The sequence below is a fragment of the Cupressus sempervirens genome, chromosome 3, assembly GCF_028749045.1.
Source record: "Cupressus sempervirens isolate cs-2001-9-10 chromosome 3, ASM2874904v1, whole genome shotgun sequence".
Taxonomy (NCBI): domain Eukaryota; kingdom Viridiplantae; phylum Streptophyta; class Pinopsida; order Cupressales; family Cupressaceae; genus Cupressus; species Cupressus sempervirens.
In genome coordinates, this window is record NC_143120.1 from 661,284,375 (window position 1) to 661,356,463 (window position 72,089).

General features: G+C 34.7%; 1 protein-coding gene across 10 annotated transcripts; it reads right to left on the reverse strand.

Moving 5' to 3' along the window:
• Positions 1-3,916: 3,916 nt before the first annotated feature.
• Positions 3,917-59,570, reverse strand: LOC149568436 (CwfJ-like family protein). 10 transcript variants are annotated; one of them, XM_089821359.1, is made up of 11 exons: positions 53,124-53,351; positions 52,717-52,845; positions 32,669-32,795; positions 32,224-32,578; positions 31,893-32,038; positions 10,026-10,232; positions 9,236-9,886; positions 5,614-5,681; positions 5,163-5,532; positions 4,853-5,065; positions 3,917-4,333 (listed from the first exon to the last, which is right to left on the reverse strand). In XM_089821359.1, exons 3-11 carry the CDS (start codon positions 32,711-32,713, stop codon positions 4,004-4,006), a joined length of 2,385 nt encoding a protein of 794 aa, XP_089677485.1. In that variant the 5' UTR covers positions 32,714-32,795; positions 52,717-52,845; positions 53,124-53,351; the 3' UTR covers positions 3,917-4,003. The 10 variants fall into 10 exon arrangements, with proteins under 10 accessions (XP_089677485.1, XP_089677483.1, XP_089677481.1 ...); XM_089821357.1 differs by having other exon boundaries at positions 32,669-32,727; positions 52,717-52,849; XM_089821355.1 differs by having other exon boundaries at positions 32,669-32,743; positions 52,717-52,849.
• Between the last annotated feature and the right edge of the window lie 12,519 nt (positions 59,571-72,089).

The following is a 72,089-nucleotide window of genomic DNA, read 5'->3' on the forward strand; positions in this document are numbered from 1 at the left end:
CTTTGACAAATCTCTTGTGACAAATCTGTTTACCAACAAAGATAAAGCAATTATGCCACAACATAGCGTACATACCCTACCACCCTCTTCTGAGATTTGTACTTGTGGCCTCTCTTTTAAGAGCAGAAGTTCTCCACTACTAGAATAATCTAGAGGAGTTAAGAGTGTAGAGGACTTGATCGTTAGCAACATTAATAGCTTGGTGTGCTATTCAAACAAGCTAAAATTGAACAAACACAAACAAAACAAATGTTCAAATTCAAGAGACATTCAATAATTTTTTTTAAAATTAAAGAATTTCATGTTGAAGATGTTGCATGAAAAATGAATGTACCTAACCATCAATTAGATGCGTATTTACAAAAAATTGACAATAGCACAACATAATTGTGAAGGCGAGTGATTTTTTTTTAAATGGTTGTATTAGAGCATTAATATATTTGGAGGAGATGAGATAGCAGGTTAATATGTAATTAAGAGATCAAGGGTAAGCATTGAGTGGATTCTCAGTAAAAGGAGGTGAGAGGATGGAAGTTGCCATTAAGAACCATAAGAATAGTTTTCATGAAGGCAATTCTTGTCATTTGCATTCAAAAGGGATAAGTGAATTTTAAATTCTCCATTTTTCTAAAAGAGGAAGGGAGACACATCCCTTCAAGGACATGGGTATCTTAAAAAAATGAGAAAATAGTTTACAGGGGAAGAAAGGTGGTTGAGAGAAGATTTGGAGTGGTTAATTAAGGATTAGAAAGATGAACACACCTAACAACAAATGAAGTGTTCAAATTAGAGAGCTAATAAGTGTAAATGGAATGGTTAACCTATAGTGACTTATTCTATAGGTAGAAATTATTCATTTAATTTGATGGGGATAAATCAAAATACATATAATTGTTTATTTAGCTTTACAAAAGAAAGGGGATTAAGGTAAGCAATAGATAGATAATTAAAATTAACGAGTTATCTTGGATTCTTATGTACGAATAATGGAAGAACTTAAGTAGAAAAAAGATTGAAACAAGAAGAGCGTTAATCAAAGTATTATATAGTTATTTTTATTAGAAAATTGCAAGGATTTTTAGCCTACCCCTTGCTCTAGGTGGGCAACAAATGAGGGACTGCGTCACTAGCATTAGTGCTCAACCACTCTTCCAACATTACCATTTGTCCATTCTCCTGATATTAGAACTCAATCATCTTACTCCCACTTACAAATCCACCTCCTCTTCAAGGCCACCTCCATCTCCTTTGTATCCTCCTCTTCGTCCTTCTCTCTAGCCTTCGTAGGGTTCAAACCTTTTGTGGCACCATTAGCGATGCCACTTTTTCACCATTACATTATAGGGTCAATCCAATTACTAGGAGTAAAATGAATATGGGATAAATTTTGATTGAATGCAATCCTCAATTTCAGGTGTCAACATCTTACATCACCATTGCTATTATGTGTTATATATCATCAATGACCTTAAGCCAAGCTTGAATGGATCAACTAAAACACTACAAATGTTGCACTTATTTCTTACACCTCTTCTTTGGGTGTCATCATGTGACAATGCTTACACAAATGCTTAGGTTAATACAAACTCTTGCAAGCTTATATTGATGAGTCAAAATACTCCACCCTAAAATCAAATAAATATAGTGACCAAATACAAGTCAAAAAAACAATGAATGATCAAGTATTTAAGAGGGGTAGGGGACAAGGACATAACATCAAGAAAATTGACCCTTACCCTCCCTTAGTGATACCATAAGGTGTAAGCATGATTAGAAGAAGGGAAGGGAGAAAGGAACTCAAGAATTGTGGTATGAATGGTGAATGAGAACGCAAGAAGTGTAAAATGGGAGACGTGATTAGGATAAGTATAGCAAGAGCAATAGTAGGAGGGAAGACAATGAAGGGCGTAAGTGCATTTGATGATGAGAATAGATGCCAACAAAGTGGGTAAAGATCCAATAAGAAGTGTTGGTGATAGTTAAAATAGGCAAGTATAAGGAAATGAAGGACAGTAGGAGTCAGACAAGCATTGGCAAGTCGTCTTACTGTTGAGAAGGGTAATTAAGAGTTGTTATAATAGAGAAAAAATAGTGATGAAAAGCTTGGATCAAAGGAAGTGAATAACAAGTCAACCAAGGCCAACATTTTCCTGCCTTGTTGACTTGAGTGAGGTTCAAAACAATAGCCACATAAGAAAAATAGACGAGTTTGTTTCCCAATTGTTTTTTAATAAAGAAGAAAATTTAAGGTTGTAAGTGTTCTAAGTTCACAAAATTAGCCAACTCTCCAATATGTTACGATTCATTTATTTTATTGTATTGTATTTTTCATATTTAGACTTGCAATATAGGATAAAGGCATTTGAACTCAACCTTCTAAGTAGAACTAACACAATGAAATGGAAATAAAAATTTCTATTGCCATTATTATAAAAGGAGGGGGCTACTAAAACATGTTCGATTCAATGTTTAGTGATGAAAAATGGCTAGAAGAACCTATAAAAGACCAAAGGAATGGCCAACAAATGCTCATAAACAATCTCTAAATTTGTAAAGTGAATTAAATGGTTTTATATTTGCAGCCTAAAACATTCAAAGGTTGTGTGTGTGATTGTATGCCTATGCAAATGACCCTTGTCAAATAATGGTTTTGAATCCATCTAGCCCTATCCCAAGCCTCAAACCATAAAAACACATGCTCCCAATTCCTAGGGTGGATTCCTAATCTTCAAGCACTACGAATGTCCCTTGATATCAAGGAACTAGACTTTTTAAGAAAATGTTATCATTTGATGGTCCTTGTTATGTTATATCTCATAAAATAACTTCTATTGGAAATTGATCGCATGAAATTTAATATACATAGATGAAAATAGCACAAAAATGAAAAAAAAAGAATATCGAATAAATTGACCCATAAAGTTCCAATAATTAAAATGACTAGAATATCCTCACCTAAAGGTGTATTTAAGGTTTCATTAATTATAAAGATGGTCATCTATGTCAGTTATTTGAATCATAAGAAAATGTGAAATCAATATATAACCGGATGTATAGGCTTGCAATGTTAATAAGAAAATGTGAAATCAATATATAACCGGATGTATAGGCTTGCAATGTTAATAGAACCTCTTTCCCCACACTTATTGAATACCTTATAACAAGTATCAATCGTAGTAAGTAGGAGAAATTTTACATGGCAAGTCAGATTGTGATATTGCCATTACGATTCAGATGTTTAATTGTTTAGTCGAACTCATTGACCCATTTTTAACAAGTAGTGATTCACAAGGACCAATCTCTGATGAGAATGAATCAAACACTTAGAACTCATTGCAAATGTGGTTGCAAGCAAAATGGACTTAACCTTGGGAGGAAACTCTGTAGTAAAGTGCTATTGAGCTGGAGTAGTTCTGGAATGGATGACCTATCGGGAAGTCTCGGCGCTTCTCGTAAGTGTTTCATTCATTCTCATGGAAAAATGGGTTTTGTAAATCACTACTTGTGAAAAATGGGTTAATGAGTTTGACTCAGAAACTGCACTGTTGAATCCTAATATCAATATCGCAAAGTATCATACATGCCAAAACCAAAACAAACGTGTATGATCTAATAAAGCAAATTATTGCAACTACGGATTGAGTAACATGCCTGTTAGTATTGACAAAAACATATTTTCTTTAGATGCTGAGAAAAACCACCGAAGCTAATCATCTATAGGCTTTACTTTTTAAACGAATTTCTTGTCTGAAGATCCTCCAGCTGGCACACTTCCCACAGAAGGAATCACGAGGACGGAAAAAAATGGGAAAGATAGTCCGAGAATAACTGAAGGAACCTCAAACTAAAGTCCGAACTCCCAAGGACTGCTTGTAGTACAGATAAATTGACAGATTGGGGTAAAGACGCACAAAAAAGCAGCTTAAGAAAAATTATCTTAAAATAATATTACACCACAATACAATTCTCACTCAAATTTTTCATGTTCAAAATAAAACAACAGTTAGTCCAACATCTTTGTCCAATCAAATTCTTCCCATCTCCTTGCAAAGTCTGACGCAGCTTTGCGTTGCATTTCAACAGTCTCCTGCTGCCTTCTCCGATACATATCTTCCTCTCGAAGTTGTAGCATGCCCCTGATGACATTAAGACCGAATTGACTCTTGAAGTTCTTTTCATCATCAATAACATGGACAAAGCCTTTCTGCAGACCAAATTCTACGTGAAAATAAGGGAAATTTTTTGGAATGGAACCTCTCAATCCCTTGACACTAGTATCAATCAGCTTCTTAGCATCGTGTTGACTCCACTCATCTTCAGCTTCATCAATTGCCTGCAGCAGAACCAATTTAGACTGTCATCCCACCTTAGGCGATAAAAATCGTAAATCCAAACTGACAGAAGACAAAATATTAAAGCAACATAAAAAGAGGTTTCTAACATTGCCTGTTGAAAGCTACCGACAATTAAATATGTGGAATCAATTTCACAGAGTGCAAAAGATTTAAAAAAAAGTAGCTTAGCAGACAAGTCATATCTGACAAAGAAAAGGCAACTAAACCAAAAACATAAAAAATTGTTCCAAAAAAGTATGCAACATAAAAACAGGTTTCTATGATTAGTAATTAATCTACTGAGAACATAAACTGAATATGTAAAATCAAATTTATAAGTGCGTTGAGCCACATTCCTTGACCAAAAATGTATCATAGAGTTTCTCCAAGCCAGAGTTTGAACCCAGATAAATACCAGGGTGAATTCCCAGAAACACTTGAATTTAGAATTTAACATCAAAAGTAGAAGATTAGCAAACCCAAGCTCTAAGATACCAGCCACACAACATGTATCTAACCTTCTTAAAGTAATTTGGTGCTTCCTTAGCTATATCTCTTGGGATGGGGATGCATTCAATTGTACAATGCCGCCGTTGTTGTGCCAAACCCATCACAGTTTCAAGAAATAGTACATCCTTTTCCTCTACTGCAAACATCCTGAGAAGACATTTTTTGAAGTTGCGAATTTCTTCCCACACATTGTCATCAAGATTTCTAGTTGATGCTTCATGCTGCAAGAAAAATTTGAATAATTTTTCACTTTATGAATCCTCTGATACATTGCATGTAATATGATTAAATTCTAAAAACGTACCATAATTTCCTCACCTGTAATGGTAAAATGTAGCAATGACCAGGAACAACTGGTTCCCATGGAGGAAGCATTAAATACGTGAAATTTGCAATCGATATTGTTAGATGTTTTGACCTTGAAGGGTTATCAAAACAGAGATTGCAACGCTCCTGCTGAGTTAAAATGCGCTTGTGAATTTTCACTGTTGCATTCTTGCCTGTCTGTCCTGTTAATTCTTCTTTCTTTTCTTTTCTTCTACCTGGGATGTTATCAAAGTCATACTCATCATCTGCCTGAGAATCATTTCTGAACTGTTTGTTGCGCATAATCAATGAAGCCAAATTTAAGTCTCCATCATCTTCAGTTCTTTGCTTTGCCCATGCACTGATCTTCTTCAAATCAGATCTGATAGAATAAGCATGTAATTAGATGTAGGAAATAGGAAGGGCAGAAAAAACAAGAAAACACATGCTATGTTCAACATACCTGCCATTATCTACTTGATTCACAGCATTTTCTTTAGTAGAGTTGCGTGCAACATTTTGTGACTCTTTCTGTTACAGGGGTTAAAACACTTAAAATTAGACATCTTAAATTGTTTATACAAAGGGCTTCTAAAAAGGTCGTGATATAACATAACAAGACACATTATATGGTATATAAAGTACAAACACAATAGAAAAGTATAGAGGACAATATTGTGAATATTTGGAAGTGACAAACTAACGAAATAAGGAAAGTATAACTTTAACAGGAAGTACTGTTAAAATTTGTGTACACAAAAATAAATGTCACTGGAAGAACTTTTAATTATGTTAACGATAAAATCTGAGTTGCCAATTCGGGTTTGAGTTTGGATGCAGGTCTGAAATTTGGGTTCATGTTTACAAAAGAATGTTGGTTTTTAATTATGTATGTGCATATGTATATATGTGCAGTAGCAAATAAGTTCATACACCACTATGCTAATAATAAAGCAACATAGCAAGATACACCACCACATATATTAATGTTACATTCCAAATGACACATATTTTAAACTTTTTGGCCTTTTTAGTTGTCTATTTTAGGGTTGGAGCATTGGATTGACTAAAATAGAACAAAAAACGTCAAAAATATCCATTATGGGCCAAATTCAGCCTGGGTTCTGCCACAGATTTGCAAATTCATCATTAAACTCTAAAATTTGTGTTGGGTTCATCTGACAGAATTTGTGCAGACTTTGAAGGTCAACGGCGCAAGACTATGACAATGGCCAGACTTTGCATGAACCAGACCAGACTCTGGGTTGCCAGGAAAGAATTTAGTAACATAGAATAAAATCATTAATCGTCTCAAGAAAGTAAACCTGAAAAACATGACATTAAAACATATGCATTGGCTAGTGATCAGGATTGCTCGGCTTTCCATTTTACTTCAGTAGTCTATCAGTATGCCATGATCAAGTTTGCCTAAGATAAACTAAGCACAAGTGCACACAGCATTGTTACTGTCCAGGAACTTCTGACAAGAAAACAAATGCCTTAAGGGTATACCCAATGATTAGTTTTCAGCTAAGTTAGTCATTCTGGCCCTCATGCTGATGCAGGTGCAGGATTTTGATGTGTGGATGTGCGATTTTTTTTTTTTTGGATTTCGGATGCGTTTGGGGTCTGCAAATATCTTTTCTGGGATTTTGGACACATTCAAAATGCAAGAAATATACAAAAATAAACATTCCATAAGATGATACCTCACCGTTGATAGTTCAACTTCAAACTTCACAAACACAAAGTGAAAAATAAACAAATTGAAATGAGGAGCAAAAAATGAATTTAAAAAATGAATTGAATACATGCAAAACAGTGCTCTCTGGATGCTCTTCAGTGCATCCCAAGAGCACCTAAGTCTCAGGATGTGCTTGTTGGGTGCACCCACGTGGAAAAAGGATGCATCTGTGCACCCGCATGCACCAGCCCCCGCACCCAACAAAAACCAGAGAGCACCAGTATCTGAGATTTTAAGGATTGCTCATCTTTCATTTTTCCTAATTAGATGAAGCCATGGTCAAATTTCCATTACATAAGTAACACATAACTGCCCCATGGGACAGTGTTACTGTCAAAACATTTCTCACAAAATCCTAATAAAACACAGGAATGTTTATGCTGCTTGCCATTGTATATTATCAGCCAGAAACCAAATTGAAAAAGAGTAAAAAAAATACAAGACAGAGGAGAGATAGTTGAGCACAATCCAATAAATAGTAATTAAGCAATTAGCCAAGGAGCCAAGAAAGAATTCAGCTCAGGTAGGCCACCAATATGGAATCATGGTTACAGTTTACCAGTGAGTGAGCTTCATTTTTTGTCATTTCAAAAACTTCTTCCATGGAGAATTTGTGCACTGGTCTCACATACTCAGGAATTTTCTGAACTATAAGTGGCTTCATGAGAACTTAGAATATAAAATTTCGGTTTGCCAGGCTGATTTACTCCTCAAGGAGGTAGCTTTCTGTTTTTGAATTGTTTCAGATATTTTTGGCCTACATATTTGCATGATAAGTGTCTAAAATCTCCAACAGACATTCCACAAGTAAACATCTTCTAAAATATTCAAGGGATATGTGCTAATAATAATCATGCTGATTGTGAAAGCAAGAACCCTTACCCAAACACAAAAGTCCATAAAAGATTACTGGGGCAAGACCATTAAATTGAAGCCTTCGAGAAGGGCTATGAATCTGAGCCTAATAATTTTTGGGGCTGTGAATATGAGCCTAATATTTTTTGTACAGACAATATCTCTGCCAGTTAGGTCACTGAACATTTAAAAACTTCCAAAACATCCTAAGTTCCAATCACTGACATTGGTTGGCATTTATTTGGGTGCATCTAATACGATGTGTAGATCCAGCATCATTTAAAACTGAGGTATCTAAAAATGACATCCAACCCACAATACATTTTTATAATCACAAAAAAGCATGGTAGCAAAAGACCTCCAAATGAAAAATAAAATCATGTTTTCTCACCAAAGCCAAAAACTCGCCAAGGTCTGAAAATTAATTTGGGGAAAACTCAGCCAGTTTTCAGCAAAAACTCAGCAACTTAAAAAATGACTAAATTTAATTAGAAATGCATTTTATTGCAAAATTCAATGAGAAGATACATCCAATGAGTCAATAAATGAGAACACAAAACAAACAAGCTTAGTCTAGATATATTTAAACACAGAGTGGGTACAAAATTGCATTCTCTTGAGGAATACTGATGGCTGGAAGCAAAATAGTAAATAATTTATGTAAAATCAAAAGTAAATACATCACGCCAATCACATCTTCCTCTTCTCAGTTCTAATAAAAACAAAGGAAGAGGTAGAACTAGAGGGTCTAATCTTAAAAGTCTGCACTGGGCAATTATTGCCTTCTTGCTCGATAATGTCTAACTCAGTTTGTGGTTCGTCCTCAATCCTAGATATAGCTCTGCCTCTAGCTTCTCCTGGCACTAGCAATGACTACTCATTCAAGTGAATGTCATCCAGCATGAACCAAATCCACCCCCTCCTCCATAGGCTGGCTCTCCAAATAATTGATATCATCCTCTTCAAAAACTCCATTTCAAACCCACTGCATATGTGCTTCAAATCCACCTCAAGTCCGCTTCAAATCGATCAAAATCAATTTGCAAGTGTTTGGGACTTTTCCCCTCTCAGCAAAATACAAGTGAAGAAATGAGAGATACAATTGATTTGGGCCATTTTTTGCCTTCAGAAAACTCAGCAAGTACTTGACAAGTTCTTGCCAAAAATTCTGCAAGTTTTTGGCACCAGTAAAAGTCATAAAAACTTGCCAAGCCAAAAAACTCGGCCAGTTTTTGCAAATCGGAGAGTACTCTGCCAGTACTCCATCTATGGTTATATCTATAGGATGCTAGTTTTATAGATAGTTTATTAAAACAGTAACCTGCTCTCTCTAACCTTAATTGACTATAAATCAAAAATACTATACAAAGAAATATCTGCATAATTTGGATTTTGGACTATGTTTCAAAATAATTACCAAATCTTTTTTCTCAATCATATTTCATGTTTTCCTGAACTTCCCTAAAAAATGTAATGATCTACTTACCAACAGCTGGTCTGCCTCAGCATGCTTTCCCTTCAAACGTAGCTGCATTGCCTTAGCTGCCAATTGGTTTGCAGTTAATCCATGTACACTTGCAACACAGTTGATAGAAGTAGCCTCGGTTTTGTGAGGATCATTTCCTGTGCTATCTTGCTGATAAGCATAGTCTAACGAAGGTTTTTCACCTTTGGTGCTTAAATCTTTAGCAGATGCTTTATCAATCTCAAAAGCCACAGTTGTAGATGAATTATCAACTTCCATTGTTTGTGGTTCCTTGAAGTTCTGGAAGAAACTACCGTCATCAGAATATTTGTTTAAACTAGATGCTGCAGTTCTGATAAGCTCTGCATCTTCTGGTCGCACAATATGAGCATTTTTTTGGTTTCTCCAAGATAAGGAATTGTGTATTTTGGGTGCTTTCATTCGTGAACTTTGAAGAGAAACATCTCTCAAATAGTCTCGATTGTTACTCCTTATCTTTTGATCATCACTGTCCAAATCCTTCTCATTATCTCCATTTTTCCCACTTACATGTCCTCGTTGTTCCACTTTCCTCTCCCTTATGGCATGCAAATGAGAATGAGCAGAAGCTGCTCTTGTAGTTGCTACAGATGCAGTGTATTTAGCAAGAGAACCCCAACGCTCTTCTACAACCTGAAAATGTGGAAAGAAAAGCAGTTTTCAAGTGTTTATATAAAAAGTGGCTGTAAGGAACATTGACCTTAAAATTCAAACAATGACCAACTCAAAATTCAGTATTCCACATTTGAGGATATTTTTCAACATCAATCACCTCATCAAGCTTCCGTCCTTCTCGAGCTGCCTGTTCTTTTGCTCGCTTCAGAGCTTTTAATCGCCAACTAGCACCTCCATCACCAACAATTGAGGGAGGTGGCAACTGGCTTTTTCCCAACTGTGCTGTCTTTTCATCGTCTTCCAGATGGGCAGAACTCTCACCCTTGAGATATGGGTTCAATTCCCTGGGATTTGATTTAGGCTCCTGAAAATCAACTACACAAACTGTTAAATGCATCTAGGAGGGAAGTAAAAGACTTCTGAAATATGTATTTCAAACCAATAATCTCTTTTGCATAAGCATTGTAAGTTGTCATTTTCTTAAAATCTTACAATATGAAAATAAAACTCAAATTTACCACAGAAACGACTAATACTAGCATTTTGAAAATCCATTTAGTAATTTTAATGTAAAAATACTGACATATAAAAAACAGCAATATGTGTTTGCAAATACATATGGTACCCTCTTCATATTTCCATTCAAATTTTATTTTCATTAGAAAAGAACTCAGAATTGAGAAGGAAGCTTAGTAGGTTTGTGCATAAGATTACATCAAGACTGTGTAATCACTAATCAGGTCCTCTGTTGACATCTGGACCATTGGAATCATGTCCGAAGTAAGCAGCTCTATTGTGGGCCAAAAACAGTGGTCAAGTGATTTATTGTTTGAAGATTTTTGCATATTCACATGCCTAGATGGTCATCACCATCGGGTGTTATAACAGGGGTTCTAGTGCTTGTACTTTTCTTCCTGCAAGAACTTTGCAGCCTAGCCCATTTAGTTTGACCCTATCCATATTAATATTAACAGATCCTGCATTGACTCTCTTATAATGGTTAATGAAAATGCTCAAAGTTCTTCTCATTCTGGCACAACCTTTGCAACAGACATCTGGCAGTACTAATTTCCAGCCTTTGTCTCAACATTCTTCCATCAGCACCTCAACCTGAGTAATAGCAGCTATGTTTCCCAGGCCATTTTGAATTTCATTTATGTCTCTATTCTCTTATATTCACTCATCTGTTCTCAAGAGATGAAATTTGTCAAAGACGAACAAGCAACAATACATAGAGCTCATACCCTATTGTGTTGATTTAAAATTTGTAACCCTTGGAATTTGCAGAACATACTTGCCATTCCTTGATATTGTATTCTGCATTAGCATTGTTAATACTTAGTGAATCAATTCCATAGAACTAGATTGTTGTTTTTTCAGTAAATGCTTGTACAATTTAATTTGCCAAGATAAAAGGAAAAGGCTATCTTCTAATACACTTCATTTCAGGAAAGAAAAAAAAAAAAAAAATCATTTAATTTGTATAATTTTATTAGCAAAAAAAACTCGAAATTGTGAATAATCAGATACATTATTCTTGAAATGCTTTTCCTTATGAAACCCTAGCAAGCAAAATGGCTTCTTTCATTAGCATGAAAGTAGCTTCAACTTTTTATAAAGGATAAGACACATCCTGCATATTTTACTGGAATAAATTTTTGAATAGAGATTCTGCAGAAGATAATTTGTTTTACTTGTACAGAGGTGGATAAGAAGGATATTTTAGCAAGGGTGCACAGGGAAAGGGATACTTGGATACCCAGGGTACGGGTACAACTATGGGTATTTTTTTAAATAGGGGAGGGGGCACTTAGATACATCAAGTTTTGTTTTAATATAATTTAATGTTTATAGATAATCTAAAAACGGAAGTCCATGGTTTTCCAAAACAATAACAGTCACAAAGTTTGCAGATGTAACGTATTGTTTTCAGTTTCAGATTTGCAATGTGTTTGTCATAATAAAATATACTGAACATTTAGATGCATAACAGAAAAGACAGACTTTAAAATTGAACAAGATCGTAGATCAATGGATCATATAACAATGACATATTGCAAATGATTAACTTCTGACTTGAACTGTGATAAAGTTTACTGTTAATCATTACTGTATCAAAGTTTCAAACAGATTACACATTGAATTAAGCCAAATAAACAACATGCCGATATGCATACCAAAAACCAAGACAAAAATCAGAAATCTTATTCAAGGTCCTCAGCTATGATGCTCTCCACTTTGAACCCTGGGGAGATCTTTTTTATTTTCTGGGAATAGTTACTCTGTCGCAAATGTTTTTGTGAGTATAATGTTGGCTTCAAGAATAATCAAGACTAAGCCCCTGGGGAGATTTTGTTATTTTCTGTATTGTTTCTTTCAGCTATTCCGAATGGTAGTAGTTGTTTACTATATCCAGGATAAAAATATTTTGGTTATGGTCTAGTTTGAAAAGAGGCAATTGTTCTCAAATGGTTGGAGCTAAATGGAGCTATAGCATTATCGTGAATATTTGTGTGGTGACAATAGTAGGATCAAATATTATATTAAGCTGACAAAGTCATAACATCCCTAGACATGGTATTCAAGTTAGTGAAAGCCAACATTCTATAGGACCATTCAATATTTGAAGCTGTCAGAACACTGATTCCGGAAATATTGAAAATCCAGAGATTGTTATCATATCTGAGATGGTTGGTCCACTATAAGAGTATGGTGGTGGTGAGAAATAATCCATTGCTTGAGATATTACATATTACAAAGTGTGCTACTTTGTGGAGTTGACCTTGGGGTACCATACAGGGTCTCGACTAGCTACAGCAGGGCTATTTATGCAAATAATCATTATTGAGAGTAAAGTATCAAGGTGATACCGAGAAGCTTGTTTTGAATAATCTAGCTCAAATTATATCTATCTGAAATTCTGGAGACACTGTTCAAAGCCTATGAAATATATTCTAGGTACTCAAAAGACTTGAAAACAATATTTGAGTTTGGGTGCCAATTTATGAAGACTGACATCACATTAAATTGATCTCTTAAATATATTTGCTGCATAAATCCATTGTCAGCCAGTCAAAGGACCATTGGTTAAACTCTGAAGAAGAAGATCAAGAGTTTATTATAGTATGGATAAGATCAGCGAACTACCATTGGAGTATAACCCAGAAAGTGTTAGCCCAATGACAGACTTGAAAAGAAATGTTCTCTCCAAAGAGTTCAATAAGACTCTTAATACTGAGCAACTACATGACTTCCAGAATGAGAAGTTAATAGGGAGTACATTCAAGCAAACAACAGGGGCACCTCTTGACTGTGGTAGCAGTTGTAAAATGGTATCAAATGACATAGTAGAGTTGAGCAAAGTACTCTATGAAACAAGCAGACAACTTGGGTTAGAAATTATAAACAAGGAACATGTCCTCAGCACATTCATCCAATTAGAAGGATGTTTGACCATGGTAGAGCAATCACCCCCTCATTTATTACAGATTGCTCTTGCTCTTATAGTGTGTGCTTTGAGTCCAAACAAATAGCTGGAGCATTCAAACAACCAGATAGGTTTATTAGTCACCTTTTGTTTGATGGAAGTTACAAGGGGATTTTAGTACCCCAAGAACCTTATGAAGAAGATATAATGAAGGAGGTACTTAAGTTAATGGCTGATAGTTTTCAAAATCTTGGAGACACCAGCAGTTGTCATTTCTCAAAAAGAACTGCTATATTTAAGTCATTTGCAGAAATCAGATTATGCAATATTATGCTTGACATAAGATTGTATGATTTAATACATACTGTGTTTCAAAATCTACTAGGCACAATCAGGAAAGAACGCAATGCAAATGTTATTGCAGTCATGGAAAACATTATGGTTTTAACAATTAATGGGAGTGATGCTCATTTCTAGCCACTAATTCAAATGTTGTTAGCAATTTCAGATAGAAAACAAAAGGCTTTTCAAAGTCCTTGTAAGCTGGTCAACAGGGTGCTCAAACAATGTGAGCCAAAAATTGAGAAGTGCAAACAACGGCAGGCTAAACAAGAATCAAAGGTAAGGGAGTTACAGGTTGTCGAATCTCAGAAAATAAGCAAGAATCAAATGAGGAAAGAGCAGGTTTGTTTCACTTGCAAGCATAACTAGTCACTTGATCACACTTGTGAGAAAAACAAGAAAGAAGAATCAACTCAAGAAGTGCAGATCAGTGTTGACGAAGTTAAGGACTTGGTAGTCCAACTTCAACATGATGCAGATCATGAGAGGGGTCCCACTATGGATGATAGTAAGTGATGTTCTAGAATCTTATTTGATGAATTGGAAGTGGTTACTGACAAGCATTTTCATGAAAATGTCTACATACATGATATGCCTAAAAATGAAATATAGCTCTCCATCAAGATGGACTCTAAAACCAATGGTGTAATAGTTGATGAGATAATACAAATGAAGATAGAGGGAAATTCTGAAAAATGGTGCAGCTGAAAACGAATCTAGTATTCAAAGTCTAGAGCAAGATAATACTATAGGGGCTGATTTGAAGGACCAATTAGAAAATTTGTTTCAGGTTGATGATTTTGGAGCATATAATTTGGAGGATAAGTTGAAAGTACCAAATAATATGGTTACTGCAGCATTAGTGCATTTTAACAAAACCCATAAAAACATTGAAGAAACCATGTGGGAAATTAAAGGTGTTGAAAAGGAGAAGGGAAAAATGGATGGAATCAATAGTGCAAACCTTCACACTCTTAAGAAAGCACTAGAAAGAGTGAAATCAGACTACTTGAAGTTTCTCAAAGATAGGGATATAGCTATCAAACATGTTGAAGATAAAGAGGAGATAGATGAGTTATATCTCCAACTAAGTATGACACATTACTCCTTATATCAGGCTGGAAATCAGAATTCTACTGCAGTCATTCACAAGGAAGATGAACAAACAAATTATGCAGATGGCACAAAATTTGAAGGAATCAATACCATTTGTGGGCATGAAAACCAAAACAATATTTCCACCATTCCTCATCCTAATGAGACACATTTTGCTAATGAATGGGCAAGAAGTCAAATACATAAATTCTGATTTTTACAACAGCAGTAACATGATCTTACTAGATCATGAGGTAGAAGATGAATCATGTGGCTTTACTTCAAAAACTATGTAGGGAGATGATCATTTCATTGATGGCAATGTTGATTTTAGTGATGATACTTATGATGAAGCTAATAATTCAGAGTTGTCCTTAGTGTGCCCTGAGGGTTTTTACAGCTTATCTAGAGATTTATCACCAGATTCTTACAATATGGCAGCTGCCTGCTTATCGATTGGTGATTTTATCTTTCTACATACTCCAATTACCAGTGGTTGCCTGACTTGGACTAGTAGTACATTTTCAGATTTGACTTAGCCTACAGGGGTTAGTGAGTTTCATATATTCCAAATGAGACGTTTATCTTTCTAGTTCAACAACATATCAGTGACATCATTGTCGTTATAGATGTTGATCCAAGTTATGAGAGTGACATTTTGAGGCATGATGAGTTGGTTTCCTTGCATATGGGCAGTGTGTTGGGCACCTATTTATCCAGTTGGCTGATTCAGGAGGTTGGAGATTCATCAATCATCTATTTCTACTCCTAGGATCGTGCTGATAGGTTGGTTTGGGATCCACGTGTTAACAAGATGTATGTTTTACATTTTGTTGATTATGTTGTGATGCTACACAGCCACAGATTTATAATCAGAGTTGCATAGTCTACAGTCACAGTGGAGATTCAAAGATTGACATGGGATCCAAGGATCATACTGATAGTTGGGTTATGTTCTCACTTTTGGTACCACAACTTGACAAATCCTGAATTTAGAGTTACTAGTATGGGCCATAGTGATGCTAGCACATGAATATGGGACCCCAGTAATGCCTTATGGACTCATGATTGCTTGAGGGAAAGCAATCTCGAGGAGGGAGGACTTGTAGTGTCCCCTTTGTGAGACATTAGGAATTATGGAGTTAAACTCATAAAATATTAAATTTCACTTATGAGAGTTTAAAGCAAATTAAGAAACGAGTCAATTTAATATTATAAAGGGAATTAAAAGGTGACAAAGAAGGAAAAAGACAAAAGGACACGAGAAGGAAACTAAAGAGTCGTTGTTTTGAGCATAAAAGAATGACAAGTTCATTTTCAACATGCTTGGATTTGAAATTGATTTTTTGGTTTCTCTTTGGAGAGCTATGGGTAGTTACTAGCTTTCTCTTGTTGAAGCCTAAGGACAGAAACTTTTAGGATTTTTTGGTGGATTGGACATAGCCCCAATTCTCATCTGCAATGGGTTTGTATGAGAATTCACATTTGAAATAACAGGTGCATTTAATAATTTCTCTCCAATTTGACCAAATAACTCTAATAAAGATCGGATTTGGATATCTAGTTATTGTATTGCTAATGTATAATGCAGTAACGTATTTTGAGATATTTTAATGAGCATTTACTGCTTCATTGCTAGTAATTTCTACTGGTTTATTTGTAAAAGATATCTATTATTTTTTGAATTTGAGGGAAAATATCTGATTGGGATATTACAACTAACCTCTTGCCAATTGTAAGTATGCCTTGTGTGGTGAGCTAGTGATTGTACTTCACTTCAGTTGATATTCAATCTTAAGTTTGCATCCATTTGATGGGATTGAAGAAGAAATATTAATTTGAAAATCATTTAAGTATACCTTAGAAGCTTGCACTATTTGGGTGGATTCACTGACAAGATTGCATCTAGTAAAGTCCAAGTTCATCCATACTTCCTTCCATTAATAGTTAGAAGTAAGAGTAGAAGTAGTAGTTAAGTTTGAGTTCAAATTGTGAGTATCGACTCCTTGTAGACAAAGACACTAAGATGAAATCAAGAATCATAGTTTTGAGGAAAAAGTGCCAAAACCTCTTGCAGATGAGCACTATGCCCCAAAACAAATTACATGATACTATGATTTGCCAAGAACTGTTGCAAATGAGCACTACAACTCAAACAAACTGGAAGAAGTCACGATTATTGTGGAAAATTGTGACAAAACCCTAAAATTTACAAAGTATCATTTTTCAAAAAAAAGGGTAAAAGCCCTATTAAAATAGGAATGCCTTACATTAATTCTGAAGGAAACAATTATAAAACCCAATGAAGAAAATCCCACGTGAGCAAGCAACTTTGTGAATTACGAAACCTAGAAATGATTTTTAAGGAGGGAAAAAATGGACATGATTTTTAAGGTGATAAATCAATCAAAAACAGACATAAGTTTTAAGGACAAAATTATAAAACCCTCAAAAAAAATTAAGGGAAAATTTATTAAGCTTCAAACTTGTTCAAGGGAAAGTAATTATTAAAAACTCCATAAATTTTTAAGGGAAAATTTTATAAATCCATGCAAACATATTAAAGGAAAAATTATGAAAAACCAAACTGAAACCATCTCCTTTACCTTCCAGAATGTATTTATCACATCCTCACTTTGTCTCTAAATATACGCCAAATCTCCCTGTAAGAATCTTATCCTTTTTCTTTGTGAAACTTCAGACTCTGAAAATGTCGTATGTATTTCCAAAGGCATTCAGTTCAGACTCGAAGTCGAATAGCTCTACAATTTTGCATATCGGTTGGCAACCAAAGTACTTGTATACACTAGCTACAGTACACATTTTCTCATTTCCTTTATAGTTGCCAATAATCTATTATGTGCTATAGTACATCTTTTCTCCATTGCTACCAAGAAGGGTTCTTTCTCCTTAGAATCTTCTAAAGAGCTCTTTTCTTTATCATCAATGATTGATTTTGGATCATCAACCTCAATTATTTCTTCATGTTCAACAATCTCTTTCAGCTTCTTTGATTTTGAAGGAGCACCAAAGACAGCCATTTCAATCTTTCTTTTTCCTAAGGACGAACTCTTCCCAAAAGCACTTGCACTACTACAAATCAAACCAAAACTCCACACATTTGCAAGACTCATAAAGAAATCCCAACTTATGTTTGATATTATCTTTCATCAGTAAAGATTTCAAGACATAAAGCTTCAAACACACAATCAGGGAGCCATAACAAAAGGGATATCCACTATCATTTGTCATAGTAATGTTTTCTACCAATTGTGTTCTCAACTATTCAGATAGGTCAAAGTTCTTTCCTTCCATCACAATTCGATGTGTTGTAAATATTGTTATAGCCATGTTGCACCTTCTCTATTTCCAAAATAAATATTTTTTAAAAAGTCATAAGCAACATACCTTACTACAAGATCTACAATAGTATCCACTTGTAATGCCCTTTGATATCTCATAATGTCAATTAGGGCTTTAACCTCTTTGTTTTTTACTGTCTTCTTACCGAAACAAGTCCACCACCACGCGGACCTGTAATGTCCAAAATAATTTCTTTTGTAATCTAAGAAGGTTCGTCCAACATCATGCAATTGCCCTGGACATGAATTATAATAATTTTAATAGAATCTTCATCTATGAACCATCGAAACTCACTCCAAATATCCCGATCAAAGTACCATAAATTTTGATTCTCTGAGATTCTTTTGTTGTTAGACAACTTTCAAGCAACTTGATTTTTATGTGATTAAACTCATCCAATTGCACTGCATCAAACTCTTTTCTGCCATTGGTCTCACCTTCGATCGCCGCCTTCAAATTCATCTGAACCACCTGCATTTGATTTCTTTTCTTCTTCAGCTTCCCTTAAAGAAACAATAAAAAATGATTGCAAAAACTTTGTATATTTTTTACTTGATCACAATTAGAGTTTTACCGCCAAAAACTCTCTTATGATATTGCTATCAGGATATAACTGTAAAGCTTTTGAGTCAAACTCAATAACCAATATTTCATAAGAAGTGGTTTACAGAAACCCATCTCTCATGACAATGAATAGAACACTTATCACTCATGGGATCTAGGTGATGCTCACAGAGGTGAAGCATCGGTACTTCCTAGGAAGTTACCCATCATGATTGTAAAACCTGTTTGCCACCTTGCACCTGCTTTCCATGCACATAACTCTTTTTTGGGCTCATATTTTCAAGTAACCAAGCCTCGTGCTATAAGATGCCCGATCACAACTATTTAGAGGTTGCTTCTAAGTGATTCTTGCATTCTCCGCACATTATTCTGCAAATATTGCCTTGTCGGTATGATATCACCTTAGTGGCAATGACTGAGAAAATCAAGAGATTATAGAGTATTTTATTGGTATTGCATTTCCAAGTGGCCTCCGCTATATCAGTTCGTAGTTGGAACATTTGCATCATATTTCCAATGTCTCATACTCATCAAGTTGCATCCCGAATTGCTCATAATGCTTTTAATTTATATCACGCTTGGTTTATTTGAAAGATAGTTATCGAGCTTAAAAATATTATTATATTTTACATGTCTATTTCTCATTAAAGATCCATTATAGCATGATGTGAAATTGCATAACCAATTCCGATATAAAATCCAAACGACCCTGTGAGAGTCGAAGCCTACTATAATATGTCATGGCCTTGTTCAATAAATCTTTTGGTATTGATTAGCCGAGGAAGCTGCAAGTACAGGGACATTAATTATCTATATGTCTCTCAGACTGGATGGCTTATCCCTCGGGAGTGTACCTTCAAGCATGTTAATCATAATTTGAATCAAGAAATAGTATCATAACCTCATTCAATAACCCCCTTAAGGAGTGTGGAGACTTGTTTTATAAAATAGAAATTTGCAAGTACCATGAATGCTAGATGGGTACACCAATGATCATCAAGGTCAACCGAGTAAGGTTGAGTTGAAAGGTGTATATCATGGAACTATGGACTATGTGGGAATGTCCTGCAAAATTGAGAATCATGTCAAGGATTATATAAAGAAGAAAAGTAAAGCTAAGTCTAGAAAACTATAACTTAGTCATCTCATGGTGATTCATTGAGGAATGTCTTATTCGTCAAGTCCAACGATCAGTAATCGGGCACACAGTGTCCATGTAAATCCCTAGCAAGAGTAGGTTTAGTGGCAATTGATTGTTGTGATCACTAGAGGTCAGAATAGCCACTGATTGGAAAGATAGACTATTAAGAGGGTATACAAGGTCTAGTTGGTGGAGTGGTTAACACGCTAACACAAGGATGCTCAAGTGGCAGGACATGATGGTGTTCTCGTGCTCTCTCTCGTGCAAGGTAGGGCCATTCTTAGTTGAGAGTGAGAGGGGATAAACTAGGTTCGCAATTGGGTGGTTAAGCCTTTGTCAATGCTTCTCTCCACGAATGCCCAGACTTGCACAAGGCAAATCAAGATTTCATTCATAGCCAAATGCAATTAACGGGTATCTTATTCCTTTCCATGTCTATCTAAAATCCAATTATGTGTATAATTAATTCTATTGCTATTGTATTACTTTCCTTTCAATAATTGAAAAGATATTTAAGTGTATCAACTAGTTAATAATCCTCTATATCATGTTCGTAACAGTTACTTTTCAATTTCTCTTGTCATTGTTGGTTATGATATTTCTGAGAAACATTAGTTTGTTATAACAGTTAATTCCCTTGCTTATGAACATGTAATTTGCTCATTCTTGTATGATAATAGAAGTCAATTAAAGGATAGGAATTTAGGTCATTACACAAAATAGGACCCATTGTCCCTGATTGGTCCAACAAGGGCGCATTGCGTCTCTAATTGGGTAGGGGTGCACTATGTCTCTACCTACCAGGGGTAGTGGCCCCTGAAGCAGCATCCATATCCCTGAACAGTTCTCGGAACTCAAAAATCAAGTACAAATTTTGAGAAAATCAAGTTTCGCTGTGGAAAAAGAGTTGAATTGATTTGAAGGAGAGGAAGGGGAAGACCTAAGTAAAGAGATCCTACCTCGAGTTTCGCATTATAGGATAGGAATGTGAAGGACTTATTAGGTCCTGCCTAGATCCTATTTAACAGGAGGATAAGAGAGATATGCAAATGCAGGATAAATGCAGTTTTAACATTAAATTATATTAAATAGGTGCTAAACAGTCATAAATTGAAGTGTTTCCAATTTAAGATGGTTCAGGTGGGCTTGTTAATTTTTGAACCAGAATCACATAACAGCAATAGACAAGAAACTAGAACAGCATATGAACTAATGACACAAATATCTATCCTAGAAAAAAAACCTCATCACTGAGGGAAGCAACCCAGACACATCTAAAATTAGTTCCTTTATAGAGTTCTCAAATAAGTACAAGATGAATGCTTATGATTGATGTCTTCACACAGTCAATCAATAAGCATATAGTTACAAAATCTTTAACTTGTTCTCCAACTTTTTGATGATACAATAAGCCCCCAATATATAGATTGGAAACTTTAGCTATTCAAATACAAAATATCATAGTTGCCCACTATGATTAGATAAGATCTTATCTAATCTTGTTTGATAAGATTAGTTGCCCACTACTATAGCTGCCCCCTATGATTAGATAGTTGCCTCCAATCATAGCTGCCCCCTGTGATTAAATAAGATCTTATCGTATTTGATAAGATTAGTTGCCCACTATCTTTATATAAGATCTTATCTTATTTTCATACTTGCCCACTATAGGCTAATCCTCATAGTTGCCCACTATGTCATAACTGCCCACTATCATAGCTGTCCACTATAAGCTTATCTTCATAGTGGCCCACTATATCATAGCTGCCCACTATCATAGTTGTCCACTATAAGCGTATCTTCATAGTGGTCCACTATATATCATAAGACATGATAAGGTACAAGTGCCCCACTATCTGCATCTAGTGGGATTCAACAATAATAAGCATGGATGTTCAGGTCTCTATTGCAGCTACAGACTTGCAGATCATCACAGGTAGAAAGATCTGACTCACATCTATCTCAGACTTCAACAGGGCTCACTGTCCTGAGAAAGAAGGGAACAAAAAAGGAAATACACTATTGAAATACAATAGATGGAAAAAACCTTGGCATACTACCAAATATGAACTAAGAAAATTGCATCTACATATGCATGAAATCAGTTCCAATTAAGGTCTGGTTAAGAACCTCTGCAATAGTTTTCCACACTGTCTGTACCGAATTGCCTGCACCATTTCCCACACAGAACTTACGCATACGCCTTATTTTCTACAATACTGTCACTATACCTTTGCGAACACACGTGTGTGTGTATCCGGTGTATATACTAAGTCAACACCAAATACTCTGACAAAAAAGAATATGTCAACACATTTCCAATCACATGCCATATCCCCAGAGAAAACCAAAGTGTGTCATCGACAAGAACCATAATTTGAAATAGGTCCAGCCAAAACATTCTAGCAGAGAAAAGAAATTAAATTGGCCCACATGTCATCAAAAAAATGCAATCACCAAAGCCCAAAAAGATGACATAATTTGCAACCGTGCCTCTAGACCATATCATCATGTTCCTAATTTGAATATAGCATTAAATGAACTTGTCAACACCCTATCCAAAACAATAGATGATTCTAGACATCTCTCAAATGTAAACATTACTACAAGTATCATTGGAACAGTTATTTTGAAGCACCAAGTATCAACCAGATCAGCAAAAGATATTGTTTCAGTTGTACAATTTCTGGACCACTAGCCACAAAGCACTCTTCATTTACTTAACTACTCACTTGAAAGCATTGAGCACAATACTCCTCAAGTCTGTAATCATCACACCAAAAACTTGGCTATCAAGAAGACCAATTCCTAATGCTAGAAAGGTATATCTGTAATTTTGCAACTCAATTGTTGGTTACTTAGCTTCTACTATCTAGACAAAACTTGCCATTCACATCAATATACACTGACACTACACACTGTAATCTGAGTGGATCACCAACTTCAACATCATTGACGATCTATCACACAAGTTCAACAATCTCTCCCTTTGTCATTGATGACAAGACATATATATACACTGTGATCTAAACAGATCACTGGATTTGACATCAATGACAACCAAACAAACAAGTTCAATAGGATTAGAAGGAACATTCCTAACAAGGTACCCGGAAAGCCCCTCCTTCCTAAGGCCAAAAGCAATCCCCTTGTCCCCGTTTTGCCCCATGGGACTCCCTAGTCCATAACACAAGGTAGCCTGCCTAGAAGGTGACCACATCACTCTCATTTACCCTACCAGGGATATTGGTAGCACACAAAACATTTATGACATTTCACACATAGATTCTATATTACAACATTCGTGAGTCATCAATAAAATGCATATAGACCACAGGTATGCGAATCTATATATGATTTTGTATCTATGTAATATCCTACCCAAATATTCTCTCTATTTTTTCCTCCAATAAATTTCAGAATCATAAACAAGAATTTATACAATAATAACCAGCAAATAACAAGTAAATAACTAGCAACACTAACCAGTAAATAACTAACAAATACTCTAAAATGTGTTATTGCATTATAAACCAGCAATGCAATAACAATTCAATCTTATAAACAGTGATAACAATCAAATTGGATAATTGGAAATGAACCAAAAATGCAACTGTGAACTTCGTCATGAATTCACCATAGCAGATGAATCGGGGCTACATCCAATCCACTCAAAAGAACCTAAGGGTTTGCATCCTCGGATTCCTAAAAGAGTTGAAGCTTCCTAATCTCTCCAAGAGAAATCTCAAACCAAACCAATATCCAAGCATACCCAAATGAATGAAGCCTTCCTCTCTTATTGTCCAAAGTTGCAACCCTTCAGCTCTCTTCTCCTGTCTTTTGTCTTATTCCTTCTTTGTCACTTTTAACTGCCCACATTATAATATTAAATTGACCCCTTCTTATAAATTTGTATTATGCTCTCATGGGTTGATTTTAATATTTAGTGGAAATGTCCTTAATTTCCTATTGTCCCCAAAAAGGGACATTACAAGTCCTCCCTTCTCGAGAGTGTTTGTCATCAAGCAATCGTTACCAGGATCCCACATAAATCTGCAAGTAGCTTTGTAGCCCATCCTAACATCAATGAGATAACATCCCCTCATAGTTGGAAGCAAGAAGTATAAGTGCAACTCATCTGTCCATAGGATGTATGGATCCCACATCACCCTGAAAATCATTGCTACACCCATCTGCTCGCTACTCTAATTAAAACTGCTCTAGGCCCAAGATTGTGTAACCACTCATCAATATATTACTGAAGTAAATCATTGATCATACGAATACCAAAATCCCACACTATTATACCATCACGACAATTGGATATGAGAAAATACAAATGTCTCGAGGAGCTATTAATACTAGACAACTCTCCAACTATGAGTGATCCCATATGGAAATGCATACTAATCTCTATCATAACCGTCCATCCTGAAATACTGATGGAGTCAAATTGCTCAATAGCTGAAATCAACATCAAAGGTGCCGAGAGGCTATACATTCCATCATCAGCCTGAAATGCACTTGGTTATGATGTTGTCATGAGTAAAGAAAGGACTAAAAATCCATCCCCTATGATCAGATTATAACTCCAACCCTCAACCAACTTCTATTCAGCTGGTGTAGCAAGGAGTCTATCAAACTCATGTGTAAGTCATGAACTAAAACCATGTGTAAGCTGATCGAAGAATGAGAAACAGCATTAAATCTGAAAATCAGGTCACCACACCAATCCTGTGAACCAAACTCACCACTAGGAACAGCAACTGAGTCCCACATCCTCCAATTAGGATCATCTTCCTCATGGGAATCTGAAAGATCTTCTGTAGTCAGCTCAAAAAAGTGGATTATCAAATGTCCAATCAGTTTCCACCTCAAACAAGGAATTGTCTACTAGCTGAAAATGATCCAAGCTTACGTTACTTGATTTTTTTTGGGGCAGTTATCCAAGTTGTAAGTCTGTTGAATGCTATAAGTTCTTCAATCACTTCCTCAAAAAATTCATGCCTTCTTTTATCCTCCTGCTCCCTAGATTGTTTGGTGACAACAATCTGATTTTTTGCTTCATGAAGAGCAACTCGTGTATTATTCAATGCCTCCTGAGCATTCTTAAGCTCCCTATTGAGCTTATTAACCTCATTCTCTTTTTTCCTTAGTTGATCAGCATATAGTTCAACAACTTTTAAACTATAATCCCTGTCTGAAATCAAACCAAAATAATCTGACTTCAAAGATTCTAAGGCTACTTTAACCCCTTGTAAATCAGCAACAATAGAATCACCTTCCATTCCCTTTTGTCTCTCTTCTATATGTGCCTTCCTGTAGATATCTTCAACGATCATGTGAGTATCATCATAACACACCAAGGCTGCAACAATCATCTCTTCATCAACTTTCAGCTGTTTTTTCAAAGAATCATTGTCACTTTGGCATGTATTTTCTAATTGGCCCCTAACACTGTCATCCTGAAATTTTGTTTTGATTGTTCCACTAAATCACTATTATGTATAAATGAATTGTTGTAGATAATACATGACTCATCAAGGATGTCATTATTGTCATCGTATGCTTCAAGCTCCTTGATTGATTGAGATGTGTGCAATGAAAAGGTGGTTGACATGTTATCATTTTTTGGTGAATTCTTATCATCTGAAGTCTCCAACACACTCTTCCCTCCAATTAGACCATTCTCCTCAAGATGGTTTCAATAACCAACTCCAAGTCACCAATGTAGAAAGTTCCATAACCCATACATGTGCTGTTTTGTAGGAGCAAAGTTGTGAGATTTTTATCTTCTTCTTTACTGGCCTGAATTTCTTCCTTTGCCTCAACATCATTATACCCCTTACAAATGTGATTAAGTGTCCATGTTTGCAGGCATGTGAAACAAATCTGATCTCTTCTCATTTGGTTTTTGCTCATTTTTGAAGATCCTACAACTTGTTTACCTGCTAATGTTAACTCCTGTTCAGTCATAAACTCCTTGAACGTGTCAAACTTATGTTCAATTAATTCATCCACAAGCTCGTAAGCCATAGGTGAGATTATGTTCTCCCTTCTCCACATAGCCAACAAATCAGAATTTAATTGCTTACACATGTCATTGTTTTCATCAGGGATTAATAAAATAATGGTTTTAATGCAAGCTCTCACATTGTTGGAATGGCGTTTCCTCAATTCTCTTAAGAAAATTTGAAACAATTGCTGAATCATTTCCTTACAACCGAAGTCCAACATGAGAATGAAAAATCTGGCTTTTTCCATAGGTTCTAAAATTTTTACCAGCTTTCCACAAGTAGGCTGCTTGTCATCATTTAACCCCTATAGACTGTCCACAATAAGCTGCAAAACTTTCCTCAACACATCATCGTTATAGGGTGTTATACGTGTTGTTATCCATGTGATTTCACTGAGACATGAAGCCACTACTAGTCTAACATTTTTATCTGGATATTCCATAAACCCTTGCTGAACCAAAGCAATCATTGAAGGTTGTAAAGCTCAATTGAGAAGTCTACAGTCTGCCTGGTCTACTTTGGATATACACGTCTCCAACCTTAGGAAGAAGAGCATCAAGAGACTTCAAGGGTCCTAGCTGCAAACCAATTAGGTAGAGCCAATTGCCTACTTCTTCTTTTTTCTGTAAGTCCCTTAGCTGCTCATGATTTAAAGTGGTATTAAATTCTTTCGAGAAGAAATCACTATTCATCTTTTCCAATGTTTCCAATTTGTCATTGTAAGAGTTCTTATTTGTATGAAACTTTTGCTTTGCGCTTTGAGGCATTTTAGCAAATAGTTTGTTTGCAGGTTTTCAATGCACAGTTTTCAATTTTTGCCCAGACATTACCATATTTCCAACTGGATTTTCCCTAGTTTAATGCACACTTATTATAAGATACTACGCCAGTTCTGACCCGTTTGTTGCAAACCAACACTATTCCATCTACAGTTTGCCTTACAATGTACCTGTAGGAGTTCTTAATTACAGAGCTTTCCAGAATACCAGTCCAATAGTTTTAAGGCACCAATGTCCAATTGACTGAGTTTAATCCTTAGTTTCTTTATCAAGAACAATTTGCTATTTATTTGCTTCAGATTTGCAATCAATTACAATCAAACCAGATTTGAAGAATTGCAGTATCGAGCCAAGCTTTTTCTGGATTGGTTGTTTATTGAATTCCATTCTAAATCCCTGCGTTGAGCCTCCAACAACACTTGGTCAGTCCTCTCAAGATGTGCACCCTAACTTGCCTACCAAATGCTCTCAACCATTGTTCTATGTAATTTTCAATGCTTCAATCTGCAAGCTGGGCTGTATATATAATTGTCCCAATAGATTCCACCAGACAGATCTATTTCATCAAAAACATTCTGTCCAAATTTCTAAACAAAGCATGAGCCTAATACAGTATAAGTACAACCAACGTCAAATTGTTTAGAGGTACCACTCACATTCGAGGCCCTCAAATTCTTTCTGAAATCTGCTATGCTGTGGTCCAGCCACAATGAAGGGTAGTTTGTTTTATCAGAAAGCAAAAAGTTATTTTCCCTAAGTGCAAATCACATTGGTGCCGACAATTGAAAGAGCAGTTACAATCCTGGCTTCAAGGAACAAATACTTGGAATCCAAAAATAAGTAACATCACAGTAATGCCTTGCCTCCCACGCCAGATGTTGAATGAGTTTACAAAATATTTGCTATGAGCAACAAAACGACAGAGCTAATGACCTTCAGACATTTCTTGACACTGTCAACACCTAGCATTCAATGTTCAACATGATTCAGAAAGCACCGAACAGATGTTTCAATTGTAATATCTTAGCAAATATTTGAATTGTTTGGCTTCCTCAAAAGCCAACCTTCACTTAAATTTCCCACGCTGACCATTCATAGTTATCTGTCATGGAATATCCCCAATTCTCATTCGAATGAAGTTGACTCCCTATATTGACGGCCTAGAGAACTAGCATGAAAGTAATGCTTAGGAAAGTTTGTCATTCCTTGTAAAATTTTTGCCCCGATTTTTCCTAAATAATTATTTGCATCCACCTTTATAGTCTCCAGTCGAATAAAATTATCTTTGTACCAATTATTTCACATCCACCGCGAAAACAAAATAAATTATCTTCCCATTGGTAACAATTATCAATCTTTCAATATTTCCACACTATATATCAACTGAAACGGGCTTGCAGGAGTATTTTCTTCACATCCAGTCTTAAACGATCAACACAAGTTTGTAGGAGAAATATATTAACCATCCAACTTCTGTAACATCCTGTCTCTGCCAATTCACGATGAACCACACCGTTAATACTGTCCCACGTAGTAACAACAACAAATATAATCTTCTTTTGGTATAAAGAGTGTAAAAATTTTCCCTAACGAAGGCAATGTTATTTCTTATGTTTCCCGCTTTGAAAATGTGGCTAGCTAAAAAAATTAATTTACCAAAGAAAAAAAATTCCAATATTCTGCTATGCGCTAACTATTGGGACATTAAATAATTCATTCCACCAAATATTTCTCCAGCCACAAAGTCCCAGAGCGGCACCCATTATTTCATCTCTTGGTTTATTTAAATGAATCACCTCCAATCAAAGTTGTAGCTCAAAATGATTTTTCTCAATACCAGGGCAACAATAAAATAATAATCAACCATAAGCGTATCGAAAACTCAAGAAATATTATCATGAACAACCCAACAATAGTTGATGAGATACATGGCATGAATATTTTGTTAAATCCATAATTATAAAGAATGAATCCTTCGATTTATTTTATTATAAAACATGAGAATAAATTATTGATTTGGGGCCATTCGACTATATCTTTGGATGCAATGGTTTAATAAATCAGCTTCAACAACTATTTCGGAAATATTTGCCCGCAATATTTAATCCTGTAAAATAATTTGGTTCTGCAAATATTTGTTTTTGCACAAACTCCACAGGATGGCAAGATCGAGGCTCTGATACCACTGTAATATCCTACCCAGACATTCTCACTAATTTTTCCTCCACTAAATTTCAGAATCATAAACAAGAATTTACACAATAATAACCAGCAAATACTCTAGAATTCATTATTGCATTATATACAAAAAAAGCAATAACAATAAAATCTTATAAACAGTGATAGCAGCCAGATCGGATAATCAGAAATGAAACTGAAATGCAACTGTGAACTCCATCATGAATTCACCGCAATAGATGAATTGGGGCTACGTCTAATCCACTAAAAGAACCTAAGGGTTTGCGTCCTCGGATTCCTGAATGAAGTTGAAGCTTCCTAATTTATCCAAGAGAAATCTCAAACCAAACTAATACCCAAGCATACCCAAATGAATGAAGCCTTCCTCTCTTATTGTCCAAAGCTGCGACCCTTCAGCTCCCTTCTCCGGTCTTTCCGTCTTATTCTTCCTTTGTCACTTTTAATTGCACACTTTATAACAGTAAATTGACCCCTTCTTATAAATTTGAATTATGCTCTCATAGATCAATTTTAATATTTAATGGATATGTCCTTAATTTCCTATAAATAGTCATGCACTAATATTATATCTCTGAAAAGCATACAGAATTCAAATAGAGAACAGTCATCAAATGTACCTATTATTCAATATTTATACCATGCAATACTCTTAGCAAGGAATTGCTGATCTGGGTTATTATTACAATATGTTCTTATTAATATCTTTTCTCTTTTCTTTGTACAATGCCTCCCCTTGAAGGAACTTCTACCTTCTTATATCTTAATCCTTCCATATGAAAAGGAAAATCTTTTTGAAAAGTGTTGCTCATTTGAAAACACACATCCTTTTGTTAACACATCTTTATGGTTAATCAATGATTTTCTTTACTTTGATTGCTATCTAATTATTCTCCTAACCACTACATTATGAAACTTAATCGTTACTATGTTCCTTTACAGATTATCTTATTACTTTGTTTCTGCGTTAGCTTCCAGCACTCACTTCATGAGACGGTTCCTTTATTTGCAATCAATATTCAATTTTACTTCATTTTATTATCTATCATTGTGATTGCTGTTATTAACTCCAATGAGAAATGATTATCTTCTTCCATACTGCCACTGCATATTAGTTTCAAATAATTTGCTGAATTTTGGACAGAGTCAGTATCTCCCCTTGGCACGATTAGTAGGATATAGCAAATTGTGAATTCTGACAGAATATGACAAGCATTGTTGAATTATATGTTTATTTATCTTCCAAAACTAACCTGGTTGCAAGCTCCAAAACAGAGAATTAAGTTGACAGGCACATTTTTCAACATCATCCATCCCTTATTTGTGAATTTTAGGGCAAATTGACAGAAGTCCCAATCACGGACATTACAAGTGGGAAGACAAAGATTTGTGCAGAAGCATCCATAGTCGATCAACATTGAAGACAATGCTCCTTTGAAGAGGAGAAGCATGCTACACTCTTACTCTTATAGAGTGTCTGTGGTTATGAGTAGTCGTCTTGTGGCTACCTTCACTCTCCATTAAGTTATATGATCACTAGTATATTCTTATTTAAAAAATAGGTTGTCCTAGCCTCCTAGGTGTTATAGTTAGGTATCTAAGTCAGCCTAAGTGACATCCAAAGCATAAGTAGAGAATACATACAAGCCTGTGGTTATTTATTTGTTATCAAACAGTGAATTGTGTTCACAAGGGAGATATTTGGAGGTTTATACCCTAGAAGTGGCATCTTATCAAGTATTTATAGTGCACTTACTATTCTATTCTTCTCTTGTGCAAATTATTTCATTGTAGAGATGTTTCTACAAATCACAGAAATATTGCAATACTTACCAAGTTGATAGTGAATCACTACCTCACACTAAGAGTTGTGACACTGTTAAACTACATGAAGAAGAATGGAATTAGAAAGTAGGGAATGGATTCTTCTTCACTTCGCCATTGAGATCTCATTAGCAACAGGCAAATAACTGTCACGATAACTGCTTTCAAGGGATAAAAGGTGGCGAAGGCTAAACCAACTGGTTTCCTTGGTGAATTATAGTATGTTCTTTATATTTTGAGGTCCTGATAACAATTGTTTTCTATCAGTTAAAAAAAAAACATACTATTATTTCCAGGTCTAAGGCCCCTAATCCTATATACTCGTAGCCCCAAAAAAACCGTTGCTATAGAGATTGTATTCATTGGAGAAATCCAAAAAGGTACTATATCAAGAAAATGGTCACAGAAGGAACTTTGTCAAAAGCTATAAGTGTAAATAAGTTTGGTGGAGTAATGTCCAGCCAGGGTCAAGTCGCAAGTCAAAACGAGTAAGAAAGTTTCTATTTTTTGCCAGAATTTTGTATTGTGTACATCAAAATGTCAACAATGCTAAGTCATAATAGACATGAGATTTCCACAGTCCATAATGATTACCGAGCTCGATTTCTGGATTCCACTATCTAAAAAATTTTAAATCACACTCCATGATCCATAATAATGAGTCATGAAGGATGCAATACCAGACCAAGAGATGTTATCAAGCCACTTTTTAAAGTGAGGTGAAACAAGCATGCAAGAAATTCAAAACTTGGTACACCTTGTGTGCAACAGCTAGATGCATTGAAGTTGAGGACATTTGGCTTGGAATAAGAGCACTTTGACTATGTAATGGCATGTGACTGCATAGGGACTGGGATTCAGGTGACCATCAGGAATATTAATCAATTTGTTCAAATTATTTCAGACCAGTTTTGAATGTGAATTCTGATGGTATGTGCAACTCCATTGGTGGTAATAGTAATATATGGACCACCAATTATCAAGAGACAATGATTTCATAGATTGCACAATAGCAGCTATTGGACTCCTCTAATCTTAGATATTTGTTATTACCTTTACTAGGCCACTAAGTTTTTAGAAAGTTTTGATTAATATAATAATTATCCATATAGAAAACAAATATTATGACAGAAAAATTGTATGCATTGGATTAATCTTGTGAAAGGCATGTCTCAGTTTACATACCCAACTAAAAGTCATAACTAACAATGATAAAAAACTGAAAGCTTTTTAAGTTTTATACAGAATGAAGTGCATATAACAGTAGAAAGGCAACCTCTTCTTCCTGGAATTCTGGAGATGGCTCCTTAGGTGGCTGATGTGTGGCAGGTCTTTCTGAAGGTCTGACCATCCAGTCCAATCCCATCTCTTTTCTAGCTAATTCTATATCTTCCCGCGTAGGCCCTGCTTTTTCTTTACCCTCTACAACATGATCACAACAATTGAAAAAAATACATGTAATTGGGCTAATGAAAAACCGAGAAAACTTCAACACAGCATCAGATAAGCAGTCATGAAGCTATGATTACAAAAAACTATACAAATAAATAGTGGATACGATGCCACAAAGGAAACAAAATTGAAGTGAAATGTTAGGCAATCAAAACCTGACAAGGTTGCTTCATTTTGTTCCCTCCTTTGCCTTGAAGAACTTTTATTTTTGTGTTTCCTTTGTCTGTGTTTCTCCTCAGAGAGATCACTCTCAGATGATGATGTAGTGTTCCGTTTGGCCTTTTTTTTTGAGCTTTTTTTCCTATATTTTTTGTCTTCCTCTGAGAAATCACTCTCAGATGCTGATGACGAATCCCATTTGGCCTTTTTCTTCAACCTTCTCTTCCTGTGTTTCCTATCTTCTGTTTGTTCTGAGATATCAGAAGATGAAGAATAGTACTTTCTGTGGGATTTGTGCTGCCTCTTAGTTTTTTGACGTGTCAAAGAATCCAAATCTGAATCGTGCTCTACCTAAAACAGAAAATCAACAAAACTTTAGAATATGTATACTTTATTCAAGAGCAAACACAAAAGGACACTGCATTCTGCATTAGTGCTTACCTGGCTTACTTTATCTCTCGGAACAAATTTGACACCGCTTAACATCTTTTAATGCAGTGCTTTTACCCCCCGTGCCTAGAACAATAATTTGGTAATAACATTAGAGATTTAACCTATATTATCATTTCTACACCAAACAAAAATAAGTGTAAAATGTTGCACATCACATAATTGGATATAAAACACATAATCAAAAGACAAGCAAACTGTTTAGGCAATGATGAATACAGAATCCTCTGCAGTCTAGAGTCCTAGAATACTGCAGCCATAACATTTTTCGAAAAAAAAAAAAAGCCAAGACACTAATTTTTTAGTCCTGATTTTGGCTTTAAATTGGGTAAAAAGCTTTCCAATAGAAATTTGCATTACTTGAGCAGCATTACTTGTGAATATGATATTTCGATTGCCCAAAAAATCCTTGGTCAAACCCCTACATAAGAACGACTTTATAATATTGTACAGTATGCAATTGTAACATGTGCAAACCACAAAGAATTGTACCCTGTTTACAGTTAAGATACAACTTGAATTGAAAATTAGGCAACATAATGCTGATAGTTCCCACAGAAAAATATGCAGACCTTATTAGAATATTGTAAAGTTTTTCTAATGGTCATGTTAGTTAATCTTCTCCTCTATTTATTTAATATAACATCAATTTACCATAACATGGTAACAGAGAGGGTCGATGGGATTCCATAGAAATTGCCATATCGTTCGAGCCTCTTCTGATCTAGAATTTTTTTTCCAGAAATTTAAAATAAAAATCATTAGAGGAATTTTATGAAAATTTTGTGGTTTGTCTTTAAAGATTTTTGTTGAAAATCATGAGCCTTGTCGAGGGTTTTTGATCGTGCGATTTTGAGCAAAATTCTCTAATTTTCAAGGGTTGCATGTACTTGCATGTTGTTTGCATGTGTTTTTTGCGAATTGCACTTTACTTGCACATATTTGTTTACTGCTCAAAGTCTTGTGGTTTGCTACAATGAAGGTTTCTCTAATGGATTTCCATAATTTCAAAAATTAAGGGGTTTATCTTGTTAGGGAGGGCTCTCTGATTTCTACAAAAGTTTTAATGTTTTCCCTTAAAAATGATGGCTTGTATGATGATTAATGTCTCAAATTTTGTGCCAAAGCTATCTATTTGGTTTCTCAATTTTATCCTTAAAAGTCGTTTCTGGATTCTATCATTTGCAAAGTTGTGGTGGATCCCTTTGTGGGCTTTCACCATTTTTCTTCAAAGAAAAATGATGATTTATAATCTTAGGTTTGGCAATTTTTCCCTCCAAAGTTTTGCAGTGCATTATGGGACATTCTTCTATTTTGCAAAACTTTGAAGGGTTTGTTGATTTTTCCTCAAAATCGCAGCAGTTGTTCTTGTAAAAGTATGTGGTTGAGATAGTGACTTCATACCTACGATAACTTGCAGACAAGTTTTCATTGTATTTTTTGTGTGCCTTGAGCTTGTGATTTTGTGTTTCTATTCTGGTTGGATTCATCTTTTCATGATATCATGTTCTCTTCCTATCATTATCACTTAAGTCATATTCTCTTACTTTCGTCTCCTTTGTTCATGCGAGTGATATTTCTTATTATAATCGTTTTTCTTATCTGCTGATTAAATATAACGACATGTCACTATCGTTATTAATTGGTATTTGATGATGAGGCACCATTATGTTATATCTTGGCATTGTATATCTTGTGTTCTTGCCTATGATTTCCATTGTATAATGACACTGAAGGTGTTGGTGGTTTATTTGATGACGTCAATGGTTATAGTTGACAGTTATTGTGGTCTCATTTACAGCGCTTCATATGATGGTGTCATGTCATATTTCTTGCCACCGTGTATCTTCCATAACAGCTGACCATTTGTCTTCTACAAAGCTTCTTCTTTGCAAGAGTTATGTGTGTCTAACAATGATGGCTGGATATATTTTTCGCTGCTGCGGCTAACAATCATATCTATTGTATTGGTCTGTTGGGTCATATTGGTATCATGCTGCTCCAAAGATGTGTGTCATAGATATCTGCTATGGAAATTTATATGGAGTGGAATTTTATCTTTGTGTTGTGTAGAAGTGTTGAGTATCTCATTAAATAATTTTACATCTGAGAATGATCATTGATGATTGAACTGTTTTTGTGTATCTCATTGAGAGCTCTGATAAAATAACAACAGGCCTATTGATTGAAGTGTTGTAGACTTCAATCATAAGCAAGATTGGTCGTATTGATCTTGATATCTAAAGAAAAAAATCAACATTTTTGTAGGCTGGGTTGTTTCCCTCAAGAGGGGTTTTCCCAGGAATAACTCCAATATGATATCTGTCATTTTTGTGTTTTTTATTTTATTTGTTGCATATTCATATTCTGATTTGTAAATTTAACAGTTCTAGGTGTGTCTCAAGCTACAGGGAGAGCCAGCTCTGTCATCCAACATCAAGTTGGACATTTTGTGATGATTTCTGCTCAAAAGTTTTGCATATTCTGTGAGTGTTAATTGAAAAATCATCTCAGTGGCAAGCTCTTGTCTCTTGTTGCGAAGCATTCTGAAGAAAGGAGCAGCAATCTCTGTTTTTTTAAAGGGATTGTAGCTACTCTTGGTCATTAACATTCTGCAAAGGGAGGGTCTCAACAGCAGCAAATTGTTCGAAAGAATTTATGACCACAAGATATGTATAGGTTTCTGTAGGGTAGTTAGACAATGACTATTAAAGGAAGGTATTAGATTATTGTGATGTTTCTTTAATGGTCACATCTTAGTCAGTCTTTAGTTTATTAGGTATTTACTATTTCTATCTTTAGTTCACAACTGACTCTTTTACAAACATCATCTTTGTAAATCAATATGACGAGAATTCATTTCCTTTGTTTAACGCATTGATTTACAATAACAAACCTTGTTTTGGCAACAATGAATGGGATGCCACACTTATACTTCACTTTCACATTCAAAACCAACATCTCTACACCCAAAAAGAAAACATGTCCATCAACACACTAGATTGTCCAAACGTAATAATTTGAAAGTATTATTAGAATATTTTTAATGCTTTCAGTATCTCACTATGTTAGCTTGTTCTATTTAATGACCATTTACTCTCTTTTTGGTTTGCTCTTTCGGTTATATTTATAAGCATTGTCTCTATTAAGACAACCTTGCTTTTTTGGTTCACGCTATAATTAGTGTCTGTAAACTCTATTTAAGAGTTCATTGTTAATGCAATATTCATTCCAGTTTTTCCATTCATTCAGAATTTAACAATTTCATGGTATTAGAGCGATTAGGATCTAAGGAATTTCTCTGTGTGGTGAAAAATAGAAATTTATTTTTTTCATCAAAATTTTCAGTCTAACCAAAAACTCACTTAAGATTTTACAGCAAATAAAAGGAGAAATCATTTTTTGGATTCAAAATTGCAGGCCTAATGGCGTGGTGAGAGATGTGATTTCAGGAAATAGATGCCACCTCAACCAACGACTTTTTGACCTCACATCAACCATGAATTTGAGTTTTGGTGTTACATCCCTTATTTTGTTAATTTTAAATATTCTATTTAGCCGTTGAGACTTCAAGCAAATCAGAAATGGTTGGTTAAATTAGTTACTCATTTTGATTTCATGTGAAATGGAAATATTGGTTATTTGTTATGTTTCATGTGAGATTGAAGATATTGGTTAATCGTTATGTTATTACATGAATTGGAAATGGCTAGTTAATATAGTTATTAATTATGACAACTAAATTGTATTTGAATGATGTGGAAATATGCTTTCAGCATGTTATTTTCCTCTTGCAGAAGCGCGACAAAGTGGAGAAGCATTGGCAGAGATGGAATAGGGCATACCAACCTACCACCAAGCTATCAAGTATTCATCTAAACCACCATGGTCAGGAGAAAGCAAGCTGGGAAAAACAAGACAATGCCAATTATCCACTATGAGCTAACTAGGTCACCAAATGCATATGCATATTTATATTTCACATAAACAAATAAAAGAAAAATAAAATTGTTACCTTTGATTACCACTTGGAAAGTCTGCTCCACCTAATGGCGAATTATGCCCTGTTATAGATAATATCCATGGTACCTAGGTATAATTGTACGTATTTCATTATACATACATATGTATGTATGTGGATATCTTTGGAGTATGTGCATATGTATACTTAAATGCGCAAGTACATACATGTGTACTCAATTTTAATATATAATGCATATCGATATATATGCATAAACATCACATACAACTATACTAAGCTAATATGAATATTATCTATAATAGGTAAAGTGTAGGCCAATTGCAAAAGAATTAAATTATCACATAATCTAGTGTTCTCTTATATTCTTTTAATAACTCGGCCACCTTTAATGTTCATATTATGTCAAGAACTTCAAGCTCATGCTTGCCACCTTGCATATCTTTCATGGACATAACTCCTTGATCGGGTTCAAGTCCGGTGTAACCGAATAGTATTCTATAAAGAGGAAAATCACAGCCATTCTGGGGCTTGCTCTCAACTCTTGCTTTTTATTCTTACCATTTTGCAATAGTTCATATCAAGGAAAATTATATCCTGTTAGTAGTGTCGAATAGTGGCCATTAAATTAAGACATTTCAGCATGTGGCTTGGAGCCGTAGAAATATGACATTCATATTGCATCGCAGTTCTGTCATGTCATAGTTGTAGTCTTTCCATGCAATTGTTGCTATTCAATACTAGACTAAATGTATGCGTCTATTTCTTCCTTTCATTTCTAAATGGTTTGAATGGACATATAAGTTCATATAGCAAAGTTCGAAACTTATTGTGTACCAATATGTCAATCATGGGATGAGCCATCGGCTCAAGTTGTTTTGCAACTCCTTTCTTTCATTTGTTTCTCTAGACACTTGCATGTGATAATGAGAAGGCAATAATGTGAGACTACACACTTCCTGTTACAATGGTATCCTTCCATATGTCGTTGAGAACATGGAAGTATACCCTGTTGGGTGTTGAGTGATTGAATATGGATTATGTAGTGCCTGCCCCTAGTTTACATTTTTCGAGCTACATTTATGATATGATTGCCAAACTCTTTTAGGCCAAGTTATGTTTGATGAGTAGTATCATTATTTTAGAGATTATCAGAGGATGTTTACACTCAGTTTATTATATGATGAGATTACTTGGTACTCTATATTTCGTGCATGTATGATGATTATTCAATGGTTTTAGTTATCGATGATGATTAGTTAGATGGTTCATTATTCCATGTGTTTCTTATGGATACTTACCCCATACTGCATGTGTATGGTGTGTGTGCTGTTTTATTTATGTATGGTGTTTCTGATATGGTTAAGGAAGGGAGTCGTAGTCACCTGCTAGTCGGGATCTACACGATGCACCACTTCCTGCCATTGCCTGTTTAGCTTAGAATATTGTGTTTGTACATGCGTGGATTTTATGCAGGTTGCAGGTACCGGGTATCGACTTCCCTGAATTGTCAGGATGAGCGTACCTTATCGCACTGTCTCAATGGTAAGAGAGGAGAGATAAACTCTTAAGTCCAAATCCTAAACCCTTTAGCCAATTGTCCTAATTGATAATTAGGACAAGTATCTGAGTTAAGTGCCCTCCGAATGCATCAAATGATGTAATTTCGTGATTATAACCCTTTTGTTTGATTTGGTATGTATTTTTCTATGATGGGTTTTCGTATGTTGCTTTATGAGTCCTTGGTGTATTTTCTATTAATTAAGTCTAATTAAAAAGACTAATTAATGATTTAATTTATTAAGGAATTATTATGATATCTTTATATTTAATTAATTAATTAATTAATTAAATAAAAGAATTAAAGTTGGAAATTAAAGTTCAAGATATATTTAGAACAGGATAATATTTATTTAATTTAATAATAATATATTTGGAGTTCATTTTAAATAAATGCTAAATACTATTGTTATTTAAATTAATTAAATATGTTATCAATTAAATTCTAAAATAAAATTAAAAAGTTGAAAGATATTAATTTATTAAGAATTCTAGATCGCATGATCTAAACATGAGTTAAATATAAGAATTAAATTAAAAGATTAAATTATAAAAATTAATAATGTTATTTTAATTTCTTAAAAGTGCACATAAGATTTAAAGTAATAAATTAATTGAGAATTGAAGTCAAGTGAAATTTTAAATAAAGTTATTTAATAATTCAACTTAATGTGCATGAAAGTTGAATGCAAAAGGATTAGAAAAGATAATAAAAGTTAAATTGGAGTTAACTGAGTTGTGCAAAGAGTCTTCTCGGGTAAACGCACAATTAGTGCCCCGAATTGAGGAGAATTTGCTTATCACAACTTTGGGGGTTCATTTTTGGGGAGGAGAAATTTGGACGGGAATTTTTGGGGAGACAATTTTTGGAAGCAAATTTCAGAAGGCTGATACGAAGAAAGTCTTGAAGGGGAAGGTTATTGAGAGGAGCGAATTCGCATACAGTTCCTGGAGATTGCATAATAGCATCAGGATCAGGTAGGGTCTTGTGTTTTTTATCCATTAAATATGCAATTATCCCTTCCTGCCTTCTTCGTGTCTGGGCTTTGTAGATCTGAATTCTCTGTGATGAAAGTTTTAAGCTTTCAATATTGTGAATTTATTAATTATTCGTCAATAATTTCTGTATCCATGGAGACTGGATGAATTAATTAGAACCATTGTTTTCTTGATTTAGAAATTAAAATCTAATTTAATAAGGGTTTTGTTTTAATGAATTGAAAAGTTCTAGGTAAATAAATAAATAAATAAATATATATATATATATATATAAATATATATATATATTTATATATTACATATTTACCCATTGGAAGAAATTGTTTTTATTAAAAATTAAACAAAATTAATTTTTTTTAAATAAAAACTTATTTTATTTGTATTAAAATAAAATAAAATATAAAAAATATATATATATATAATATAAAGTGGGGGGGGAGGGAATCACCCCGTACCCGCCCCCCACTGTCGGCAGGCCGACAGTACCTGCGTCGCAGGTACTGCGACGGCAGGTACAGAGTACCTGCCGCCGCAGGCCCTACGACCGCAGGCCTGCGGCCAAAGCCGACGGGCTATAAACGTGGGTGAACTTTGTATTCGTTTTTTTTATTTTTTTTTATAATTTTTTTAAAATTATTAAAAACGAATTTTATTTATTTAAAAATTTTAAATAATAAAATTATAATATATTCAATTTTTATAATAGATTAAACTTTTTAAATATTTAATAAATAAATATTAATTGCATAGATATAGTTGTAAATTTTAATTTATTAATAATTTTGCTTAAATATTAATAAATTAACAATTATTAGTGGGATTAAAATAAGTAATTAGATCTAATGAATATTGATTAATTTAATTAAAATTAGTTTAATTAAGTTAATTAATAATGAATGTTATTTGACTAAATTATAAATTTGGATATTGATTTAATGAAAGTTATTATAGAAATGGGTTATTCGAAAAAGGGTAGTTGTGAAAACTTTGTTACTTGATTTCGACATTAAACTAAAACACAAACCTTACCTTAACTTAAATAATATACTTTCAGATCCAATCTCTGAGACTTTGATGTTGTCTTTGTATTTTGAATATTTTGGGGTTGGTTTAGCGTTGACCAGTTCAGGTTGTTACCAGAGGCTCGGGGTTGTGAATGTGATGTCTTGATGATTTGGTCTTGATCTTTCTTAACCTGACCATGGTAATGTGATGAAGTGCTCTATGACATGATTGTGTTTACTGTTTGTTATTGCTTTCCAGTTTCCTTGTGTGAAGCTGAGGTGTATGTATTTGAGAATACCTAACTTAACCATTTTTGAGTCTCGATCAGTTATATTTGATAACCATTTCTGAGTCTCGATCAGTTATACTTGTATTACTTTCTGGTTACATTAGAGAACCATTGGATTTTTGTGACTTATTATTGATGCCTTCAGTTGCTGATAGAGAACTGTCGTGATTACATGATTACTATTTGATGTTATCTGTTGCTCATGAAGAACTGATATATTTTGTGGATTATTTTTTTTTATGATATTTTCAGTTGCTCATATAGGACTGAGATGGTTTTATTATGATTCTTTGATTACGAGTTCATGAGCTAGGGTAGGTTATCTATGTGTAGAGTCGGGAAGTGGCTTGCAATGGGGGTCGGAGCCCTAAGAGGCTGCCTTGAGAAACCCATTGTAAGTCGTTTTTAATAAGTGAAAACATTTACACTAAATGAGAGAAAATGAACCTAACAAGATAATTGTATGTTCTCTCCCATGCCATGAGTGCTAGTACAGACTAGGATGGGGTAGAGAGGACGCTTGGTTACGACCTTGCATTCCATAGTATGCCTCGTCAGTACGAGAGGATACTAGTGGCCGCAGGATCAGTAGGGACCCGGGATTCCTAAGGGATTGCTCGGGTAACTTCTACATGACTTTTGCGATTACACTTTCCTGCTTGCATATTAGGTTTCCTACGTGTCTTGTGGTACCTCTGGGATTTAGATGTCGATCTTTTTAGGAACCCTTGAGTTAGCATAGTTATAGGATTTCCTGGACTTAGAGAGTATTTATGATTATAGGTTTTGTTATCCTATTTGGGACTTGAGACTATCTCCTCAGCGCGGTGGGAGTGGACCATTTAGGTTCCACGCGGTCGGGTGGTAGTGCTTTTACTCTTACCATTGAGATCCGTTCCGTGGTCACCGTGGCTGGAGTTTTCGTGATTGGCAATTATCTACACTATGTTCTTGGATTAGTATGATGGATGGTTAGATTTTATGATAGATGTTTTGTCATTATGGATGTATGGATGTATCATGTATGGTGAATAATTTTATATATTTTTTACTGTACTTTGTATCATGGATTTGAGGATGTGGTATCTTGATCTTTACATATGTATATTCTTTTAAGCCTTTCATACCCTGTGACATGTACAGTGGATGAATGAGCATTCCGAATTAATTTGCCAAGGAGCATTCGGAACAAATGTATATTATGGACATTGGAGTTTCTGATTATTCTTTTATATGTATGTGTTAGTTGTTAGACTTAGAATTAATTAAATTTAAACATAACTCAACGTCTTTGGATCTTTAAGAAATGTAACTTGCAATGTATGTTTGTCGATGATTACATGTTATTGCTTCCGCTACTATTTGTTTGATGTGTATGTCATACTTTCTTACTTTAAAAAAAAAAAAAAATGTTTAGCAAACGTAGTGAAACTTTAGGTTAATTCTTTTGGATCCCTTGGCGGGGCGTTACAGATTACAATTTATTTACTTGACCTTATTTAAGAAAGCTCTTGAAAAGAATGTTGATATTCTCTTGCATCAATGAAACCAACATAATGTACACTAGAAAATTACACCAAGAATTATCAAGGATGGCCATGTAAGGTAGAGATATGCGGTGTAATCTATGTAAGTTGGGTAGTTCAACACTCTACATAAAACAAAAATTTATATTAGAACAGATTGAAAATTTGTAATCTGAATACAAAAATCTAGTTAGCTCATGGTGGGGAGTTTGGGTATTGTCTTGTTTGTCAAGTCGAGCAGTGGGTGATCAGGCACACAATGCCCATGTAAATACCTAGCCAAGGTAGGTTCAGTGGAAAATGTTGTTACTATGATCACTAGAGGTCAGGATAGGTCTCAATCTTGAGTTCATTAAACCCAACCACCTCAACTTGCATTTCTGTCAATAATATTTAACTCCTACTTAATGCATCTACAACCCTATTAGATTTTCCACTTCTATGTTTTAATACAAGTGTATAGTTCTGCAAGATCTCTACCCATTTCAAATGCCTCAAATTCAATTTACCTTAGCTATTTAGGTATTGTAATGCCTAATGATCAGTATACAAAACAAATTCTTTGGCAACAAATAATGCCTTCATTTCTTTAATGCCTAAACTATTGCATAGAACTCCTTATCATAAACAGAATACTTCTTCTTTGCATCATTCAATTTCTCACTAAAGTGTGCAATAGGCTTACCTTCTTGGCTCAATGCAACTCTAATGGCACTACCACTTGCATCAAAATCCACTTGGAACACCTTGTTGAAATCAGGGAGTGCTAACATGGGTTGCTCTATCACCTTCTTCCACAACTCAAAACTCCTTGAAGCTCTTGTAGTCCACTTGAACTCTTTTCTATCCCCCATCATTATTTCGGTTAGGGGTGCATAGATACTACTGAAATTTTTAATGAACTTCCTATAGAAACAACCAAACCATGGAAAGATCTCAACTCAGCGGTAGACCTTGGGGTAGGCCATTCTAGGATGATCTTCACCTTCTCTGGGTCCATTTTGAGACCATCAAGTGAGACAACAAACCCCAAATAGACTAATTCTCTTTTGACAAAGCTACACTTCTTCAAATCAATCAAAAGTTTCTCTTCTCTTAGCTTCTCAAAGACTACGAATATGCAGCAAATTTCGTCTAGCACCTTACTGAAAATCAAAATATCATCTAAATAAACAATAACAAATTTTCCCATAAAATCTTTCAATACCTCATTCATAAGCCGCATTAAGGTGCTCGATGCATTGGTTAGTCCAAAGGGCATAACTTACCACTCATATAGACCCTCCTTGGTCTTGAATCCAGACTTCCAATAATCACCCTCTTTGATTTGTATCTAGTGATAGCCACTCTTGAGGTCTATCTTTGTAAAATACTGAGCTCCACTCAAGCAGTCCATAAGATCGTCAATCCTTGGCAAGGGAAACTTGTACTTGATGGTTTATAACCCTTGAGTTTGTACACATTCCACTCTCCATCCTTCTTTGGTGCTAGTATTGCAAGTACTGCACATGGACTCAGGCTCTCTCGAATCAAACCTTTCCTCAACAATTCCCAAACTTGTCTGTTCAACTCCTCAGTCTCAGTAGGAGTCATCCTATGAGCAGCCTTGTTAGGAAAACTAGCTCTAGGAACTATATATATTTGATGACCAATTTGCCTTACTGGTGGCAATCCCTTAGGGAGATTATCAAATACAATATCTCCAAACTCATTTAATAGACCTGAAACCTCTACAAGAACTTCTCTACTACCTTGTTTATCCACTCTAGGAATTAAAGCATAACACAAGTGTTGATGTTTCATAACATCCAGAAATTTTCTTCTGTCAACAAGACATACCATAGCACTACTGCATACATTTTCTTCTTCCTTCATAAGGCATTTGAGCTTGTCCCGAACTCCATCCTTCGTCAAAGAATAGGTGTCTACACGACCATCATTTATAGCACACCTCTCGTATTGTCACAGCCTTCCTAGCAACACTTGAAATGCATCCATCTGTATGATGTCACAAAGTACCTCATTGTGGTAGCTTCCAATCTTGAACTTCACCGAGCATTGTTCATTGACCATGACCTTGTGCTCATCTTGCACCCAAGTAATCCAGTATGGATGGGGGTGTTTCTCTCTCTTGAGCTTTAATTTTGTGACCATCTCCTCTGACACTAAATTGTTAGTGCTCCCACCATCGATAATCACATTACACCATTTACCCTCACACTTACACTTGGTACAGAACAAACTACTTTGTTCAAGTTCAAATTCTCACCACTCAACAAGACTCTTTTGTTAACTAGGAATTCCCCTCTTTTGGCATCTTCTAAATGTGATGACTTGGCATCTTCATCCAAATGCCCAATCCTTGCCTAGCCTACAACTCTCCTATTTGTCCTTCCTTGGTGTTGACAACATTCATAAGCTCGATGGCCTCCTTCTCCATAGCAAAAACATATACCATAGAAGCCTCCTCTTCCTATCCCTTGTCCTATTCCCCTTCCTTTCCCTCGTTGATCGCCATAATTTTGATCACAATTCTAGTTGAAACCCTCATTCCTCTAATTTCAGCTAGTACCCACGTCTTCATTTTTCTTCTAGTCCTCATTTCAACTTCCAAAAGACCTACCACCACCCCTTCCTCCTTGGCCTCGCCCTCTTTGCTTTCCATCAAACCTCTTTTTTAGATTCCCCTCAATTCTCAAGGAAATTGGTACGCATCTTCAATACTAGTCATTCTAACCAGACTTAACTCCTCCTTAATGATTGGTCTTAACCCATTTAGGTAATGAGCGACCTTCTCCTTGTTAGCTTTTGGATACCCCTTAATAATAAGGACTTAATAGATATTACCTGGACAAGTTTCCCGCTTGCTTTAACCCTTGCATCTTCTTGAACAAATCAAGCTCATAGTCAACAAGAATGAACTACTTCTTTAGTTTGTCCACATGCGATCCCACCTTGTGATTTTCTCCTTTCCCCTTCTATTCCGCTCTAATTGAATCTCTTGTCACCAACTTTTTGTATGACCCTTCAGTCAACTCCTCCGAGTTAAGATTTCCAAATAATGTGGAGACCTCAAACTTAGGTCTTTTACCAATCTTGGAAAGGGCCTTGAAAAGCCTTTACTCCTCTTGGTTCATGACTTCGCTTTCTCCTTCCCTTCCTGATCAAAAATTATTTCCCCTTTTTCATCCTCACTTTCACCTCTTACAGAAAGATTCATCCCTTTGCAGATCTCTTCATGCACACTCGCACTTGCCTCTCGAGGGCTCTAACCTCATGTGGCACACCTCCAGCTCTTCCACCACGTTCTCTTCATGGAGGCATTTTTTTACTCTCTCAAAACCAGTGTTCTAGGACTCTGCGAGTCCGAGGCAGAGGCAGCCTTTCCAAGGCAAATGGCCTCTAGACTCTGACTCGATCGAGTCCTGCAAAGTCCACGTGGACTCGCCGAGTCCCAAGCCTAGGACTCTCCAAAATTTATTTTTATTTTTATTTTATTTTTTAAATTTAAAAAGATGAGATTTCTAAAAGTTGTTTTTTTCAATGTATATTAATTTTGAAAATGATATTGTGGTATGTCACGAATTTATTAAATATTGTATCTTAAATCTTCAACTTTATATTATGTTATTCAATTTTTTTCCTTCAGAAATTCACCGTTATACTTATGTGATCTATGCAAAATTTTGTATGAGTATTAAGTAGGTTCTATTTATCTCAATTATTGTGTATTTGATGTTAATTGACTAAATGATGCATGAAAAAATTGTTAAATCCTTAAAAATCTTTGAATTTCATGGGTTTTTTGATTTTTCGAGTTCTTGTCAAGTCTTGGCCGAGTCCGAGTCCAAGTCCGAGTCAGAGGCGAGTCTGAGTCCCATAACTATGCTCAGAACCCACAACCATAGTCCTAGTGCAAGTTGCCTTACAGTTGACAATCTGTCTACACACCCAAGAAATCTTGCTTTGATAATACTTGATGAGGGCACAACTTGAGACAAAATGAACACATCAGGAAAAGGGCGATTTTAATTATCTGAAATGAGAAGCTATTACATGCATTACAGCAAAAATAGACTCAACTACATGTCCTATTGGCTACAATATGATCGGATTCTCAAGAAAAATCCTTCTCACAATACCTTCCCCCAAACTCCTCCAAAGACTACATTTACACCTCATGAATGGGCCTTAAGTAGCATGTCTAGGTTTAGGGTTAGCAATACAATTTACATTTTGACCTTTTGAGGGTGGCATCAAAACAAAGCTTCTAGAAGTCACATTAGAAGTCGGTGCAAAAATAGAAAGTTCCAAAAAAGGTAGTCCAACTTCCAAGTGGCATAACTTTTGATCTGGGACTTCAATTGACAAATCATTTACATTTCCAAAAAGCTCTCTGAGTGCTCTATAGCTCTATGGGCTACTTGCAACCGCCCCCTTTTTTTGGTACGTACAAGGCCATTTAGTGCCTCAAACTCGACTTTGAAGCATTTTTAAGAGCTCTCCAAGTGACTTAAAACTGTAATAACTTTCAAATTGTGAAACATTTTGACCTAATTATTTTTTGGGAGTGCTTGAAATTTCAATTACAACCTTCCCTCCAATTGACACCCTCTTCAATCTACATAATTATGGCTCTATAACAAAATAACCCATTTTATGCATTTGCATGTATCCTACAATATGCAAAAACACTAACTCAAAAAAGTAACAATGGAAATTTGAGAGTTGGAATCTCTATTTTTCCCAAATGGGTATCCAGAAATGCAAACACATCAAACAAAAACTATCATTACACATATTTTTGGGTGATACAGGATTGCCCTTACACTATTGGATGCTCGCGCATCAATGTCCCTCACAACCCTCAACAAAATGGTATTGTTGAAAGGAAGAACAAGTCCACAATTGAGGCAGAAAAGGTTATGATTCATGATCAAGATCTATAGATGTTTCTGTGGGGTGAAGCAGCTAGGACTATTGTTTATATTCGAAACAAGTCTCCACACAATGTTTTGAAAGACATTACTTCAAAAGAAGCCTTCACTAGAAAGAAACCTGACAAATGCAATTTGAGAATATTCAGAAGTCCAATCTACATTCACATTTCCAAGGAGAAAAGAACTAAATTGGAGCCTTTAAGTAAGAAAGGTATACTTGTAGGTTATAGTAAAGACTCCAAATCTTTCAAAATTTACATTCTAGGACTAAAATGCATTTAAGTAGGGATGTTACTTTTGCAGAAAACATTTCCTTAAAGAAATCTAAAGGTTCTTTAATATAAGAAGAAACTAACAATATTCTAGATATGGATGTTGATCATGATATTGAGTTTATAGAGGGAGTCTACAGGTTATTTAGAACCTTCAAATAGCATTGAGTTCATGGATCCACTAATGGGCCAAGAGATATTATAATAAGCAAGAAAAGACCTCTTTGAGTAATGAACACAATGCAAGAGGCCAAAAGATTTGCAGCTCCTAAGGGTACCTTCAAGGAAAGTAGAAGACCTCATAAATTCTCCAAGAATGTTGCATTAATGCACAATCTTATTGGGACTAAACCTTCTAGTGCTAGAGCTGCTTTGGAGCAGCAAGCATGGAGGGACACCATAGATGAAGAATATGAGTCCATAATCAATAATGATGTATGGGAAATCATCCCAAGGCCCAAAGGTAAATCTGTTATATCATCTAAATGGTTATTCAAAATTAAACATTATGTTGATGGTAGTATTGAGAAGTATAAAGATAGAATTGTAGCATGTGGTTTCTCACAAAAGGACGGCATAGAATATGAGGAATCATTTGCACCTATAGCTACATGTACATCTATTAGATCTGTTATAGTTATTGCTCCAGCTAAAGGTTGGAGGTTACATCAAATGGATGTAAAGACCGCTTTTCTCAATGGTGTCATTGAGGAAGAAGTCTTCATCAAGCAGCCTGAAGGTTATGAGATTCATGAAAGGGAATCTCGGTTATACAGATTAAAGAAGGCCTTATATGGACTCAAACAGGCCCCTCAAGCATGGTATGAAAGAATTGACAAATATTTGGTTAGCTTAGGTTTTTGTAAGAATGATGTTGATCCTAACCTTTATTTCGAAGTATTTAATGATGAAATGCTAATTCTAAATTTAAAAGTGGATGATTTGTTTCTAACTGATAATGAGAATCGTATCATTAAATGCAAGAAAGAATTAGCTACTAAATTAGAAATGGACTTAGGGCTTATGCATAACTTTCTTGGTTTAGAAGTATGGCAAAGATCTAATGAGAATATCCTAAGTCAAGGAAAATATACTATAGATATTTTGAAACGTTTTGGAATGATGGATTGCTAGCTTATGTTAACACCTATGGAAAATAACTTGAAAAAGTTGAATGTATGTGTTGTTAATTCTCACTTTGCAGATCCAAATGAGTACAGGCAATTGATCGGATGCTTGATGTATCAACACTAGACTGGATATCTGCTATGCAGTCAGTACCCTCAACCAGTTCATGAATGAACCTAAGCATGTTATCTCATTTTAGCCAAACATATATTAAGATATTTGTGTGGTACTATTGGCTACGAGTTGAGATATGCTCTCAAAACCATTATTACCTTGGACAGATTCTGTGACTCTGACTGGGCAAGTAGTGTTACTGACAACAAAAGCACTTCTGGATTGTGCTTCAATTTGGGATCTGTGATTTCTTGGGCTAGCAAGAAACAGTCCTCAGTTGCGATGAATACAGTTGAAGCAAAGTATATTGCTTCTAGTGTTGCTTCAAGGGAAGCAGCGTGGCTTCGCAAGCTTCTAACCAGATTGTTTGGACAGCCTTTGGGTCATACAGTTGATCATCATGATAATCAAAGTTGTATAAAGATGTATGTCAATCCTATGTTTCATGAGATATCAAAACATGTAGAAACTCATTATCACTTTGTTCAAGACATGGTACAGAGAGGTGCAATTCAGCTGAACTATCAGCACCAAAGAGCAAGTTGCAAATGATCTTACCTAGCCCCTTACTTGAGCGAAGTTCAAGTACTTCATAGGCAGGCCTGAAAATGTGCTGAATATGACTCTAGCTGAGAAGGAGTCTCAGCATCATTGATACGTTTAGTTGTATCTCCCACCCTCTGCAGGCACTGCAAGGTGCTCGTGCTTTCTTCAGTTTCAGGTGTATTATCTCTTCCACCCTATACGGGCAATGCAAGATGGCGATGTATTCTTCTCGAGGAGAAGAATTGAGGTGCAAAACCTCTCCTACCCTCTGCGAGCAATGTAAGGAAGGTCCATCCTCTATAGGTATGCAAGATGGATTTCAAGAAAAAAAAAGAGGTCAGTCAAGCTCTAGAATCCTCCCTAGCAGAGACGGATTGTTGTTTTATTATGTGGCTAGATCAGATTCTAGCTTAACCTTAAATTTGAAATTAAATTAAGTCAAATTAATTAATTAAATTAATATTGTTCTGGGTTGGGCCCAAATTGGCAAATTTCAAATGTAACAAACAACTCAATCTCCAATGTGATTGGCAGCAATTTCAAATGTAACATGTAACTGGTGGCAAGTGTTAAGTGTCGACTTACGCATGTAAATGTGCCTTGGCATGATATATACACTAAGGTTCTCTCTCCACCAACTGACATTTTTCGAACCAAAATTTGGCAATCTGCTCTATGTTACGACAGCGAATTGTGTTCAAGATCAGATCCTTCGATAGCGGACTATATCTACTTCATTTGTGTCTCCCCTACTTCCAGCAATATATTGCAGCGAGCTTGATGCCCACAGCAATACATCTAATCTGTAATGTCCCTATTTTTTGGAGGAGTTAATTATTAACTTAATAAAGTGATATATTTTATAAAGTGATTAAATAAAACAATCTTTTAGAGGTTGCTGGAAGAAGCGGAGAAAAAATTAAAAAGGAGGCCGACCTATCGAGAAAAAAAGAATAAATAGGCATTGAGGGCTCATTGCCTATCATCGAGATTTATTATTGATTTTTGCTTATGTGCATTGTGGAGCCTAGGGTTTCTGCAAGTAGTCACAATTGGCCATTGAGAACGAAAACTCTCAATTGGTACGCAATTTTGAGGGTGTGAAAGATCACCTAAATTATTGCAGCTGTGGGAAGGATAATTCAGTCCTTTCACTTGTGCTTGATTGCGGGTTTGGAGTTTCAAGTGGAGTTGCACTTTCACCATATCATCTTCAGCAGTCAGTCTCCAGTATCTGATCAATCCAGGTTCTTCATTTCAATTTGTAGTTGTAATAAGTTCTCAATTGTATACAGCCAGTTAGGGTTGTTTGTAATGTGCCATGTCATAATGTTTCAGTGCTGAAAATTGCCATATCTTTTGTAAAAACATTTGGTTTTCATTGAATGAATACATTGGCACTATTATTTCCTTTTTTCAGCAACATGCTTCAGCAGTGTATTAAATTTAGAGTTTTGTTTAGTGGCCTATTGAAAAGGGTCATTACATAATCTAGAGTCTTTGCATGATCTCCAACAGAGATCTTTATTGGATTAGCAGCAATCCATGGTGTATTACATAACAGCAGACACCATCACAGACATTCATTATTTGACAGCCATCTGAAGCAGCAATCTCCCATTGGCGATTTCATCCAGATCTCTAGCAGCGGTCCATGTTATGATAGCAGTGAACACGATATGATAGCAGCGAACATCATCATTGTCAATAGTCTGGAGCAGTGATCTAACTTATAATAGCAGATACATATAAATGTTGCAATCCATAATTCATACACCTACAGCGATCTATCAATCTTGGATTTGTTTCGTTGACCCGTGATCCTCAGCAAATCCTTACTGAGGTCTATTATTTGTACCTCAACGGCAATAATAAAGATCCATCTTGAATGCTGAGTTTTTTTCCTCCAGGAGGGAGGTTTCCCAGGGTAAAAGTTTCTTGTCCTTGTGTTCTTCTATTTTATTAGATTAGATCTGAATTAGTTAGATAATCTGATTTAATTGATTAAATCTGATCACAAAAATTTAACAGCTGGTGATAGAAGGTTGACAGTCAATCTCATCCCAAGGATCCCATTAAAATTCTAAACCTTTTCAAAAGGTACATGGTCGCACAGGTGCATGGGTAGGGTAGTGATTTTGAATGATGAAAACTATCCAGGCGAAGTACAGTGAAAAGATTGACAAAATCTTTCCAATGCAAATGAGCTTTGGTACATGTATGATGATGAATGAATTTCTAATGAATGGAATGAGTTAGCAGGGTGGACATCAATTGAAATCATTTGAATTGCAGCGGATGGCAGAGCACTTGAGGCAGAGAGGTAAGGCATTTGGGTGCGGACACTTGTTTTCTTTGAGCGTTTAAAATTGGCTCTTGGCTTTGAATCTGTAGTAGATCGCAGAGGTTGTTCAAAAGGTGTGACAATGGAAAACACCTTCACAGTAGTCACAAACCAACAACAACAAGGTTTTCATGGGCCAGTAAAAGTGCAGCATCTCATAAAGGTTTCTGAAATGCAAGCATTTGAATGTGGTTAATGTTGTGATAGAGCTGTCAGGGAAGCACTTCATAGAGGCAAAGCATTGATATCAGTTGAATGTTGATATCGTATCCCTGGTTTCAGTCTGGGGGCTGGAGTTAACTGAGGATGTTGAAACCATAGTAGGTGGTGAATTCTCTCTATGACAAAGACCTTCTGTTTAGAATGGAGTCGGTCTTGAATGGGCTGATCTAGGAGTGGAATTTGATGTCTCTAAAGGAATCAAGGATCCAAAGGAGGAAAAGGAGTGTGTAGTTGTACTGTTTGTGGGATGGCCGGGTAGGGTAGACAAGGAGGCATACAAAATCAAAGTACTTACAAAATGGGAAGAGCAAAAATTGGTGCTGCACAGACAGGAATTTGAGGTGAAACATAACCTAATAATGATGAGGAATCATCAAGGCCAAAAGATGCAAGGTTGCAAAAGCGTCATCGGTAAAGTCTGGCCAAGCAGCAATTCTAGGTGGTTAATGGAGTAGGGCTGGGTATGGCACATTTTTGTGTATTTATCTCTTGATAGTGAAGGCTCTGATTTTTTGGCTTGAAGTGTCCAAGTGACTTAATAATGCAGCACCATAATAAAGGGTGATGGATTGAGCGCTAATGCTATAACATAACAAGGTAGACCCTAGTTTTTGCGAACGTTTTGCAGCCATCAATGGCTACATAGGCAGTAAGGTAGACAAAATGGGTAGCCTTTTTTTGTACTGTCAAATCTACAATAGCGTAGGAGAAATATACTGGTGGAGATGGCTTTGTTTTTTGCTAAACAGTTGCTGAGCAAATCTCTGCAACTATGTCAGACTCTAGAGTAAAGTGATGGAAGGGGTGATGAAGTTGAACACTATTTTGCACACATATAAAAATGATCTGAAAAATTGACTTGAAATGAATAAAAAAACAATTATTAGTCCAGGCAGGGAACTAATGTTTTCAGTGGTGGCAACAAGTATTTTTCCAATCAAAGTTACTGAGTTTTCTAAAGTCTAAAAATCACTTTATTTTTAATTAAATTTTAAACAACAATTTCTAATTTGTGATTGGCCAGTTATATTTTTGCTAGAGGTAAAATTATTTTTTTCACAGTAAGATTACTTTATAAAAAATCTGGAATGTTCCTCGGCTTCCAAAATTCTCACTTCAAAACATGAGTCTCGGCTTCAACTATCATCATTTTCCCCTGGGCATGAGGGTGTTTGCGGACTCGAACTCAGGCCGTCAACTAGGATTTAATGGCAGCATTCGCATCTGTGCGCCTCTGTAGAACCCTAGCTGGGAGCATAGAAACATGTGGTAAGGCCGTGGAAAAAATGGGCATGGCCTACACTAAGTAGTCTTCTAAAATGAGGATTAGATGCAATATAATGGTTAAAGTAGAGAGCGAAAGACATTTACAGATCTTAACGACTGCGGTCCAAGCATACCGCGCGGGTCACAAAGGATCCCCATTAACTCACCCAAGAATTACCAAACTTTTTTAAAATTGAACTAAAAGCTCCAACTACTTTAAAACTAAAGAAACCCCTGAAATTTTGCACGGCCATACCTCCTCCTGCTTCGCGACCTGTTCCCCCGAAACTTTCTCAACGTGAAAGCATTCATGCAACTCAATGCTTCCTCTCTACCGCTCCATATAAACCAGGATCTTTGTTCAAAATCTATAGAATCCCAATAACGTATAGGCCTATGCAGTTTCTGAAAATGCTCATTGCATTGTATGGGTTTAGAAGAAATAAAAATTTTGAGATGGAAAGACTACAAGTTCACAATGGAGTAATAATAATAATAATAAAACTATATTTTTAAATCTAGCATCACAAAAGAACTATACGGTATGGTAAGTGTCTACCATTATTTCCTTGAAGGAATGTTGTTAAATTTTGTTCCGTAGTTTGAAAGGTAGGAATGAGGGAAAAAAGTGATACATTCACAAATTTCAGCTACCACAATCACGGATGGTTAATATCTTTTCATATCTTCAAATTTCTCCAATGCTCTTCCACCAAACTGATTAATAATAGTAATGTTTTAAAATATTATTAAAATAGTAAACCCCAACATTAGTAACCATAATATTATATTGAAAATATTTTAGAGTCTTTTAATTTTTCTCCAAATGATTCATTTAGACCCAAAAATTAAATCAATAATAAATAAAATGATTTGGCATTTATTTTTTTAAAAATTGTTATTAAATATTTAAAATTTATTATATATTTATGAAGATATCAAATTTTTTAAATAAATATAAGTTTGAATTATGATAAAATATTTTAAAATGACTTGAGAGAAAATGATAAATTAAAATAATAGAGTATGAATGTAAAAAAAAAAAGAGATGTTTCACAATTTCATCCATCTTTTTATAATTAATTTTTTCATTAGAATGATATGTATAAAATTTAAAACATAAATATATTTTACTTTTCTTATGAGCAACTCAATAATTTATTGAATATTATTATACTTCACACAAAATACAATATATTGTAGTGCTTGCCCCTAAGTCGCATTTTAGTCTTCATTGCCAAACTCTTTTAGGCCAATTTTATACTTGATGTTTAGTAGCATTACTTTCAGATTATTAGATGTTGTTTTACACTCAATTTATTATATGATGAGATGACTTGGTACTCTATATTTCATGCATGTATGATGATTATTCAATGTTTTCAATTATCAATGATGATTAGTTGTATGGTTTATTATCACACGTGCTTTCTTATGGATACTTACCCCATACTGCATGTGTATGGTGTGCGTGTTTGTTTTCTTTATGTATGGTGTTTCTAATGTGGTTAAGGAAGGGAGTCATAGTCACCTGCTAGTCGGGATCTACACGATGCACCACTTCCTACTATTGTCTGTTTAGCTTAGAATATTGTGTCTGTACATGCGTGAATTTTATGCAGGTTGCAGGTATCGGGTATCGACTTCCCTGAATTGCCAGGATGAGCGTACCCTATCGCATTATCTCAATGGTAAGAGAGGGGAGATAAACTCTTAAGTCCAAATCCTAAACCCTTTAGCCAATTGTCCTAATTGATAATTAGGACAAGTATCTGAGTTAAGTACCCTCTGAATGCATCAAATGATGTTATTTCGTGATTATAACCCTTTTTGTTTGATTTAGTATGTGTTCTTCTATGATGGGTTTTCATATGTTGCTTTATGAGTCCTTGATGTATTTTCTATTAATTAAGTTCAATTAAAAGGATTAATTAATGATTTAATTTAATAGAAAATTATTATGATATTTTAATATTTAATTATATTTAATTAATTGAGAAATTAATTAAATAAAAAGAATTAAATTTGGAAATAAAAGTTTTAAGTATAATTTTAGAATGTGATAATATTTATTTAATTTAATAATAATATATATTTAGAGTTCATTTTTAAATAAATGCTAAATATTATTATTAATTGAATTAATAAATATTTTATCAATTAAAGTTTTTTAAATAAATTAAAAGTGGAAAAGATATTAAATTATTAAAGGTTTCTAGATCGCATGATCTAAGCATGAGTTTAAATATAAAAGAAACTAATTAAAACGATTAATTAATGATTTAATTTAATAGAAGATTATTATGACATTTTAATATTTAATTATTATTTTATTTAAAATTTAAAAATTAATTAAATGAAAAGAATTAAATTTGGAGATAAAAGCTTTAAGTCTAAATTTAGAACGTGATAATATTTAGTTAATTTAATAATAATATATTTAGAGTTCATTTTTAAATAAATGCTAAATATTATTATTATTTGAGTTAATAAATATTTTTATCAATTTAGTTTCTAAAATAATTTAAAAAGTGAAAATATAATTATTTAATAAAAGATTCTAGTTCGCATGACTTATGCATAAGATTAAATAAAAGAAATTTATTAAAAGATAAAATAAGTGAAAATAATAATGTTACTTTAATTTCATAAAGTGCGCATGAGATTAAAAGTAATAAAGATTAAAAATAGAAGTCAAGTGGAATATTAAATAAAGTTATTTAATAATTCAACTTAATGTGCATGAAAGTTGAATGCAAAAGAATAAGAAAAGATAATAAAGGTTAATTTGGAGTTAACTGAGTTGTGGAAAGAGTCTTCTCGGGTAAACCCACAATTAGTGCCCCGAATTGAGGAGAAATTGCTTATCACAACTTTGGGGGTTCATTCTTGGAAGGGGGAATTGGAGACAACATTTTTAGAGACGAATTTGGACGCGGATTTTGGGAGGCAAAGCTTCTAACAATTCTTGGGTGTTTGTGTGTTAGCATCAGATTCAGGTAGGGTCTTGTGTTTTGATCATTGCTTGAATTATGCAATTTGATATTTCTGTCTACTTCGTGATTGTAAGAACTTGTCTTCTCAAATTTCATTGTATGAATGTGTCAATTCTTCATTCTGGACCTTTTTGCTATTCGATTTCATCTGTAAATCTAGATTGGAGAACCATTTTAGAAAACCTCGTTCGTAGGTAAAAAGGGAAATTGGGATCAAATTGGGATCTGTGTTTAATTAATAGACTTAAAGAATTTAAATTTGGCAGGAGTTTGAATCTTTGGAAATGAAAATTGTAGTTGAAAATTCGAATGGCTAATATTATTTTCTCTATCAGATTATATTTGTGAATGTTTATAAAAAAAAAATTAAAAATTTAGAATTAATTAATTATAAAATATATGTAATAATAAAACATATATTATTGAACTTAAATGAGAAGGGTTGTCTTTTAATAAACATTAATTATTTTATATATATTGTTAAATAAATCTAATTTAAAATAAACTTAATTTTATACATTTATAAAATTAAAAAAAAAAATTAAAATATATATATATATATATATATATATATTTGGGGTGGGGCGGGGCCACCACTTCCCACGCCCCACACTCTTTCCCACGCTGCCGCAACAGGTGGTACTGCTGCCTGCGGCAGTAGTAACACCTGCGGCCGCAGGTGGACAGCAGGCCGGCGGGCCTTTAAAAATGCCAATGTTTTATTTTTTTTTTTTTTTAAATTACGTTTTAAAAATTTTATAAATCATTTTTTTAAAAAAAAACGTTTTAAATAGAATTACTTTATTTAATATTGTTATTAGATAATTTAAAATTATTAAATTTAAAATTATATTGAAATTTTATTATTATTTATTAATAATTTTATAAATAAATAAATTATTAATAAATATAATATGATTTCTTATGTATCATTAATTAATCTTAGTTATAGTTTGACTTAATTAAGATTAATTAAATCGAATATTTGTGTAAGCAAGTTTAATATTATAACATCGATTTTAATGGAAGCTCAGATTATTATAATCAACAAGGATTATTAATAATTTAATTATTACCTTAGATTGTTTTAGGACTTTGACTTAAGATCAATTAAGGGTAATTAGGTGTTTCATTTGGAGTTAGGAACGGGTTACTTTGTAAAGGTGAACTATGGGTTATATCTGTTTAAAACATATGTTCAACTGGAAATGGAAACCTCAATAGTATATTATCAATTAAATTGAACTATAAAATTTTTTATTTGAAAATAAACATTGAAAACTGAAACCTTATTGTTTAACTCAACTGTATATTTCAAATCAAAACCAATTGTGAGACTATGATGTTTTCTATATATTGTTTATGTTTGAGTGTTATGGGGTTGGTTTAGCGTTGACCAGTTTAGGTTGTCCCCAGAGGCTCGGGGTTGTGAATGTGATGTTATGATGATTTGTTCTCGATCTTTTCAAACCAACCAAGGTAATGTGATAGTATGCTCTATGATGGATGTATTTACTGTTTGTTATTGCTTTCCAGTTTCCTTGTGTGAAGCTGAGAGGTATGTATTTAAGATACCTGACTTAACCATTTTCGAGTCTCGATCAGTTATATTTGATAACCATTTTTGAGTCTCGATCAGTTATACTTGGATTGCTTTTCAATCGCTTGAGAGGACTGAAGTGTTTGTTATGTTCTTGATGATGTCATGTTTTGACTTGACCATTTTGGAGTCTTCGATCAGTATTGTAATTTACTATTGGGATACTTTCTGGTTGCTCATTGGAGAACCATTGGATTTTGTGATTTATCATTGATGCCTTCAGTTGCTGATAGAGAACTGTCGTGATCATATGATTATTATTTGATATTATCTGTTGCTCATGAAGAACTGATGTAATTTTGTAGCTTATCTTTTATGATGTCTTTTCAGTTGCTCATATAGGACTGAGGTGGTTTTATTATGATTCTTTGATTTATGATTTCATGAGCCTAGGGTAGGTTATCTATGTGTAGAGTCGGGAAGTGGCTTGCAATGGGGATCGGGGCCCTAAGAGGCTGCCTGGAGTAACCCATTGTAAGTTGTTTTAATAAGTGAAAACGTTTACACTAAATAAGGGAAAATGAACCTAATAAGATAATTGTATGTTCTCTCCCATGCCTTGAGTGCTAGTACAGACTAGGATGGGGTAGAGAGAACGCTTGGTTACGACCTTGCATTCCATAGTATGCCTCGTCAGTACGAGAGGATACTAATGGCCGCAGGGATCAGTAGGGACCCAGGATTCCTAAGGGATTGCTCGGGTAACTTCTACGTGACTTTTGCGATGACACTTTCCCGCTTGCATATTAGGTTTCCTACGTGTCTTTGTGGTGCCTCTGGGTCTAGATGTCTATCTATGTTGGAACCCTTGAGTTAGTATACTTTTAGGATTTCCAGACTTAGAGAGTACTTGTGTTTTGTGTTTTAATACCTTGTTTGGGACTTGAGACTATCTCCTCAGCGCGGTGGGAGTGGACCATTTAGGTTCCACGCGGTCGGGTGGTAGTGCTTTTTACTCTTACCATTGAGATCCGTTCCATGGTCACCGTGGCTGGAGTGTTCGTGATTGGCATTTACCTTCATTATGTTCTTGGATTATTATGATGGATGGTTAGATTTTATGATAGATGTTTTATCATTATGGATGTATGGATGTATCAAGTATGGTGAATAGTATTGTATATATCTTTACTGTACTTTGTATCATGGATTCGTGGATGTTGATGCATTTCTATTTTTACATATGTATATTCTTTTAAGCCTTTCATACCCTGTGACTTGTACAGTGGATGATTGAGCATTCCGAATTAATTTGCCAAGAGGCATTCAGAACAAATGTATATTATGGACATGGGACTTTCTGATTATTCTTTCATATGTATGTGATAGTTGTTAGACTTAGATTTAATTAAATTTAAACGTGACTCAACGTCTTGGGATCTTTAAGAAATGTAACTTACAATGTATGTTGTCAATGATTACATGTTATTGCTTCCGCTACTATGTGTTTGATGTGTACGTTATACTTCTTGTTTAAAAAAATAATTAAAAATGTTTAGCAAACTTAGTAAAACTTTAGGTTAATTCTTTTGGATCCCTTGGCGGGGCGTTACATCTATAACTAAGGCATAAAAATAATTTATCTTCTATCCCTACCATAAGGCAGGAACTCAAGCTCTTCTAGAGCTCTTATTACCAAACAAACAAAAATCACTACATACAATGAAAAATCATTTCCCAAGAAGCAAATAGGTATAACACTAGTTATTCCGATTAAGTCAAATATGAAGATAGTCATAGATAAAACCACAGAACCAATTGCCTTCATTCAACATATAACAACAGAATTATCCTTATGCTCTCTATCATCCTTACAATAGATCATAAATGTTGAAAAAAACTCACACAATAAAATTCAAAAATAACAATTAGATAGCTTATAGATTGGGAAAATTTACTCATTCTTATTAACAAAAATCTATTAAAATGAAATAAAAAAGAAATGTTCGCGCTGCATATGCATTCTAAAAGACAAAGAAAAATGAAGTAAAAAGATGCAAGTGACTTACCTTGAGAACCTGCGCAAATTGTGTCGTGTTATCGACGATGCTGATGAGAAAATACAGCAGAGTTTTCAGTAAAATATTACGAAACCCTAACAAAGCCAAATTTTCTTTTAGACTGAAATCGACCAAAAATCAATCTTTCTATAGCTGTCGCTTCAATCAATTCGCAGTAAAGAAAAAGAAAATTTGAAAGTATCAGAATTTTCGCACTACTAGACTTTGAGTTTGAAACAAGATTTGTGCAGCCTTTTAAATGAAAATATTGGTTGCGAATTGAAACTTGTTTTCTGGCGTGAGCTAAGGAAAGTTTCAAATGTCTAAAAATTATTTTCCTAACGTACTATATCTTTGCCAGTGAAAACTGCTATATCATGTACTCTGTCGACTTACAAGAAGAATTGGAGAGTTAGGCATAAATGGACAAACAGCATCCCCTGAAACAAAGAGGAGCTATCACCTTAATTAAAATTGATGGTCGGCATAACAAGCACTTCCATGCCCTCCTAAGGGATTCTACTCTTGTAGAAACTACTCTCAATCAAGAGAAATGTTTCGTCGAGGGAAAAAAAATGGATACATCTTCTACAGAAAAATTAAAAAATAGAAAGGATTTTGTTGAAATTAACATTTGTTCTTTCTATTTGATAAAAAAATCTCTAATTCCAAGCTCCTTCAAAAAATTGACTTTTAGTGCATTCTCTCTAACACCCAAAAAAAATTGAGCTAATGAATAATTGGTGCTTCTATTGATAGGAGTCTCAAGAGAGAGCTTAATTTAATATTGCCGTAAAGTAATAATATTTAAATTTATTTTATATTTTTATTTTATATTTTAATTTAAGTGGTGAATAGATTTTATTTTTTTTAAATAATTAGCACTTACACTAAAAGGAGGTGCAACTAATAGTAATATATATTTTAGGATTTATTTTAAAAGAAACATAAGGAGAGTGAATTTTGAATTTTAGTAGGGAAGCTTGAATATGTTCATTTTGGAATGAGCATGTTCAAGGATAAGAGAAACATTAGGGCATGAAACCACCAAATTCCAAACCTTATAAATAGATTATTGACATTAAATTTAACAGCAACTTGCCATTAGGTATTGAGTAAGTACATGGCAATGTTAACTTAGTCCTTAGAGAAACTCAACCTTGTTGAGAACTATTTTTTTGTTACTTACAATTTAAATGCATAGAGTCAACAAGTTTTGAATTTGTGCATTTCCTCTGATCATTGTCTTTCATAAGGCGACACCCCTTTAGACATGATTTTAAGTAATACATATGTCGATAGAAAGATATATCTTCTTTAATATACTAAGGAATTGAAGGGGGTGAAAAGGAATATACTTATTACCCTTCTAAATATGCTCATTTTTCTATTTATTGGTTTTGTCCTCCTTTTCATTCTTATCTTTCTGCTTTTCTTCATTCACCTCCTCCTCCTTCTCCATATTCCCATTGCTCCTTGGTTCTTTTCATTATGTTGCTTGTCCTCTTCCTTGTTCTTTGCCACTCTTCTTCTTTTTCTTCTTTTCTTCTCTCTCTTTATATTGTGACATTTTCTTCTTCCACTTCATATTTCCCTTATTCTCCTTCTTCGTGGTCTCATCCCTCACCTCCACCTTCTTTGTTGCCTCCTCCTTCTCTTTCTATCGATGAATAGATATTTGAGGGGCTTCACACGAATGGTTGTCAAATAGATAAATGTCCCTTCATAGATTCCTAAAATTTCCATTGATTAAGAATCTGTAGGCCATATTTTTCAAATGGGGCACGTAACACACTTTGGACCATGTACAAACATTTTAGCAAGAACTACATTTCATCCATCTTCATGATCAAAAATATTCTCAAATGGGATCTTGCTCCCATAACAAGCTCGCGAATACAATTAAAATCCTACATAATTGGGGTCGAAGTAACAACTAAGAATAATAGCTAATATAAATACATGCAAATAAATTTAGGGATGTGATGTATACCTAAACAAATTATAAAGTTTCAAAATTCGATTGAAATGTATTTGTTTGTTTGTTTGGTTTTTTTTTTTTTTTTTTTTTGGTAAATGGCTTAGAAGCCTTTATATTATTTTAAATAAAAATATACAGATATGTTGTCCTCGTTCAAATGTGAGCAAGGGGGGAGGGGGGGGAGATGGGGAAGAAAACCCCCAATGTTGCCCGAGACTTTTTAGTCCTAAAAAATAGCATACAATTGCCTTTGACTTTCTACAAAGGTCTTTGGAGGGGCATACACCCCCCCCCCACATTATTTCAATATACATTTTACATTTATTCCTTGCAAGGTTTTTCTTCCTTTATATACTTTATTGATTTTTGACAACATACTTTCTTCAGATTTAACTTCCTTGTTCGCTTTTAAACTTCACATGTTGGTGTATAGCTCTTTGGTACTAGCTCATAGAGAGATACATGCTTATTTTTATTTATAGGCCTCCTTATATTTAATAGTTAAAAAAATATTATGCAGAGCAGAAAAATTCCTCTAATCCTATAACCAATTTTATTAATAATCTCAATTCCACCTAATTTGCCTAACAATTTATAAGAGATAAGTGTTATATCCATCAGATTGAATTAATTTATATTCATCTTGCATAATTGGGGTGATAATGGTTCATTGTCTTCGTGCTCTTCTTCAAAGTTTTGGCTTGGTAGTTCTAACATATTGGCATCCAGGATTGAGCTGTTGTCCCAAGCTTCAATTTTTTCTTCCACTAGATATAGTTCCATCAAATTACTACTAGTTGGGCAAACTTGAAGAAAATCAACATAAAAACTAGATTTCTCTGAATGACAAGAAACCACTTTATCAGTCTACTGGAATCAAAGGTTAAAATAAGGGGATATAGTGGAATGAGTTGTCTTTTGTCAATAGGTATATCATAATGACAAGGTCTAAAAATGTACATATCATTTCTGATACATGTCATTGCTTTGTCTAGATTCCTTGTATATTTGTGCTTGAATAACCATTTGCATAAATTTGAAATACAAGGATTATCTAGTTCCATTAAACAAGCAATAGCCACAAACATAGTTGGAATGTCACTGAGTACTTTGTGCTAGTATGTGTTGTTCACAATTTCATTGCAGCCCAAAATTATGTATACAACCCTCTTGATCAGGTAATGAGTGTTCTACATAATAAGGGAGATATGCAAGTCTAAAATGGGTTCCTCGAATGCAATTTGAGGAGATGGACCCCTCAACTTGATTATCAAATTCATCTTAGGAGCCCTTTGAGATTATATTAAGTCGCATGGATCTTATATAGAGCCCCAATAAGTGGATGACTAAAGAATTGAATGAGTCTTCTGATGAGCAAGATTACAAAAAGCTACAATTCTTTATGTAGAATCTGGTTTATTGGCTCTTCATCTACTTAAAATTGGTAGGATAATGAAACAAATGAGTTTTTATTAGAAACTAAAAGGTATAATTTACATACTAAATATTAGCCTAGTATTTAGAATATTGTTCAATCTTAGAGAATTTTCTTTATTTACTTATCCTGGAATTATTTCAAGGAAATCTTTTCACTTCCTTTGGTTTGGAATATTGATTAAATGCTAAGCTATCTCTCTATTTAAAACTAATGGCTTTCTTATTCCATATTGGGAAAAAATTAGATACAAAGTTGCACCTTGGAGATGTCATTCAAGTGAATTTCAACACTTACCTTAATTATTTAATGTGACTATCCTTATTGGATTTGCTTGCTCTGTTAAAGGAATAAATTAACTATTCTATCTCAATTTTAATATCATGGTCTATTTTTTCTTTGGAGATTTCCCTTTTTCTGCGATATTAAGCTCATTTGGAGATTGTTATATTTCTTCAAAGTTGTTTCTATGTTTCTCTGTTTGGTCAAATATTCAGGGCAAAATTATAACCTAAATCAATTTTATGAATCTTTGTGGTTACTTACGACTATGCCAATGAGCATACTTCTCAAATAGCATAACTAGCCTAAATGTATGGAAAAGGTCAATTCCATTAATTTTACTTACAAAACAAATTGCAACCCAGTTCCTTTACTTGATAAGTTAATTTGATTGATTTGAGAAGAAGAAAAATCAAGAATGAGGGATCAATTTGAATCATGTTGTTCAATTTACAACTGATAGAAAAAAAGAAATTCACATACTGTCTATACTAAAGAAAGGAAGTCATTAATAAAATCCTTACTATTTCATTATTATTTGATCAAATTACAAAATGCTTACATCCTTCTAGTGGTATTCATAGAAACTAGGAGATGGTGTTCTCCTTGCTCAGACCTGATTCAAAAAGAATTTGTGCTAGGCTTATACTAAGCCCTACTTTGACTTAGCTAGTAGATACCCTTATCGATACTAGTTGAAGACTACCTATAACAAAATTTTCATGCACGAAGAAGTAGGGCTTATGCCAACATAGCCATATGATGCAAGAGCATCCTAGGCTTTCTTGCAATCCTACATGTTGGAGGGATTTTGGTTCATGGTTGTGGACTCAGTCATCAAAGAAGTGATGCTTGGTCTCTATTGGGCATAGTTAATGATTGGGAGCTCAACATGTTCTAGGAGCTTGGCATACACTATGGAGCTCAGGATGCTCTATAATGCTTGGCATGCTCTGGGATCTCGACATGCACTATGGTGCTTGGCAAGGTCTTGGTGTTCGGAAAGGTCTTGGAGCTTGGCAATGTTTGTGGAGATCGGTAGGGTCTTGGAGCTTGGCAATGTCTTGGAGATCAGCAATGTCAAAATAGTCCAAATACATGATAAATGCAGGGATAGAAGTTAATAAGGCATTATGATCGGAGTGGTGAGAAGTTTACTTTGTATCCTCTGAAGTTAGATGATGTTATGGATGTGATTGTGATAGTCTAGGTCATTTTATGATAGATGTCCTCCCCATCAGCTCCCATGTTAGCTAATTGATTTGCTTCTTTATTTCCTTCTTGATATATGTGTTATATTCTTATTTCATTGAACTTGTCTAAGAGAATAAGGACATTTTCAAGCTTAGAATTGATTTTCCAATTAAGGGTGTTATGTTTTTTTATCGCATTTAATATTATTTGGGAGTCATCTTTGATGACTATTTATTTTATACCTAGGTGTAAGCTTAGATTAAGTCCCTCCATTAAAGCTTCTAGCTCTTCTATATTATTCAAGATAACTCCTAATGGTTTGGCTCGCTTTACAATCTTGTCTCTTGTTTTTGAGCATATGATGCACCCTAGCCCTGCCTTAGTAGGGTTTCCTCTAGATGCTCTATTAAAGCTCGGTTAGTCCATCCTACTTGGGGGGTTCCCATTTGCATTCCTCTCTCACTTTCTTATTTTTATTAGGGTATACCATTCATGGATTAATTAGATTGATCCAGTTTTTTTGCATGTTTGCATCCCAATCCAAGAATGATCCTTCTTCGTTGACTGTATTTCTTAGATTATTATTCATAACTTCTGTAATACTAGCTTTTGCTTTGTTGAGAAAGGAGGAGATGATCATTTCTAATTCGTTGAATATTCTTTGGTTTCTTTCCTTCCATATTTCCCACAAAAGAATAGAAGGAGTAATGTTCCAAAGTTTGTTGTATACTTTAAAATTCCCAAAATTAGGCCAACTATTAAGGTGGCTCCCAAGGTTTTTAGGTAAGCTTGTGCCCAATTAAGTTTTTGACATAACCAATGCCAACTTTTTCTTGTGAAGGAGCATTGATATAAGAAATGATATACTATCTCTGAGTCATTTTTATGAAGAGGGCACCTTGACCTCAAAACTCATCTTAGTGAATCTATATGTTGTTAGTATACTCTTTTGTGTCACAACCCACAGAAATATGTTTGTCTTTGGTAGGCATGCTAGATCCCAACATTATTTAAGAGGTATATTTATCTTTTCTCATCTTTGAGAGTTGATCATGAGACCATATCCTTTCTTGACACTATACTACTCGTTCTTAGATGCTCCCTAGATTCATTTATCTTTTCTATTTTTGTGATTAGTTTTCCTCTAACAAAGAAAAATTTTAAAAGCCTCTTTTTCTTGGATTGGTAAGTTAGTTCCTTCTAGTTGCTTGTAGTTGTTAACATATCCAGGTTTATTTACAATCTTTCTTTATTACTTGCTTGCAGTTGTTAACATGCTTATCCCACAAGCCAACTAATGTGTTTTGTTAGATTATGGTGACTAATCAGGAAAGTATTGTACTAAAAATACTTGTATAAAAGAGCTTAGGGTTAGGGATTATTTCATAGTTGTGATGCGAAATTGGTTCTTGCGACAGTATTGAGCTATAAGGGATTACAGATTGTAATCAAGTTACAATCACTAGATCATAATAATATTGGACTTGTTGTTTGGTGGACATAGCCCAGGGATTGCATGAACCATGTTAAATCTTGGTGTCTTATGCTCTTTTCTGTGTGATCGATTATTTTTTGATATTGGTTATATTTGCATGTAATTATTATTCTTGTCTATGGTTTAATCCTAACAAGTGATATCAGAGCGAGGTTGTTTTCAGTTATCCTCTGCAGGAAAGTCTCACGATTGAGTGGGAGTTTCACCATCAAGTGGGAGTAATGGTGGACGAGGGTAAGCTGAGGGTTGATAGGTTTAATGGGTAGAACTTCTAGTTATGGAAGATTCAAATAGAAGACTATCTTTATTAGAAGGATTTATGGAAGCCGTTGGAAGGAAAAACCAAGAATTAAGGATCTATGTCAAATGACAAATGGGATCTTTTAGACAGAAAGGCACTTGGAAGCATTCGATTATGCCTAGCACCATCAATGGCATTTAATATTACAAAAGCAAAGACGACAGAAGAATTGATGCAAATCCTAGCAAAATTATATGAAAAGCCCTCCACTTCAAAAAAGGTATTTCTCATGAAGCATTTATTTAATATGAAAATGGCAGAAGGTGGATATGTTGCAGATCATTTAAATGAGTTTAATACTATTACTAGTCAATTATCTTATATGGGTATCAATTTTGATGAAGAAATTCGGGCTCTCTTGATTTTGTGTTCTTTGCCTGAAAGTTGGAATGGCTTGGTAGTGGCTATGAGTAATTATGTTCATGAATCTAGTACCCTAAAATGTGAAGATGTGATCGATGTTGTTTTGAATGAGGAAACTCGTAGGAAAACCTCAGGTGGATCTACATCAGGAAGTGCTTTGAATGCACAAAGTAGGGGTAGAACGACTAAGAGAGGAAGTAACTCTGGAAATCGTGGAAAATCAAGAGGAAAGTCAAAGGGGAGGAGGTCTCAATCAAGAGGACCGAATGACTACTGGTATTGTGGGAAACCAGGACACAAAAAGAAAGATTGTTGGAATCAAAAGAAAAATGAAGGAGATAAACCAGATGGAGACAAGGAAGCAAATGTGGTAAGTGACAAATCTAAAGAGGATGCTTTGTTTCTATCTTTAGAAAGTGTTGATGATTCATGGGTTTCAGATTCTAGTGCTTCATTTCATGCTACACCTCATAGAGGTTATTTCATTGATTATGTCCAAGGGGATTTTGGACTTGTTTATTTGGGAGATAATGAACCCTATCAGATTGATGGAAAAGGAAAAGTTAAAATTAAGTTGCAAAATGGGAATCATTGGCTACTACATGACGTAAGACATGTTCCAAGGTTGAGTAGGAATTTAATTTCAGCAGGGCAACTCAATGATGAGGGTTGTGTAGTTACTTTTAATGATAAAAATTGAAAAGTTTCAAAAAGTTCCCTTGTAGTAGCAAAAGGTGTGAAAGTAGGCACCTTATATCTTTGGATAGGTCATATTGTTCCTTCTACTTTAATTGTTTCAGAGAAAAATGAATGTTCAGGAACAGTTGTTGCAGTTGAGTAGGGAGAACAAATAGCTGCTATAAATTCTGATACAGTGTTGTGGCACAACAGACTTGGGTACATGAGTGAGAAAGGTATGAAAGTACTTCATTCAAAGAAAGTTTTGCTAGGTCTAAAATGTGTTAATATGGATTTCTATGAAAGTTGTGTGTATGGAAAACAAAAGAGAGTGAGTTTTGTGAAGACTGGGAAGGAAAATAAAAAAGAGAAATTAGAGCTGGTGCATACCAATGTATGGGGACCAAATTAGGTATCTTCCCTTGGTGGCTCTTGTTATTATGTTACATTTATTGATTATGCAACTAGAAAAGTATGGGTTTATTTCCTTAGACAAAAATATGATGTATTTCAAACTTTTAAGAAATGGAAATGCTTGGTTGAAAATGAGACTGGTAAGAAATTAAAATGTCTCAAATCTGATAATGGTGGTGAGTATTGCAATCATGAATTTGAAGATTATTGTTCCACTAATGGTATTCGCAGACAAAAAAATGTTTCAAGGACTCCATAGAAAAATGGAGTGGTTGAACGCATGAACATGACTATAATGGAATGTGCAAGGAGCATGAGGTTGCATGTTGGGTTGCCCTTACACATGTGGGCAGAGCATATCAATCCTATTGTATATTTGATTAATAGAGGTCCCTCTACTCCTTTGGGTTGTGGTATCCCAGAGGAAGAATGGACTGGTAAGAAGGTGAGTTATTCTTTTCTCAAAACCTTCGGTTGTGAAGCATTTGCTCACATAGATTCTAAAAATAGAACCAAGCTAGAAGCTAAGTCAAAGAAAAGTGTATTTGTTGGATATGACATTAATGAATTTGGTTATAGGCTTTGGGATTTTGAAAATCATAAAATTGTAAGAAGCAGGGATGTCATATTGAATGAGAAAATGTTGTACAAAGATCTATTGTAGCAACATGAGAAGAAAGAAGATGATTATGTAGTGTTGGATGATACTCCAAAAGATGATGCTCTAGCCATTCCTCATGATGTGCAACAACCACAACAACAAATACCACACACACCAGTGAATGTTAGATGATCAACAAGGCAAATTAGACCTCCAGAAAGATTTTCTCCCTCTTTGTATTCTATTTTACTTATTGATGCTGGTGAACCCGAATGTTATGATGAAGCTATGCTGGTGAATACTAAGATTCAGTGGGAGTCTGCAATGAAAGATGAAATGGACTCTCTGCTAAAGAATAAGACATGGGATTTATGCAAGTTGCCTACAGGTAAAAAGGATTTATAGAATAAGTGGGTTTATAGGTTGAAAGAAGAGGAAGGAGGTAAGAAAAGATGTAAAGTCAACTTAGTTGTAAAAGGATTTGCACAGAAAAAAAGAATCGATTTTGATGAGATATTTTTTCCTGTTGTTAAAATGACTTCTATTCGTACTATTTTAAGTCTTGTGGCTACTGAAGATTTGCATTTGGAGCAACTTGATGTTAAAACAACCTTCCTTCATGGTGATTTGGATGAAGAGATATATATGGCTTAGCCATGAGGATTTGAGGTCAAAGGTAAGGAGAACTTAGTGTGCAACTTGAAGAAAAGTTTATATGGCTTGAAGCAAGCACCTCGACAATGGTATCTAGAATTTGACAGTTTTATGCATGAGCATGGATACAATAGGTGTCATTCAAATCATTGTGTTTACTTTAAGAGGTTGGATGATGATAGCTACATTATTTTATGTTTATATGTTGATGATATGCTTGTAGCTGGGTCTAACATGGATCACATTAAGGGGCTGAAATGCCAGTTAGCACATGCATTTTCTATGAAGGATTTAGGGGCAGAAAAAAAAATCCTTAGTATGAAGATTTGTAGAGATAGGAAGAACAAGAAATTGATGCTATCTCAGGCTGATTATGTTGAGAAGGTGTTATAACGTTTCTCTATGGAGAATGCTAAAGCTATCAGCACACCTTTACCTAGTTATTTGAAGTTGACTAAGGAGTTTTGTCCCAAGACATAAGAAGAGGAGGATAAGATGTCCAAGGTACCCTATGCTTCAGCTACGGGAAGCTTGATGTACGTTATGGTATGCACTAGGCCAGATATTGCACATGTAGTGGGAGTCGTTAACAGGTATATGAGTCATCCAGGAATTGAGCATTGGAATGCAGTCAAATGGATTCTCAGATATTTGAGAGGAACATCCAATAAGTGTTTACACTTTGGGGACTCTACTATTGATTTACATGGCTATGTTGACTCAAATTTGGTAGGGGATATTGATACTAGGTGAAGTACTATAGGTTATCTCTTTACTATTGGTGGCGCAACCGTGAGCTGGGTTTCTAGGTTATAGAGGGTTAATGCTTTATCCACTACAGAGGCAGAGTATGTTGCTACTACAGAGGCAGCTAAGGAGATGATATGGCTTTAGTTCTTCTTGGAAGAATTGGGACATCCTCAGAAGGATAATTATTTGTTTACAAATAGTCAGAGTGTCATTCATCTTGTGGAGAATTCAACTCTACATTCAAAGACCAAACACATACAGTTGTGGTACCATTTCATTCTATCAATTTTGGAGGATGGATAGTTAAAGCTAGACAAGATACATACAAATGACAATCACACAAATATGTTGACAAAGGTAGTAACAAGGGAGAAGTTGAACTCCTCTTCAACTTTGGTTGGTCTTCTAGATTGAACATGAATAAAAGAACAATAGAGTCCAGGGTGGTCTGGTCCAGTAGGAGCCTCATGGAGTAGCGGCATAGCTACAATATCAGTCTCCAAGTGGGAGATTGTTATTTATGTGGAGCCAGTGTGGAGCCTGATCAATCCCCAAGTGGGAGATTGTTAGATTGTGGTGACTAATAAGGAAAGTACTATACATACTTCATAAATTCTTTGGTTTTTTGGGTTCTATTTTATCAAGATTTAGGGATGACATGTAATTATTGATTATAACCCTAAAGTGGTAAAAATACTTGTATAAAAGAGCTTAGGGTTAAGGATTGTTTCATAGTTGTGATGCAAAATTGGTTCTTGCAGTGGTATTGAGTTGTAAGGGATTACGGATTGTAATCAGGTTATAATCGCTGGATTGTAATAATATTGGACTTGCTGTTTGGTGGACATAGCCCAAGGATTGGGTGAATCACATTAAATCTTGGTGTCTTGTATTCTTTTCTATGTGATCTATTATTTTCTAATATTGGTTATATTTGCATGTAATTGTTATTTCTATCTTGGTTTAATCCAAACATGCTTTTGATATTTTATGGAAGATTATAGTTATTTGGGGCTGGGAGTCTGTCCCATGAATCTTCCCAAAATAAGGTTTCCTCGCCTTTCCCTATGTCCCATGTTAAATTTTTATTGATAATAGGGCAACATTGTATCATGAAATTCTATGATTTGGAGCCTTTTGGTAGGTTCCGAGTTCTGAAGAGAGATGACTTGTATTGTTAAGATACTTATGATAGGATTTTTGCCCACTTACTTTCTTCTCTTGATACATTCTTTAGACTAGTTTAGCTCCTAAAGCTTCATTTTTCCAACTAATTTTTTTGATTCCTAAGCCTCCTAATTCTTTTGTTTTGCAAACATTTTCTCATTTGGTCATGGCTAGTTTCTTCTTTCCTTCTATCCCTTTCCATAATAATTTTATGAGTTTTCTATCTAATTTCTTTTAAACCTGTTTTAGCAGGGGGCAGCACATATGATATGGAGGAATGGCTGATAACATTGCTTTAACTTTTGTTTCTCAACCCTACCTTAGCTAGCCATTTCCTTTTCCAACTTTTTGCATTGCTATCTACTCTTTCTAGGATGGGGTTCCAAGTGTTTGAGCCTCTAACACATTTTTTCTAGATGGATTCTTAGGTATTTTTAAGGAAATGAGCCTTTTATGAAACCCATAATGTTACAGATGCTATTTACCATTTTTGGGTATGTCTTCAAAAAGTAGATCTCTAACTTTTAAGCGCTAACTATTTGTCTTGATGCCTCCATGTAAGTTTTCATGATTTGTTTGAAATTTCATGCTTCTTCTAATGTGCTTTCCCCAAGTAGAATCATGTCACCTGCAAATTGTTGGTGTGTTACATTACGGATATTTTCTGCTAAGATTATCCCTTTAATTTTTCCTTCTTCATGTACTTTTTAAATTGCTCTACTGTTTGCTTCAGCCATGATGATGAATAGAAAGGGTGAGATTAGATCTCCTTGTCTTATTCCTTTGGATATACTAAAGAATCCTTCTGGAGAGTCATTAATGGGAAGTGATATTTTAGGGGTGGCGATACAATTAAAGATAAGTTTTATCCATTGGTGTACAAAACTGAATGCTTCTAAATTTTTGCACAAGAATCTCCAATCCACCTTATCGTATGATTTTTGGATGTCTAACTTTATTAACATACACGTTTCCTTATTGTTTTGAACCGAATGTATTGTTTCTTGGATGATGATAATCTCATCTAAGATGGATCTTCCTGGAAATAAACTTGTTTATTTTTCTGATATTATTTTTGTGATAACATTTTTAAGTTTATTGGCTAGTGCTTTTGATAATATTTTATATATTGTGTTACATAGTGCTATTGGTTGGAAGTCACCAGTTCCTCATGATTTTATTTTATTTTTCAGAATTAGTGTTAGAAAAGTGTTATCAATCTTGGTCAAGTGAGTTCCTACATTTGTAGTGGCTTCTATTTCTTTCCAAATGTCAAACCCTAGAATATCCCAACACTTCTGAAAGAAAAAA

What these genes read in the sequence shown, in the direction of transcription:
- LOC149568436 (XM_089821362.1), bottom strand. Translation starts at nt 32,713, where the DNA reads ATGTTAAGCGGTGTCAAATTTGTTCCGAGAGATAAAGTAAGCCAG. An exon ending in CAGAATTCCAGGAAGAAGAG is followed by an intron (nt 10,233 to 31,892) that starts GTTGCCTTTCTA and finishes GTTGATTTTCAG; the next exon opens with GAGCCTAAATCAAATCCCAG. An exon ending in AATCAAGTAGATAATGGCAG is followed by an intron (nt 5,533 to 5,613) that starts GTATGTTGAACA and finishes TTATTCTATCAG; the next exon opens with ATCTGATTTGAAGAAGATCA.